Source organism: Jatropha curcas, chromosome 9 (genome assembly GCF_041381405.1).
Source record: "Jatropha curcas cultivar XTBG-Jc1 chromosome 9, XTBG_Jcur_1.0, whole genome shotgun sequence".
Taxonomy (NCBI): domain Eukaryota; kingdom Viridiplantae; phylum Streptophyta; class Magnoliopsida; order Malpighiales; family Euphorbiaceae; genus Jatropha; species Jatropha curcas.
The window spans coordinates 26,038,414-26,100,626 of NC_143159.1; the positions used below are offsets into that span (position 1 = coordinate 26,038,414).

Below are 62,213 nucleotides of genomic sequence, written 5' to 3' on the forward strand. Positions count from 1 at the left end.
TCTAAAAATTATAGGTTAAAAAAATTAATATAAAAACGATGAATATATGTTTCTAAGATACGAGATGAGGATGTGGATTATGTGCCACGTGTTACGCAAGTATTTGATGAATTTGATGGAGATTAGATCGGAAAGTGGGGCCTGTTGTTTTTCGTACAGCGAACCAGGACAAGACGGTCAAAGAGAGAGGAAGACTGGTGAGGTTAGAATGGGGCCGCCGGATGACGTGGAATTCCGGTGGCCAAAACTTTTTGGACAAAGTAGCTGGAAGCATCCTGGCCGCTTGTTTGAGTGGCGGAGACATACCATGTTGGGCCCTACTGTAATGATATCCAATAATGCTTTCTTTATTTACTTTTCCTATCCTTATTTCTATCCAACTCTAATGTCGTGTTCTTATATTGGCCCAACTCTCATCGAATTCCCTACTTTGTCCTCCAAGCCATTTTCCAAGAATTGCCATGCATTGCAGCTATATTATTTTAGCTAAACTTCAACCGGCTTTTTTTTTTTTTTTTTTTTTTTTCCGAAGAGATGAAATCATCCATTAAAAATAATGGATACATACAAGATCACCAAAAATAAACGCTGCCAACAAGTATTTATTTTATCAATCAAAATTCTTTGAAAAGAGCGTTGAATCACTCGTATCAATATATTAATAAATTAAACCCTAATAACAAAAGAGTAAAAAGCATAAGATAGAATATAGCCACCACCTTTACTTCTTCTTACCACCATTATCATCGGATTTGGTATTTGGATTTTAAGGCACACTTACCCTTTATTTGGAATAAATGAATTCCTAAAATTTTATGAAATTCTTTTATAAATTCAAAATTTTTGTGTTTGATAAGAAATGCAATGAAGATTTAAATTCTCCGAATTCAATTTTATGGATTTGAATATAACTAAATTAAATTCAAAAAAAAAAAAGAAAGTGCAATTTCCAAGTGAATTCTACAAACTTAAACAACCCAAAGTTTCATAAAAAAAATATCCATCCTCCCTATCTTCTATAATTATTCTCCAATGGTATTTTAAGAAATAAAAACAAATAAATTTTCAATTATGAATTTATTCCAAACATGAAACGTTCATGTATAAATGAATTTTATATAGAATTCATTTATACTAAATGGAGAGTAAAACAGCTTTTAGAATTAAGAAAATGAACTACTAATTTTCTACGCACCTTAAGGAAAGATGGAGGGAGAAAAACCTCCTCCAAACCACCAAGATACCTTATTGAAGATGATGCCTTGACCAAAATCCAATGAAAATATTTGAAAAGAAGAAAATAGAAGAACAAGAAAATAAAAATGGCTACTAACGGTCATCTCTCACCGGCAACAGCCAGAGAAATTTGGTTTTATCTATAACTTCAATCGGCTTGCCGCTATAGAATTTGAAAAATTAATACTCAATATGATTGGAGTTATGAGTCATATTATATTTTCAGAATTATCAAAATTTTTAAGTTTGAATCTAATAAAAAATTAAAGAATAACTAAAGCAGATGATTAATTCATTTGTAAATGATTTAGAAACACCTAAATGGAGTTCTACTTTTATATCAATGGTATATCTAACAAAGGGAGTAGTTGATATTTTATAGTTGAAGCAATGTCCTTTCTATTTAGTGTGAAATTAATTTATTTTTCTCATAATATTAATTAAATTTCTTTTAAGTATAGCTTGAAATGAATAATAATAAAGTTAAGAAATATTTTCGCCGTTTCATTAAATTTTACATTTTTTCAACTTACACAAAAAAAATTAGGAAAATGAATAAACAACCTTTTACCGATTTTTTAAAAATAGTTAATGGACTTACCGGAGATAATAAGATATACTTAAAAAAATAATAAATATTTTCTTGATTTTCTAAAGTCACTGAGTAAATAAAATGGAAAAAAAATTGTAAAAGTCTCAAATTGTTGAACAAGAAATTGCTTCCATCTGAGCAGATTTCGAACTCAACACAGCCCAAGCCTATTGAAGACAATCCATAATGAGTAGAAAATAATTATGACTATTAGGTGGGAAGGGATAGAACCTAAATCATAGCATAAAATTAGATATCATTTGTTATTAGTTAGGCATTAGAAGATTCAACCTCAGTGTCTAAAAAATGAAGGTAATTGTACTTGATAATTAAGAGGCTTGAGCTAGCAAGCAAGTGGAGTGGAGCCAAAATGAATACCACAACTTCAGTTTCCTTTTGTCCTCTAATGCATTAATTAGGGTAGAATGGTCCGTGAAAACAATCTTAAAAAGTGAAATCTACAGTCTATAAACAGATTAAAAGGAACAAGAAAAATCAATTCTACAAAAGATCTCTATACAACCAAGAAAGCTACTCTTACTTGAAACTCTCTTTCTTCAACAAGCCAAAAAAAATGGCTACTCCTCTCAGAAACAACAGCAGGCTCTCTATTGCCATGGAGAGGACTGGCCAATGGTAACCAAATCATCAATCTTATCCAAAAATTGAAATCAAACCATTATTTTTAATTTCGTTTCTCTATAAATAATCAATTTTGCTGCTTGAAATTTTCTTTTTCAGGGTATTTTCCCAGGAAATTCCTACTGATGTTGTTGTGGTAGTTGGTGAAGCAAACTTCTCTCTCCATAAGGTATAAAGATCAGATTGTACTCTTTAAAAAATTTATAATTAACTCTTAATCTTTACTTGTTTATGTTGTAATTGCGTTATAAACAGTTTATGCTGGTATCAAAGAGCAATCGTATAAGGAAATTGATAATGGAATCTAAAGAACCAGACTTGACAAGGATAGATCTATCAGACATACCTGGAGGTCCTGAAATATTTGAAAAAGCTGCGAAATTCTGCTATGGAGTCAACTTTGAAATCACAGTTCATAACGTAGCTGCTCTTCGCTGTGCGGCAGAGTATCTACAGATGACTGATTTATACTGCGATAATAACCTCGCTGGCCGTACCGACGATTTCCTCTCTCAAGTCGCCTTGTCTAGTCTCTCTGGAGCCATTGTCGTCTTGAAATCCTGCGAAGAGCTTCTTCCTTTGACTGAAGACCTCAAAATCGTCCAGCGATGCGTTGATGTCATCAGCGTGAAGGTACCATAGAGAATTTATCTCATGATGAAATTCATTTCGATCATATTTGGTTTTAGCATTAAGAGAGGTTTGTTTTGGTTTTAGGGCTGTAATGAAGCAAATTTTCCGAGCCGGTCGCCGCCGAACTGGTGGAAGGAGGAGCTGTCGATTTTAGATGTAGAATTCGTGGGGAAAATCATTACTGCAATGAGACAACGTGGCGCGAAACCACTAACCCTAGCGAGTGTTCTCATAACTTACGCAGAGAGAAATCTACGAGATCTAGTTCGAGATCATACCGGCAAAGGCATGAAATCGTCGCTGGATTCTGACGATTCCGATGTTCGGAGCAGTCAACGGGAGCTTCTACAATCTATAGTCTCACTTTTGCCATCTGAAAAAGCTGCTTTTCCGATCAATTTCCTCTGTTGCCTTCTCCGATCGGCTATTTTCCTCAACGCCTCAAGTTCCTGCAAAAACGAGTTAGAGAAACGGATCTCTGCAATACTAGAGCATGTGACTGTTGATGATCTTCTGGTTTTGTCTTTCACTTACGATGGTGAGAGACTGTTTGATTTAGACAGTGTGAGGAGGATTATATCTGGATTTGTGGAGAAGGAGAAGACCATGGCTGTGTTTAGCAGTGGCGATTTCAAGGATACATGTTCCACGGCGATACAGAGAGTTGCAAAAACTATTGACGCCTATCTTGGCGAGATAGCTACCTATGGTGAAGTTGGTATCTCCAAATTCAATGGAATCGCCATTCTAGTTCCCAAAGGAGCAAGGAAGGTTGATGATGATCTCTATCGCGCCATTGATATCTATCTAAAGGTAAATCAAATTTATTTAACTAATCAATGAATTGGTTATAGCCGTTAAAGTTCTAATTTTCTGCACACGTCATCCAATTATTTATCTATTAGGGCATTTAATTTCCAAAAAAAAAAAAATTTCCAGAACAATTATTTAAAAATATTAAATTATCATATTTGGATGATATTAAAAATTCTCTTGAAAAATAAAATAATTGTAGTTTTTTATTCATTTTTTTATCAAATTATTTTTCTAACAGCCAAATGCACAAAAAATACTGGAGTTATACGGAAAAAAAAATATAATATAATAAATAATAATTTTTTCTGAAAATATAATAAATAATAATTAATTAACTCGATATTAATCAATTTAATCAAAACTCAGTTGGAAGCATATAGTAACTAACTGTTATATACTTTGATATTGCAGGCCCATCCGAACCTGGATGAGATCGAGCGAGAGAAGGTGTGCAGTGTGATGGATCCGTTGAAACTATCATACGAAGCAAGACTTCATGCTTCTCAAAACAAGCGTTTACCAGTACAGATCGTTTTGCACGCCTTATACTATGATCAGCTGAAGCTAAGAAGCGGAGTAGTCGAAAGTAGCACCCCAGAGACTCCGGTTTCTAATACAAAAAATCAATTACAGACGGACGTGTCTTTGATCAGAGAGAACGAGGCGTTGCGATCGGAGCTCACGAAAATGAAGCTTTACATTTCTGATATGCAAAAGAATAGTAATCAAGGATCTTCAACGAAGAGCGGAAGTCGAAAACCTACCTTCTTTTCATCCATGTCCAAGACTTTGGGGAAGTTGAACCCTTTCAAACATGGATCTAAGGATACTTCTCATCTTGATGATGGTGCTGGGATTGATATTACAAAGCCTAGGAGAAGAAGGTTCTCTATTTCTTAATTGTAGAATTGGATTTGTGTGTGTATAATTAATTACTAGTTACATGATAGTCATTTGTTTGTTTGTGTTGTAAATTTATTCTTGTGATCGACCTTATTCTATTTGAACTTTTGTGAGAGAGAGGATATTCTAGTTTGTGAAATTGTGTTATTATTATTTTTTTATTATTATTTTTTCAAATTGTCAGTCACAAAAATATAAGCGAAAAAAATCAGTTAAGAAATGAAGACATACAAGCAGTGCGAAGTTGAGAAATTTTTTTTTAATGGGGTGATTTGTTCATCAATTTACAACCGTGTATAAGAAATTCTTTTCCTCTAAACTTTGGCTTAAAATAAGAACTAATCTTAATAGATAAATAAAATAAAATTACTTATAGCTTATGGCAGTAGTAAATAAGTAGTACTATTGATATTTTACACTTTTTAATTAATGAATTATGACTAATTACATACCATAAAATAATTTTAAAACTGTTAATAATTTTAAAAAATTATGTACACTATTTAAAGAAATTAATGAAGATTTATAAATTATATTGAATCACTTCATATACTTATAATATTTTAACTACTCTCTCTGTTTTTTTTTATTTAGAGAAAACAAAAAAGACTCTTGGATTAAAAAAGTTAATTAAATTAGATTTTCTCCCTAAAATGTCCTTCATTTCATCATTAATTATGAGAACAATAACTGACACAAAAGGCAGTCCTAATAAGTGTATTTATTGCCTACTTGCATCGTTTGAGCGTCACTTCTAACCTTCTTTATTAACTCTTCTAACTTTAGTAGAACGGAAACGTTTTACATAATATGTGCACAAAAACAAAAAAGTTTTGGAGCCAAATTAAAGGCTAAATTTTTGAATAATTTTTCAATTCAAATTCTAAATTAAAAGCAAAATTTGGTTCCTCCAAGTTTAAATGAAATTTAGAAAGTACTCCCCACATGCAATATATTGCGGCCAAAATGAAATAGAATTTGGAGCCAAATTTTTTGAATTTACAATCAGACTCTTCGACTTCTAAACGTTGACCACATATAAATATAATCACAGTTAATGATCTAATTCGAGGAAAATATATTAACTTCTTCATAACATATAAATCGATCACACCATATCTAGAAATGACCATTACTTTGTATTCTCCAGACTTGAATGCTATACATAATGAAGCAAAAATGGCTATGATTGTCTACAATATGACTGACCCCTAAAATTTGAGTTTTAGTGTGAGTTTGAAGGCACAATTTTTTTAAAAAGTGCACACTCTAGCAAAATGTATGATAACTTCACATTTTGAAAAGTGCACAATTAATAATAATAAGGTCATCTTACAAAAGAGTATAACCTTTATAAAGATTTGAAAAAGTACACAACTAAGAATAAGAAGTCCACAAACTGGCCTACAGAAGTGCATAACTAGTAATTAAAAGGCGACAAAGTGGCTTACAGAAGTTTAGAACCGTTAACTAACACAGAGAAAAAAAAAAACAATTGAAAAAGTGCACAAGTACTAAAAATATGATCACAAAATGGCTTATAGAAGTTCACAACCGTTAACTAACACAGAGAAACAAAAAACTATTGAAAAGTGCACAAGTACTAAAAACAAAAGGCCACTGAGTGGCTTATAAAAGAACAAAAGATAATCAGAAACTGCATGATTACTACCAATAAAAGTCCACATTAACCTATTTATTGTCTCCATTCTTACCTGTATCAGCATTAATAGCAGAAACTGTGTCCTCCATAATTTTTCCTATTGAGTCATCTATCTCATCACTTGCAAAAAGATCTAGAGAGTCAATAAACTTCCTCTTATTCATGGTTCTTGTGTAGGAGGTTGGGTCTCATCTGAGTCTATAAGTGATTGATGATTGCTACCTTTGGGAGCATCTTTACTTTTTTGGTCACTTTTTTCTCCAGTAGGTGTTTCAGGAATCTCAGAATACTGACCCATGTGCACTATTTTTCTGTGTTTGCTCAATATTTTTATCTATCTTTTCCACCAATATGGCCAAAAGAATAGTAATTACATCCAATTTTTTCAGAATCTCAACATTATTGTCTGCAACTGAAGGCACTCTTCCGGCCCTTCTTAGAAGAGTAGCTGGTTCCTTTAGTGTACGATTTTCATCTTTGAATCCCCACTTCAAGACATACAAATAAGGGCTAACTTTGTATTTATGTAATCAAATTTAGAAAAACGACCACTATTACTATAAAATGAAATGAAAAAGTGAGTTGATAACTTATCCCTTGAAACACGTTTGTATTAAATGTTGAGAATATTTGTGTCTGCCACTTTTTTTTATTGTTGAGCTTCAATCTTAAAAAACACATATATTCCAAGGGCTTTTTAATCTTTTTAACTTGACTTAAATCCCAAAGTTTCTATTTAAAATAACTTTCTCTATATAAAAAATATATCAAAAAAGGAAATTTTCTCTAAATAAAAAAGTTGAGGGAGTAGTAGATAAGATTATAAAGTTTTTAAATTATATATGTTGCTTAATGAAATTTATGACAAAATCTCAATAAAGTTTGTAATAGTTTTTAGTGGGATCAATTGGATAGAAACCTAATAAGTATTTTTATTTTTTTACGATTTAAATAAAAATATATTAATTGATCTTCCTTATTAAGCTGTGGTGCGGCCCTTGCATGTATGAAAAATAAATTATTAAATAAATATTTCTTTCAATCCCATTTCAAACTACATGCATGAGTGCATTGAATTGTTATTATTCTTTGAATACAATGTGGAGTGCAAAACATGAGGGCATTGGATCATTATTACCCTTTCAATACCATATTTGAAATTGCAAGAGGCTTTGTTTTGGTATATAAGCTTAAGTAAAATAGATACAGTTTTACTTATAGACACCTTGAATAAAAAAATAAAAAAATAAAAAATAAAAAATAAAAAAGGCCAGCAAGATTGGTGAATAGAGTTGTTTGATTAGTATCTTCTTAGAGTGCATCTCTGATTTTGGTGTATCTTTTTCCATCCCAACTAATATTAGGCTTTAAGTCCAATTTAAAAAACAAATGGGCCAGGCCTTCGGGTCTTTGAAGTGGTTCTCCCAATCCCATCTTGGAAGGTAACAAGCCCTTACTAGTTCACTAGTGCATATAAAGCCTATGAACAACCTTTTTTCAAGGGTGTGCAAAACCACCAACCAAAAATCGAATTCCACCCATTTCGGTTCAGTCAGCTATTTAAGAGAGATTCTATTTATCAATTTATTTGGTTTGGACTGTATTTGTTATTTGGTCCGAGTCCATTCCATAAAAATTCATCTGATAAACTTAAAATCAAATCGACATGGCAAAAACTGACTGAACCAACTGATCGAGTCGATTCAATTCAAGTATCAATTTTTATTCTGTTCAGTTTGCATTTTCTAGCCTTGGTTCAATTTGGTTTGAACAAGCGACCGTTTACTTACCCCTATTGCTTTTAATCAGCAATTGTGTAGACGTGGATGATCGGTAGTTTCACCTTATCTCTACTTACTACAGTGTGGTTATATCTCCGTTTGTGAAAGAAAAAGAAAGGAGAAATTAATTTTTTTTAAAAAAAAAAGGAAGAAAAAGAATTCATGAAATTTGAGAGGCAAATATGACAAAAAAAAAAATTAAAGGTCTAAATAATAACAATAAAAATAATAATAAAGCCTATCGGGTTAGGCCCAATTCACCATTGCCTATATCCAGGTATAAATGCTAACAAAGGTTGATGCCTTTAAAAGGAAAATCCACATAAACCACTAAAGGCAAAGTTTTGTGACATCTAAACACGTTTATCATCCGACTGTTTGATCCAAGTTTCCATGACAATCGATAACATTCCGTTATATATGAGCCTAAATATTGACCTACTGCTTAGGAGATACGACCCACTTTGTGGCCTGTCTTAGGCTGCGCTTTATTGTCGTAGGTTGAGGACCGTAATGTTATAATCCTGCAGAAAGGGGCATCACTCCTATCTGAAACTCTATTAGGGTGTCTTAAATTGAGACGTTAACACTTAACCGGTGACCCGAGCCGGGTGCAGTGACTAATACATTTGTCCCCTTGTTTCGGTTAAAAAGAAAAAGTTAGCAATTACAGCTTATATACCTTTGTGAATTGGATTCATGCAGCATTATGAACTTGAGCTTAACTTGTGGTTTTGTATAAATAAATCGAAAATGTGAAAGTAATTTGTAAATAAAATTTTAGATAAATTTATTCGTAAATAAATTTTTGATGTTTGATATATGAATGATTAATTTAAAATATTTGATTAATTAAATTTCATATAATTATTTAAATAGATAATATATTTGCTTTTATTTATTGAATACTCTTGACATAATAATTTTATGAACATAACAGCTCTTGTGGAACAAATGAATTTCACAAAATTTTATAGAATTCATTTGAAAATTCAAAGTTTTGTGGTTGTAATGAAGAGAAAAATACAGATTTGAATTCTACAAATTGAGTTCTATATAAATGAATTCGATATCCTAACTCAAATTCTATTAAAATTATATTCCATTTGTTTTTGTAAAATAACTTACAGAAAAATAATTTGTTAAAAAATATTTTCTTGAAAATGGGAGGTTATTTTCCTTAAAAAATGAGTTAATTTTCTTTTAACCAGAAAAATATTTTCCTTTGATTTATTTTCCTGAATACTCCAAACAATGGAAAATTGTGAAAAATATTTTTCTACAAGTTATTTTACGTAAACAAAGAGTCTAGTGAAATTTCTAAATGAATTTTACAAAATTAAACATTAAAATTTATACTGATAAAATCACCCTTCACTATAGATTCTTTTTTTTTTTTTTTTTTAGAAATTCCAAATTAGATATTAGTACGAAACTAAAAAAATGGCTATGAACAATTACTTTCAAAAACCGGTTTCCATATAATATATATATGATTAATTAATTAATTAAGATGGAATATTATAGTATTTATAATAAAAAATAACAAAATTGTATATAATAAATATAATTGGTATTTATTGTTTTTTTATTAAATTATTATGTTCACGGTATTTTAAGAAATAAAAATAAATGAATTTTCATTTAAAAAATTTATTCCAAATATAGTTTTGCAGAATTCAATTAAATTACTTGTTTTAAATTATACATACCAAATATGAAAAATCATTTATAAATGAATTCTACATCGATGATTCGTTTGTTCCAAATATAATGTAAATGATAAATACTAATTATATTTATTATATATGACATACTAATTTTCATTTCATGCATGATTATTTTTTTTTTTTGATAGGAAAAATGATAATTCATTAACTCAAGGAAAAAATTCCAACAAACAAGAAGGAATAATATTTCAAATTTAGAGTGAGTATGATGGATAGATGCTTTTGTTAGAGTATGAACATCCATGTTTGTTTGTCTTCCAATCCACGTGCCTATGATCTAAAATTCTCTTTCAATCTAAAACTAAACTCGGAGTTGTTTGTGGAAAAAGAATTAAATAAAAATACAATTTAATTGATTTTCGGAAATCGAATTTCTTACTTATAAATTTCATAAAATCATATAGGGACTAGATGTTATTTTCGATGGTGGTTTATGTGGCAATGGGATGGTGATTTGGCTATTAATTATTTTTTATTTACTGTCTCCCTATAATATCTATATTTATCCCAAAAAAATGTTAATTCAATTTAAAAAAAAAAAAAAAAAAAAAAAAAAAAAAAAAAGGAGAAATGTTACTTTCAAGCTATGACTTAATAAGGGGCATGGAAGATTCGTAGGAATAGTCAAAGACAATAAGAGGGTTAGGGAGACATTGAAATTGGCAATTATTATAATAACATTATTCTCTGTTTCTTTATCATATTATATAATATTCTCTTGTTACAATTACATGCCATTTTTGCTTACATCTTTCTTGCTTTTTTGCCATTTTTTTCACATTTAAATAGTTGGTCCATTACCATCAACTTGTGATTAATATTTATTTATTCACATTAAAAAAATGTGAATCCTAATGTTCTAATATTCTGTGGAGTTTGGAGAAATTCTCTTGGCTTGGTTAGCTGTGCTACAGATTCAGGAAAAATGAATTTTCGAAATTGAGTCCCCACAAGTGCAATCATGGAGATTTTGATGAGAGTTAAGACATCACAATTAGGATTAGAAGTTACCTTCCTTGCATAATTTGTTGGGATCTAGTTGGATAAAAGGATTAGCTTCCAGGAAGGTTTTAAATAATTAAGATTATTGCTAATCATAGATTTTAGGTGGCAAAGTGTACGATTCAACAAAAATTTCCTTTCATTGACTGGATTCAAATTAGAAGAAAGGCATTCCCTTTCTACACATAGAAGATCCAATTCAATTTGCATGCAAAAAAAAAAAAAAAAAAAAAAAAAAAAAAAAAAAAAAAGAAAGACCTCTAGAATTTATTTGGTGGGGAGTAGTTAGTTAGGTATGAAATGAAATATGGCAGAGTGGTTGGATCAAGTCCAATATTTAATATCATACTATAAGAAATATCATTATTTAATATTTATGTCTCTCCATATTTTGTCTTTATTCCTCAAAAACAGTGTGCATGCTAACTACCACAATAGGTATACACAGCTCATCCAGCTATTGTCCCGTTAACGGAATATTACGTAAGTTTCAAAATATAAATGTTTTTATAATGATTATTTTAACTTAAAATATAAGTGATTTCGAGTATTTTAAAAAATAATAAATGATATTTTTTTAAAATTTTTTAATTTTTAGATAAAGGATAGTTTAGTAAAATTGCTCTTGATTTTGTTATAATTTATAAGTATTAATTAATTTCTTAATATTTCTTAACAAAACTTAAGCTTATATTTTCAAACAAATAAAGTATTTGATTAGGTTAGAACTTTCGTTTAGTCACACACTATTCATGGGAAACAAAAATATACTTTTAGCCAACACTTAAGTTTTAAAGTTTTGATTTTCTAGAACATTAACATCTTAAAATTAATCTCATTTCGAAATTTGTGACCGCCCTTTTTACTAATATTTTTCACAAATTCAATTCTTTAAACTTATGAAAATCATTTGCTAAATTGAATCATGTCTTACCAGTTGAGTCTTTAAGAACTTAAATTATTACTTTTGATTAGAAATTGAAGTATTGAAATTATGACAATTCTCGAGAGTATTATAATAATTTCTCATTGCTTAATCTAAAGTATATTTTGGTTTTATTAATCTAATTGAGGTTGGAAGCATTTATCTTATAGAGGATAAAAAATTTAAAATCATGCATGAGACTTTTTTTTTTTTTGACATTTATGTCTTAACCTAAAATGTTTTGTCTGTTCTTAATTGGGTTTGATTTAGGATGTGAATTTATAGAATGTTGTGCAATAAAAAGTTGTTATACAATGTGAAAGTAAAGAAGAAAATTTACCTTTCTTTCTTGAGATTCATTCATAGTATTCATACCATGAATCCAATGTGAAATTCTTTAATGCCATCATCTTAACTTGTTCAATGTGTCAGCAAAATTGTACCTCCTGACTATAATATATGTCCACACTAAGATTTTTTTTTTTTTTTTTTTAATATGAATCAGAGAAAGAGAATAAAAGAATAATAAGAAATCAACTAATGTGGTTTCAAATTTTTAGTCATGGTCAAGGTTCAAATCAAAGTTAAAATTAAATTGGAATTCAAATTCAAGTAGAATTGATGTAAAATATATTAAGCAGCACTGGATGTAGTAATAGAAACATATTAGAATAAAATGATTTTATTTTTTAAAATATTTTTTAATAACCGACATTAGGTTTATCAATTTTACGGAAAATTTATTGTCTTTAAATTTATGAATTTTGACACCATTATATCTCTCCATACTAATACTAATTTTTTTAAAATTTTTATTATATATATATTATTAATTTAATATGTAGTTAGTATAACTTTTAAAATAATAAATTTTATATTTTTAATTATTTAATAAGTATTAAATTTATCTAATTTTATAAGTTAAAAGGTTGGAAATAATAATTTTATAAATTAAAATATTTAATAAATTATAATAAAAGTTAATGGTATTGTGAAAAAGTGAAGCTCTCATTGAGATCAGATGAGACTTTGTTGTTGTAAGGTCACAGTCTGTCAAAAAGGACTAATTGGAGTAGCACCTTTCCATGGGGCAGCCTCAATTGAGTTCAATGTTTGAAAGTGTAATTTTGACTTCCTTTTGAATTTCAAGATGTGATTTCTTTAGACTAAATTACCTTTATAAAGGACAAATTTTGCATTTGGTCTTGATATTTATTTAGATCAAAAGTCAAATATGATCCCTAGTAAATACTCTTATAATTAGTCACAAAGTCAAAAAAAATATTTAAAGTCGCTCATTATTCGGTTTGATTCAAATCAAATTCAATCAATATAAATATATAATAAATTTAATTTTGTACCAGAAAAGTCAAATTGAATTAATTCAGTTTTTAATTTTTTTTTAGTTAAACCAAATTGATCATTTTATATTTTTCAAATCGAACAAAAAATTTATTTTTATTAAAATCAAGATTAAATTGAATTTTTAAAAATCAAATTGAACTAAACCGAAAAATTTGAATTTATGGGTTTTACTTAATTCTACTCAGCCCTCTCCTCTAGTCCTCTTCATCAAGACGTGATAAAGTTTTAAATCCAACAAAAATAACGTGTTTTTAAATTATAGTGAAATTAATATACGAATACTTTTATTTTTAAAAATTAATTACGAGATCTCTAAATTATAATTTTATTAATACCTTAATTCTTTTATTCAAAATAAATGGATTAAAGTGTTAATAAAAATCATAAGAAAAAGACTAAACTATTTCTAGAAATCATAAATTAGAAACTTCATAATGAGTTTGACTATAATTTATGAACTAATTTCTCAGGCAACTGACAATTAAAAGAGATTATTTTATACATAATGACTAACAAGTCGATGAAATCATAAATTAGAAACTTTATAGTTAGTTTTTTAAAATAAAAATACTTACATGTTAATTTGACTAAAATTCAAATATCAATTCATTTCATTGCCTTCTATAAAACTAAAGAGAAGTCTTGATAAAATATATATGCAAACAATATCATGATATTATATTATTGCAATACTAAGGTTCTTTTTTTTTTTTTTTCTGTACATAACTTGCATAAATTTTTTTTTTTACAATTTTTCGTTATTTGGGATATTTAGAAAAATAAGTTAATGAAAATTTTTATTTTCAAATGAAAAATTAAATCATTTTTAATGAAAATGACTTCTCATTTTCAAGAGAGGAACTTATTATAATATTATAAATTCATATTTTTTTAATTTATTAATTATGGTAGTCGCTACGACCATTCACCACCGTCCACCATCGGCTAACACCGTCCACCACCATCATTCACCAGTTATTTTCATAACTTGCTTTTTTTTTTTTTTTTTTTTTTTTGCATTCTTTTCATATTTAATAATAACATTTTTTAAAATGCGAAATTTCTTCTATTATTAATTTTTTATGGTCTTATTAGTTAAAAAATTGAATATTTTAAACTAATTTTCAATATTCCAACCAAACAACGGAAAATAAGTCATTTGAAAAATATTTTCAAGGAAAAAATTTTTCTAAGAAAATATTTTCCAGAAACAAATGGAATCTAAGTAAAAATATAATATGTAATTTTCACTTTCTTATTTAATTCGTTAAGGAATTTAAATTTTTATAGTAATTTTATTTTTAATAATTTAAGCTTAAATGGAATTCATTGATATCTATTTTAATGTCTTGATATTTGGAAAACTATTAATAATTAATAATTATTTGAAACTTAAAATTAAATTAAAATAGGGCTTCTATGATATAAACATTTATTTTAAATGGATTATATTTTAAAGGCAAAAGGATATGCTCTCCAAGTTTTATGTATTAAAAAAATTGAATTGAATTCCTCTCATCCTAAATCAAAAGAAATGTACAAGAAAGAGATTTGAAAAAAATAATAATTTCCATATAAAAAAAAGAACTAAGGGAAAAAATGCGAACATCCATATGAATTTTTAAATTGTTTCCAAACTTTGAAAAATGATTAATTATACTCTAAACTTAACAAATTAGTTTCAATTACATCCAGCAAGTTAATATCGAACAACATAAAATATTTTAATATTAATTTAAATAAAAAATATTTTTTATATTTGTTTCTCTTTCCAAGCTCTTTTATCTCTCTTTACCTTCCTTTTTCCTCCCTATAAATGTATAAAAAAGTATAATTTTATAACTTTCTTTTCATAAAAATTTTATTATCTTTGATAAAAAAATAAAATTATTTTGAATTCAGGCTTAAAAAGTAGGGGTGGCAAACGGTCGATTCGATTCAAAATCGAATTTTAGAAGGAAGCCAAATTTCCAAGATTAGAATCAAAGGGAACTGAAGTTACTATAAGAATCAAATCAAATCGACTTGATTCGGTCTTTTTTTTATTTTTATAAAATTGCTTCAATTTTAAGCCTAATTGATTGGATTTTATAAAATTGAACCGAGTTATTTTGAAATTTCAATTTAAATCAAAATAAACAAAAAAACTAGGCTTGGTATGAGCGAGCCAATCAAATAAAACAATATTGGTTTGATTTTCGATTTAATTCAATAGACCATTTTGCTCAGCCTATTAAAAAGAACATGTAGGTGGAAGGTGAACAAAGCAAAAAGTTATTTAAATTGATAATTTTTCTTCGATTTTGATTTATTGAATATTATTTGAAATTAATTTTCTAAGTTTAAAGCAAAATGATTTATTTTAAAACTCTAGATACAGTTAAAAAGACATATAAAAGTTTGGAAATTTCTATGTTTATAAAATTAGTCCGCTTGTGACGTAGAGATCATAAGTTCAAGTCACGAAAAAATCTTTTTATAAAAGTGCGGAAAAATTTATACTATATATCAATTCAGCCCAATAGTTAATAAGTTTTTTTGTATACTTTGGTACATTTTTCATTTCAAGATTCATCGACTATAATTTTCCATTACGTTTACTCTGATTTCAAAATTTATTTTTTTAATATTAATACATATTAGTGACAGAGCATAAATAGACATTGCTCTTATTTATATACATTATATAAATATAGAAATAAGACTTTCCTTTCGTCTTTTCATTTCACCTTCACTTTGGATTCTCTCTGTGAAAGGGAAATTCAAAATAAAATAACAAAGTTTTCATTTTTTTTAGTTGTTTAGAATTTTTAAATCATATTAGAAATTTTATTAGAAAATAAAAAAAGGAATTCAAAAGGAAAATTATATTAAAATTGAATATGAATATTTAAAATTGAAAGAAATTGAAATTTTATTTATTTCTATTTTATATTTATTTCTATATCTTTTATTTTTTATTTCTTTACATTGCGTATTTATATTTAACATATTTATTCTATTTCCTATTTAATATTTTATTTCCTATTTATATGAGATGTACTTAACCATCATCAAATTAATAAACACAAATGGTGTAAAATGCATTAACGATAACGATGTGAAATGGTTTTTTATTAACGTAAAAAAGAGTAGAAAAAATTTTGAAACTTTGAAGACTACTTGATTTCTAAAATGCAATTATAAAACTATATAAATAGTAAAAGAAAGAAAGTAATTAATTATCCTTTCAAACAAAAAAAAAAAAAAAAAACGAAGAAAGAAAGAAAGAAAGAAAGAAAGAAAGGATAATTAAAGTAATTAATTAATTAATTATCCTTTCAAACTATATAATTAATTATCCTTTCAAACAAACAAAAAACAGGAAGAAAGTAATTAATTAAATTACAGAATTTCCTTTTCCATGTAAAACTAGTATGCCACCTTAGCGTTACATGCAAGGCGAGTTTGAAGTTTCAAGATGCTTTAGTTTATCACTTCACAGTTCACAGTGGCAAAACTGTAATAATCCGACCCGAAAAGAGTTCTTTTCCTCTGTTTGGTCTCCATTTCACCTTCTCTCTCTCCCTCTGTTCCGGTCTTCACTCTCTTTTGCTTCTTCTCTATTCCTATCTTCTCTGTCATTACAAATAAATTTCCACTTTTTTTTTTTTTCAATTTTTTCCCCTTCTTTTTTACTCCTCAGCGCATAATTTCTTTCTGAATAGTATTGTTTTTTTTAGCTTCAAAGTAAATAAAACACCAAAGTTAAACATAACATACCTGCTCTGTTTCTGCTTTATACCCTCTTAAATGCTGCTGCTCTAATCTTGGGTTCTTTGTCCTTCGAGGGGGGTAAAAGAAAATCCTCGAAGTTCTTGAATTCTAATGTTGTTTCAAAAATTACCCATTTCAGCTAATTCAAGCTTTAATGCTGGATCTGAACAATTTTTTTCATACAGATTCATGTTCTCTTAATTGTTGGGTCCTTTTTGGGAGCTTTATGAGTTTTTAGCAGCTTAAATGGAGCTTGTTTAGCTGAAAAAGGCTTACTGGGTATGAAAGAATTTTGCGTGCTTTCAGGTTCTTTACTTTATCTTCCATTTTTAACTCATTTTTTCAGTTTTTGATGCTTCTGGTGCTTTTTAGATTATTTGATATGGGTAATTGGGTATTTGGTTTGCATTTTATTGCTGCATTTTAGATCTGTCTCATTCTGGATGATTAGTGAGTTTATATTCTAACAAGAATGTTTCACCTTCCTAGCTAATGTGGGTAAGTTTTAATTTTTAAAATTTTTCCGGGTTTGAATTGGATTATTTCAAGAGAATTTTCTTCGTTCGTGATGTTTGCTTTACTTTAAATTTGGGTTTAGATCTCAATAATGCTATTTTTTCAGACTTTTTAGGTGGTCACAGCACAAGATTCAACTTCTTTTCTTTTCTTTTCTTTATTTGCCTTTTGATGCTGAATGTACCTTAGTTGTTCAACTGTTTCAGCGTCTTTTTAGGAAAAAAAGAAAATTTAAGTTTGAGTTGAACTTCTTTTTGTATGGTTAAACTTTAATATTGATACAGTTTTCTGGTTTAGTTTAATATTTTAATGGTGTTAGCAGTCAATGTAGCATGTTACAGGCTTACAGCAACCTTCCTTCCAAGGGGGAGTCCATAGGCGCGTGTTCTGGTATTTTACAACTTCTTGGGGTCTTTGTTGTGTTTTAATTGATTATTGTCTACTTCTAATTTCCTTAAAGGTTGCCCTTTGATGAGAAAACTTATAAATTGGGTTCTTTGGTAGCCCTTTTTTTTTTTTAAAAAAAAAAAGCCATTGTTTATTATTAGTATCTTTGTCTTTTTGAACTTTTGGTATTCAATATTTTTTTTTTTTAATGTTTTTGCCCTGTAGTTATTATAATGGCAGAGCAAGAATTCCATCTAGAGAGCAATAGAATATGATACCAAAAAGTATTACACGTTTGTTTGCTTTATTCATTTTGTGATGCCTTTTGCTCTTGCTTTTGATATATGATTACTTTTTCTAATTGTTCTTAACATTTCTTTAGGAGCTGGTTATAAATAACGAGGGGAAAAAAAGAAGAATGAGCTTAACTTTTTCCATAAGAAAAGTGGAGAGTGATTAGTGGAAAGCGTTTTTAGTTAAAGATGTTGAAATCTATTAATGGTTGTTGAACTACTGCATGCCTTTGCCCCTGTTTTGGGTTCTTCCCATACAAGATTGTTATTGTCATTATTTTTATTTCTTCAATGGCAAACATGAGTATATAACTGCTGCAAAATTCCACTAAAAAATTACATTATTAACTACTTCTAACATCATAAGTAGGCGGTCCTTTTATTTCAGAGGAAAAAAAAAATCTTCAAGCTACTGCAAATGATGTGTTGTACTTATTTCAAGTGTATGTGGCTGTCTTGGTGTTACAGGTTTGTGGTAATTGGATTAATTACTGGTACGTACTAGTTTGTTGAGAAAGGAACTTGGAATTCTAATACAGAACTGACATTTCAATTTTGAACTTCAAAATCTCAGCAATAAGCCTTGAAGAATTGTGTTTGAGAGAGGGAGTTGGAAATGCTATCTCGTGAGAGGTTGTCACTTACTTGCTGTATGTCACTATTATGAAAAGAATGTTGCTTGCTTTAAACCTGAGAAATATAAATCTAATTAGAGGTTGTTTTTGTGTCAATTTAGGTTGCAAGTGCATAACTACATGGCTTTTTCTTGCAATTTTGATGTGATTTCTTTATTTGCTTGCCACCTAATGTTGTCTCATTGTCTCTGCTCTGAATCAGGAGAAAAGTGAGGCCTCCAGGCTTATACCCGGTGCAAATTAACTCCTCATGACGTTGGCTTCAGTTTTTCATTTCATCTTTGTCCTAATTCCCCTTTTTCCTCTAGCCAATGCTGACCTTAATTCAGATAAGCAGGCCCTTCTTAACTTCTCCGCTGCTGTACCCCATCGTCGGTTACTCAATTGGAACTCTACTTCCTCAGTCTGTAATTCTTGGGTGGGTGTCACTTGCGATTCTAATCATACTCGTGTCATCAGACTCAGACTCCCTGGGGTGGGGTTTGTTGGCCATATCCCGGCCAATACACTAAGTAAACTAGATGCCCTTAGGGTCCTTAGTCTTCGATCCAATCTTCTGTACGGTGATCTTCCTTCTGACATTACCTCTCTTCCATCACTCCACTACCTCTACCTCCAGCGCAATAACTTTTCTGGCAAAATTCCTACTTCTTTTTCCTCACAACTCAATGTACTGGATCTCTCATTTAATTCTTTTTCAGGCAACATTCCTCAAACCATAGCAAATTTGACACAACTCACAGGTTTGAACTTACAGAACAACACCCTTTCTGGACCCATTCCTGATCTTAACCGCACTAGGCTTAGGCGTTTGAATTTAAGCTTCAACCATCTCAATGGCTCCATTCCATTGTCCCTTCAAAAGTTCCCCAGTTCATCCTTCATTGGAAACTCTCTATTATGTGGACTGCCTCTTAATCCTTGCTCCCCTGTTGTGCCTCCACGTTCCCCTTCTCCTGCTTCCTCTCCCCCACCAGCAACCCCTCATAAGCGAGGCTCGAAAACAAAACTGGCAATGGGAGCCATAATTGCCATTGCTGTAGGAGGGTTTGCAATACTGTTTCTTCTCGTTTTAATCATTTTGTGCTGCTGTTTGAAGAAAAAGGATAACGGTGGTAGTAGTGTATTGAAAGGGAAGGCTGTTAGTGGTGGGAGGGGCGAGAAGCCCAAGGAGGAGTTTGGGAGTGGAGTGCAAGAACCTGAGAAGAACAAGCTGGTGTTCTTTGAAGGTTGCTCGTACAATTTTGACCTTGAGGATTTATTAAGGGCTTCTGCTGAAGTATTAGGAAAGGGTAGTTATGGTACTGCTTATAAGGCTGTATTGGAGGAATCAACAACAGTTGTAGTGAAGAGGTTGAAGGAAGTATTGGTGGGGAAGAGAGATTTTGAACAGCAGATGGAGATTGTGGGGAGGGTTGGGCAGCACCAAAATGTTGTTCCACTCCGCGCTTATTATTACTCAAAGGATGAGAAGCTTCTAGTTTATGACTATATCCAAGGTGGCAGCTTATCTGCACTTTTGCATGGTATGTTTTAACCCATAAGAAGCTTTTCTACAAGTGGCCTTACAAGCAATTGAATGATGTTTCCATTTATTTTTACATGGAATTTATGGATAATTTCATTTGCAGCAACTTATTATTTCCATATCTAGATAATTTTGCTTATATTGTAAAATCAACCTTTGTTTGATGACAGGAAATAGGCAAGCAGGTAGAACTCCACTAGACTGGGATACTAGAGTAAAGATTGCTCTCGGAACTGCGAAGGGAATTGCTCACCTCCATTCTGCAGGTGGTCCGAAATTTACTCATGGAAACATAAAGTCCTCAAATGTCCTCCTCAACCAAGAACATGATGGTTGCATCTCTGATTTTGGCCTGACCCCTCTTATGAATGTTCCTGCAACTCCATCTCGGAGTGCAGGTTATCGTGCGCCTGAAGTTATTGAAACCCGTAAACACACTCATAAATCAGACGTTTACAGCTTTGGGGTGCTCCTGCTTGAGATGCTGACAGGAAAAGCTCCACTCCAATCACCAGCACGTGACGACATGGTCGATCTCCCTCGCTGGGTGCAGTCGGTTGTAAGGGAAGAGTGGACAGCTGAGGTTTTTGATGTTGAGCTGATGAGATACCAAAATATTGAAGAAGAAATGGTGCAAATGTTACAAATTGGGATGGCTTGTGTAGCAAAGGTGCCGGACATGCGACCAAACATGGATGAAGTTGTCAGAATGATTGAAGAAATTCGGCAATCCGACTCAGAGAACCGGCCATCTTCTGAGGAGAATAAATCTAAGGACTCAAATTTGCAGACTCCATGATCGACTAAAAGTTGCTCTTTCATTTCAAGATCAAGATTGAACATTTCCAATGAACATGTCTTGTAAGGTTTCCCAAAGCATTCTTCGAAGTCTTATGTGCATGTGCAGCTTCATATAGTGTGAATTTGTCCAAAAAAAATTTTCAGCTTTGTTTTAGCTTTCATTTTTTAAAAAATTTCAATTAGGTGGGTTTCTCTTGATTTGTTGTAATATTTAATTCAACATTCTGAATGAATTGATGACCTTTGAATCAATAATTTTTCAAATGTTCCTTCATACTTTTGGCTGGTGGGAATGCATATTTTCCATGGATGGTTGAACTGCCCAAAAGCAGAGATACAAATTATTATTATTGTTATTATTATTATTATTATTATTGTTATTGTGTTTTTTTTTTGAGAAAAATTTAACTAGAATTTCATTAAATTAATTGGAAACTGTATACAAATATAAGATACAAATCAATATATTTTTATATTTTTATATAGAAAGCCTAATTATAAATTGCTTATATAAAGAATTAAAAAAATAAAAACACAATCTTAATTTGAAGTGTATGATCGAGTTGATAGAATATAATATTTACATCATAGGCAATCGCTTGCTCTACTTGGTGGTTATTCATGACCACTGTTTGATTTCATGGTCTTTCTACAAGTCCGATCTGATTACTTTCAAATTTCTTCATTTTATTGGAGAGGAGATATGTATTTCTTTCTGCATAACTATCCAAATAATAAAAGACTCTAGACCGAATTACTATAATTGTGATAATAATAACTCAAAATTAAATCTGAGGACAAAATTTCAAAGGCAACAATAAATTCAATATATGGACGATAATAATTTAGATCAGTAAACAAATATGAGAATTATTTGCAAAAAATCAGAAAAAAAAAAAAGAAAAGGGTGACCAACGGCGAGAGCTCACTGGTAGCTGCCTGTGGAAGAAGGGCTACCGTGAAAGAAGAGAAAAGAATTTTTAGGTTTTCAGACAGAGAGAGGGGGAGAGATAAAACATACAAACTTGAATGAAATTATTGTTATTGTTATTATTATTATTATTATTATTACTATTATTATTATTAATTTTGCTATAATGGCTGTTTTTTTTTTTGAACCGCTATGGTGGCAGTTTTACAAGCAGTCAAGCATTGACAATGAGATTTACCAAAAATGGATGAGGTCCTTCCGAACGTGGAAAACTTAAAGCCAACATTTTCAAACTTACAAATTACACCCAACATCCAAAACAAAATTTGGTCTGGTTATCCTTCAGGCTCGGAGACGATGGAACTCCAATAATGAGGCTAGCTAGAATGGGGGTTTCTAGCTACTCTCGAGCTCCCCCATTGCAAGACCCTCTTCCACCTTCTCTTCCTCCTCCTCCTCCTCCTCCTCATCTTTCTCCTGTTTCCTCAAAAAGGTCAATCCTCTCCATTGCATTCCCGCTCCCTTCTGTAGCGGAAGAACCGGAGCAGGAGCTTGAAGAACAAAAAGAAACCAAAGAGAAAGAAGAAAAATTAAAGCAAGAAGATGAAGACGAAGACGAAGAAGAAGAAAGAAACCGTTCACATTGTTTCCTATGCTACGGATGGATGTTCTTCGGATTATTCTTTGCATCATTTTTCATTCTCACAATTTACCTTGTATTCGTATTCAAACTCCAACCAGCATTGCCTATAGTTTCCATTTCAAAGCTTGACTTCCCTTGGCTACATTTTCCAGACAGAAATTTCACTCTCTTGGATGCTAATGTTCTAACACAAATCCAGGTATTCAACGACAATGAAGAGACTGTCCTCGACTATGGCCGGATAAAGGTTCAATTATTCTTGGATCATATCCAACTGGGAGAGACAATGGTAGCCGGATTTTCCCAGAAGGCAAAGAACCTGACATTCTTGAACATGAGAACCCAAGTCAGGAATTCTTTGGTTAATGCAGATTATGCCAAGAAATTACAAGCAAGTGCAAAGAACAATCAGATAGTTCTAGATATTGTTTTAAGTGGAAACATTGGGTTTGAAATTGGATTATTAAAGATGAATGGGATGCCTTCTTTAATAGCATGTCAGGACATCAAGCAATTTGAAGTTGATTTTGCTGACAAACCTAAAGAATGCAAAGTTGAAATCTTTGGTTTCAGGTAACATTTTTCTTTCTCTTTTTCAGTTACATGGCCTTGGAAATTTTCTTCCATTTAGTTGTGCAGTTTTATTTGGTACACAGGAATATTTAGAAGGAGGTTCACAATTTCCTGATCTCCTGCATATGAGGAAGATGGCTACACTGGACATTGCAATGACTGTCAACTGAAGGCCGTCAGTTTAAGGAACAAATTAAGTTTATTGGCTTTCTAATCAGTTAAATTAACAAGATATATTATTGTCTTTATAATTTAAATATAAAGGAATGAATTTTTAATGTAAAGTGATAAATTATTATATAATTTTGTTATTATATCTTGGGTAGGGGTGTTAAAACCCGATTGGCGCGACGGATTCGAATTTAACATGCGACATGATTGGAGTTAATGCGAACACGATTCGTAAACACAATATAGACCTTCTAATTAAAAGTGTTATATATGAACCATGCGTGTCAAAAAAAACTTGACTTGACACATGTAATACGTATAACCCAATTAGTATATATATTATATATAAAATTATTTTTTCACTCTTAATTAAATAGTTAGATGAATTATATGAGTTAACACGTAAACAACCCATTTAAATTCATTCCATAAATGACTCATTTATTTATAATACGAATCCATTTAAACTCATTTCTAATCTATTTAATTTTCATGTTAGAAGAATCGTATTCTCGTGTTATGATCCATTTTGACGCCCCTAATCTCGAATATCTTAATATCCTTTGAATATGAGACTATTCTCGTTTCGAATTTGTAGTTATCCCATTCCATAAATACTTTTTTCAGTGATGGAAATTATATTCTTAGTTTTTAGTATTACAGTTATCCCTTTTTGAATTCATTTAAATTCTAATGTACCAACAAAAAAGTAATAGGACTTTTGAGTAATATATTATAGTAAAATAATAATTTCAAAAACTTATAAGCTAACGATAAAAAAAGCCGAACCTTTTTGGAAAATTACAATTGTATCTAAATCTTTCAAAATAAATTTTTTTATCCTAACTTTTAAAGATGCATTATAGTTGCTCCCATTTGAAGTTATACCATCATGTTTTGCAATTATACCATCATCATTATAATATTATATATATTACATATATTAATATTAATAATGTGAGATAACAGATAATTTAGTTAAATAAATAAGTTTTTGTTGTAATTGAAAAAATTTTTTTGTTTTATTTGGTTTTCTTATTATAACTTCTAAATTTGTGATTATTTGGAAAATAGATGCAGAGTATTTGTGATACTCTTTTAGCGGGGATATGCATTTTTTATTTATTGTGTCTTCTCATGTTTCCTCGTGTGAAAAGTTGTGTTTATAGTTTGAAACATAAAATGAATTATTAACTCTTTGTTGTTGGAGAATTTAGATCTTCAAATTCGAATAGATTTTACTTATCAATAAAATTTGGTAGCACAGTGTCTACATTAACATTTAATATTTTAAATTCATACGCAGTTGCTAGGTGAGCAAGTTTTCAAAAAGACAAAATTGTACAAAATTTCTCTCATGTCTTATCTGATATGCGGAAGTCACTTGGTTCAAAATGAATATCACTCACAAAATATAATAATTAAAATTTTATAAGGATAATCCAAGATAGCATGGTTAGTGATTGAAGCGACTAAATTCCACCTTTGGTGATCTCATGATCGAGTTATAGAGTTGATATTTTAAAAAAGCCTTTTAACATGGTCTGAAAGGGATTAATATCTCATCTAACTATTAAATGGTCTTTTAACGGGAGATGAAAGGACACTCGGATATCCTTGCCAGTTAAAAAAAAAGTTGACAATATTTCTGATTAAAAATTTTACAAAAATGATAATGATTTTACACGTATAATTCTCTCCACGTCCTAACCAAACAAGGTGATGAAACCATAGTTTTTAAATCTGGATCAGATCCATCGGTTCAATTGGTCTGACAGGTTCAATATTTTGCTAGTCCAACATACTTTTGGTGCATGTTCCATTGAAATATTAACCACTAAGAAAAATATATTGACGTGTCAAATTGTTTAAATAAATTATTTTAATAATAGGTTACTTTTTCTCAGAATTAATATATCACTCATTAATGAGCAAAAAACAATTATAATTATAATTATCAATAAGTTTTTTCTTAGATAAAATTTTATTCAATTTCTATCACCTTTTTCATAACTTTAAAAAATATAATTATTAAACCTATCATGTGTAGAAATTATTGAAAATCACTCTAATTTTATTAGAATATAAGTAGCAATTATTAAATCTAAACTTTTTAACTTTTTTTTTTCAAAATATTATAATATGTAATTTTATTTCAATGATTTGCTAAACTCATTATTATTCTGAAATTTAACTATGTTAGTATTCTTATTTTTAATAAAATTATTTATTTTTAATAAAATATTTAATATATATTAAATTAATTACTTATCAATCCTTTAACTTTTGATCCTCTGTCTTTACCGGGTCGGGTTTGAAAATATTGGGTTAAACCAAAATGAATAAATAATAAATAAATGAATAAAGCGTACGACGGACGTTGATCTTACGCTAATCAATGCCAGAACGAAAATTCTAGAAGCCGAAGCAAGCCAATTCTTTACTCTCTGGCCTATAAGTGCTCTCTATCTGCTGTTCTTCCTGTTACCCTTTGTTTCTCTCACAGGTTACCCTCTGTCTTTCTCTCTGCCTTCTCTCTCTTTCTGTTACTGATCTAGTATCTGATTGACTGGTTCTTATGAGTTTCAGGATTTATTTCATCAATTCGATTTCATGGCGTCCAAGCGCATTCTCAAAGAGCTCAAAGATTTGCAGAAAGATCCTCCTACCTCTTGCAGTGCTGGTATTTTCGAATTTCCATAGCTATCTGCTTTATTGATCTTCAATTTTTAACTTTAATTTGTTTTGTGTGTATGTATTTGTGATATATATGTTTATCTCCTCATCGTAATGATATAGGTCCCGTGGCTGAGGACATGTTCCATTGGCAAGCAACAATTATGGGACCTACTGATAGTCCTTATGCAGGAGGAGTCTTCTTAGTTTCTATTCATTTCCCTCCTGATTATCCTTTTAAGCCTCCTAAGGTAATTGATTTGATAAGAGATGCATTAAATTATCAATTTGCATCTTTTCTCAAGTGTTGAGTGGCTACTGTGGATAATTATCTAGTGGGTCTTTGTATAATTATTAAGCGTGCTCAAATATGGTAGTTGTCGAGGATTTGCTATATAATTTTTTCACTATTCTGAAATTTTGGATCAAAGTTAGTTTCATTGTCGGTGCTAGAGCCCAAAGTAAAAGAGAAAGTAGAATGGGTGATAGCTAAATTATATTCGTGGAGGATGTGAGGTTTACTCTAGCTAAAGTCAATCACCTGTATACCTAAATGGGAAATCATATGATCTTTTCTAGAAGTTTACTGATTTTCTTATATTTTTTTTAGTTCTACATATGTTAGTTGATGACATTCTTGAATTGAAAATGATATATTTGAGCTTCTCTTTGCATATGAAAGGTGATACTTTTGAAGTATTTATTAGTATAGTGTTATCTTTAGTACTTTTCCCGGCAGATACGCATGTGCTGTTTGTATTTAAAGTCTCCTTTTCTGTCCATCTCTCTCTCTCTCTCTCTCTCTCTCTCTCTCTCTCCCCCCATTTTTTATATGTTGGAGTAATCAAATTTTGATTTATTTCTTGTCAATTTCTCATGGTAGTTGTACTTTATTTTTCTTGGGGTCAGACAATGTCTTGCGTTTTGAATATTTGGTTTTGGCATTGTGGAGATATGATCCTAATGATGGAATGTATATATCAGGTTGCATTTAGGACAAAAGTCTTCCATCCAAACATTAATAGTAATGGGAGCATATGCTTGGATATTCTGAAGGAACAGTGGAGCCCAGCGCTAACTATCTCCAAGGTTTGATTTGTTTTTACATACTGAGGTGCATGGTATTGGTAAGCTTGATAAATTGAATGTTCATGAACAATCAGCAGATCAACCATTTTTAAGGAAATATGATGTATACATATGGTCTCTCTTGTTCTCTTTCTGTCTCTGTATGTGGGATAAATATATGCTCCTGATGCACAATGTTAAAAATATGATGCTTCTTATCTAATGTGAGGTTGATAGATTAAATTATCTATGTAATGCTGGTAAAAATCATAAGATTGATCACATTGGTATTTGTTTGCTTGATGGTGGTACCTGAGTTTGTTTGCTGCGAATTATTGTAGTATGTCAGGTATTGCAAATTGTTTCTAGCCTGTGATAGGATTGTTGGATACCCATTTGAACCCAATCTGACTGGGGTGGGTAAAACCCAATCCATTTGAAGATGGGGTAGATATGGATTTTTAAAAATAAAACCCGACCTGCTCATACAAGCTCTGTTTTTTTTTTTTTTTTTTTTTTTTCCTTTTGATCTTAGCCTATGTTTACTAATTTTTCTACTTTTTTTTTTTTTTTTTTTACTAAAACTGACTCGCTCCACCCCGTGCCTGCATTTAATCTTGCGGGCGGGTATTGGTATTAAAAAACTAGCCCCATACTTAACCTATCACCATCCTTGATCTCTATACTTGTGAGTTGTGACATGTTCTAGTATGCAGTTTCTTAAATTTTAATCTCCCATCACGACTATGAAGTAGTTATACTTTTTGAATGTTCCCCCTTCTGAACATAATATTTAATTCCCTTGTAAGAAAATAATGTAAAATGATGGAAGTCAAAGGAGGAATCTCTTCTAGTTAAAATGTTATTTAATGTTCTGAAATTGCAACAGTGACCTTCAACTCCTGCTTGTACCCAAGCAAGCAGTTGCAGAACAAGACTTCCAACATATATGAGGGGGAGCGGATGTAAAAATGAGAGAAAAATATTTTTAATTGTGGCATAATATGAAAAAATTTTAAATGTGGTGTGTTAATAGTTGCAATTTTAAGGATATATATATTAAATGCACAAGTAACAAATATAATTCAAGGAAACTTAATTGTCAATTACTTATTTTCTATGGCCCCCAACCCAAACTACAAATTTGCTCTGCCCTTGTGCCCATTCAGTTGGGCTGCAAGTCTTTTTCAATGTCTGTTTTAGTTGCATTAACATTTTTGATAGTAAGATATCTAGACATGGTGAGATATACTGTCTCGAACTGGTATTTAAATGCACATTTAAAATGGTTTTGAAGTTTGGATGAGCTTTCATGTTAAATTCAAAAACACTAGAAGTATTAGCATTGTACTAGTGGAATCTTTCATAGTAACCATCTGTTTTTTCTTTCAGTAGGTGCTATTGTCTATATGTTCTCTGTTGACTGATCCGAATCCTGATGATCCGCTTGTGCCTGAAATCGCTCACATGTACAAGACTGACAAGGTCAAGTATGAGGCCACTGCTCGCAGCTGGACACAGAAATATGCCATGGGGTAATACGGAACAAGACCTATACAGAATTAGAAATGGTTTGCTACCCCTTGATTGTGATATTGGCTAGGTAAAATAATGGAAGCGGTCTAAATGCCTTGTTTCTTTCGTATCATTGTGTTGCAGACAAAGTTGGGAAAATATCTTCTTAGCCTGTGAATATATATTTGAACCTATTTGAACAGTGAAAGAACGAGAGAGTAGTAAAAACTTGTAATATAACCTGCTCTTGTTGTTTGGTGAGCTGCTTTTGCCTTTAATTTGATTACTTATTGTGTAATGTTGAATGCTTTGAATATCGAGTCGGATTAGGTACCTTACCTTACGGAACTTTGCTAGGTAGTAGTAGTGACATTCTTGATTCTTCAATAAGCCAAACCTTACTGACTGGTCAAAAGAAAGTTGCATACTGAAATGTTAACAGGTGAATAACAAAAAATCCCTCTGAGGTTTTAACTAATATGGATCTCCATTGCTGTAGTTTTACATGTAGCCTGTTTTTAGCACTTGTGAAATTGTAAGATTTTGAGACGCTGCAATGTTTTGTAATATACAATTTAAGGATTAAAAAGAAAACGTTGTTGCTGCCAAGGAGGGAGAATATGTATCTGTTGTGCTGAAGAGTTCCCTTAGGAATTGATGAATTACAGAAAGGATATGAAAGACTTCTTTTACTGTTTCAATTTTGTTGCTTATGCACATTATTATTTCTCATTTGAAACTCATTATTATTATATGAATTCACTTATTAACTTTACAAAACAAACCTTGTGGCACATTGATCTTTACTAGAAAACTTTATTAAAATGCTGTTTTCTTTTATCCCTGAAGATACAAACAAATTGATCTTGACTGATTGAATTTAGAGCGTTTAATTTGCCTTGCTTATTTTTAACTTGCAAGTCAATTTAAAAATAAACAATTAAATTGTTTTGGTAAAGGATTTAAAAATTATATTTTTAAATAGTTTATATGTTTAGTGGATAGATGTTTAAAAAATTTATTATAATTATAAAAAAAGGGTATATTAATTGAATAAAAAATTTAAGGGGTTCATCGAAAATAAAAGTAGCGTTGGTACAACTATATATATTAAAGTGGCATTATGTGTTAATAGTAGAATTGAAAATGGGATTAAGATTGTACAACTATAATGACTGTGATGTGTTACATAATTATGTTGTTTGAATTGTGACATTAACAGGAACTTGTGCAATCTCCTAGTGGCCCCAACCAACCTTAAAGAGATAAGTATATATGAAACTTTTGTACTAAGGGAACCTAATTTTTAACTATTTAAACTTCAAAACTCCATTGTGAAATGCATGGTTTCAACTGTTGCATATGTAGGGCATGAGATTATGATAGTTTCTTTGAAAATTATTGATAGATATTTCATGATTTATAGTCTTAAATTATTTTTAAATATTTATATAAAAATGTATTATCACCATATCACTTTGTTTTTAAGCAATTGGATTTTGGATGATCAGTCAGTCACTGACTCATACCTCCAATTTAATGGGTACTATAGTGTCCTTTTGCTTTCTTTTTAAGCTAACAACCAACTCAAAGTTTTATATTTCTCTTTCAAAGTTATACTATTAATTCTTATTAATTTGAATGTGCTTTGCCAATGTGTCCCTGTTTTGCATTTGGTTGTGTTTTCTTTTTCTTACTCCAAGTTATAATTATGTTTTGTTGATTTGATTCCTATTAAAATGAAAAAGGAATGTCTTTATGTTATAATGTTGGAGAATTATTATTTTATTGTGAAATGAAATAAAATTTCTTGTTCATGCTTTTATTTTATACCTTGACTCCCGTGTATTATGTCTTTCACAAACTCATTTTCCAAAATCTTGTAAATAATATATAAAAAAAAGGCCAACTCATTGTTTGGAATAAATTAATTCCATACTGCATTGATCTCGGTAGCTACGCCACTTACAGAATTCAACCAACCTAAAAGCGCATGGGTCATATAATCCGCAGAACGGCGTATAAATTTTATGGAAATTCGTTTACAAATCTAAAATTTTTTATGTTTGGTATGAAAAAAAATAAAGAATTAAATTTTACGAATTCAATTATATGAATTTGAATATAATTAAACTAAAATCTACCAAGAAAAGGTGAAACTTTTGAAATAAAATTGTGACTGAGTCCCGAGTCGGATTAGGCAATCTGTGATAATTGGGTCTGGATACAGGTGGTTTATACCGAAAAAAAATTATGCCAAGGGTAATTTAGGAATAAAAGCAAATGAATTTTCATATTCCAAACATGAAAAATTCTTTCACAAATTAATTCTATTTAAAATTCATTTGCAAATAAATTCCATATCTTAAGTTCATTTATATCAAATGAAGTCTAAATATTCAAAAAAAAAAATATACTATCAAAATTATTGTGGGGGTAATTACGATATAATTTGTAAGTTTTAACAAATACACTAATAAGGAACTTCATTTTCAAAATTACATTATTTAGTTCTTATTTTCGTTACACAATAAAGTCTAATGATTAATTTTTCATTAAATATTTATAAAATACCAAAAGATAATAACGTAAAATTATAAAAATTGAGATTCTTATCGGAGATTTCACCTAACAATAAGAACTATATAGTAATTATTTTTAAGAGTTTTACATTTTACATCCACTCGATAAAAACTTAACAATTGAATTTTTAAAGTGAAATGAGAACTCCTTATTTATTTTTCTCTTATATCAAAAGTAAAAAAAAAAAAAAAATTTACTTTTATTTTGGAAATATTATGATAAAAACATACTTTATCATACAATTACAAGAATACATTTTATTTTTTGTAACTACGAAATGAGAGTCCGCTTTGTCTCTTTCCGGATCTATCCCGTGCAAATCCAAATTAATCCCACCAATCGACTTCGACACCAGATGGCCTGAAAAATGAAAAACGGTTAAAAGGTACAAAGGTGTCCCAATGATTTGTAATCACACTTTATGAGACATAATAATAGACAGTAAAAATGCCAGAGGTAAATAGTAATTCGATTTGGTCACGTTTCTTTCTGTTATTTCTGTTCACAAGCGTGCTATGACGCAGCAGCAGTTTCCTCCTCTTCTTTAGCTAACGAACCTTTCGGTTGCTTTTGAGGGCATTTTGGACTTTCATTTTAATTTATCAAACATTTATGGATTTATAAAATTATATATATTAAATATTTTAACTTATAAATTATTTTATTAAACATTTTAATTAAATTAATTAATTTATATTTTTCATAAAAAAATTAAAATACTAAAAGCTACTATTATTGTTAATATTTTTCATACTTTTATGGGGCCAAATAGTAATTGTGGTTAAAAGAACTCGAATTCGAAACCTTTCATTCCCTACATAAGTAAAAGGACCAACCAAATCACCACCTGATTGGCTTGTAAATTATTTTTAAAGCATAATAGATTTAAGTTTAAATTGAAATCTTTTTTAAAAAAAAATTCTCAATTCATTTTTAACTGACATAATATAAATAAATCATAACATAATTATACAAAAAAAAAATGAAAAATCTAAATATAAAGAATTGAAATCTTTTATTGAGAGATAATTTTGGCAAAAAAAATTCTTTCAAGTAGTAATAGGTTATTTTTTAAAATTGAATTATAAGATAAAGTTTCTACAATTATTTTTTTTTTAGAAAAGCAGGGGCAATTTTCTAAAATTAAACAAAAAAATTTTTCCTCTAAATTTGATATATTTTGCAAAATATTTGTATTTTTGCCCTCTAAAATTTCAAAATCATTTTTCTCTCCTGATATATATATATATATATACCCCCAATTTTCTTTTACTTTTATTTTCGCTGTCTAATACGTAAAATTTAATTTCTCCACTGCACAAAGGGTCGACCTTCATTTTAAAGAAGTCAAAAAAAATATTTTTTTTTTCAAAAAAATTACAGGAACTCCGTAGAAAAATCATCAAATGCCAAATCAGCATCATATGGAAACTTCTTTACCCTATTAATAAATAAAAAACTGTCTTTGAAGCCTTTGATAGAAACTATCAAAAGTAGCAATAATAAAAGACGACCTGTCGTGGTTCCAGAAATAACCTAATAAGTGCAAAGACGACCTGTCGTGGTTCCAGAAATAACCTAATAAGTGCGTTACGTGTTAAACAACAGTGCTTTTGACAGGTCAATGGTCAAACCGACAACCACTTGCCGGAGGTACCTACAGTAGTACCAGACTACTTGTGTACCAATTTCAACATCGGACTCGTCATTGAATACGCTTGGTTGTAACCCAACTCATAACTCAGAAAGAACTCTGCGGAATTAATGATTTTAAGTTATCCATTCGATTTTCATTAGTTAAATTATGAATTTGATTATCTGTAATGGAAATTCCTCTTATTTTCTATATCGGAATAATCTAAATATCTATTCTGCTTACATCCCTATTTGAGATTGAAATCGATTTAAGTTCGAAAATTTAGTTTTAAACCATAATTATTGGCTATTTATTATTTCTCCGTTCATTTTTAAGATTTTTACATGATAATTAAAAAAGTAATTAAATAATCTAAAAGACTTCTTCATTTGATTAAATTATTAAAAGGATATAATTGACAGAAATTATTACCTTCATCCCATTATAATTGTTTTTTATATTTGTTTCTAATTTCACTTGATTTGTGATTTTAGGGCATGTTTAGAAGCCCGAATGAGATATTCCAATTCTCTTTTTCAATAGCAATTATTATTAAATTATATAATAGGTAAGGAAATTTGAAATTAAGTAAATAACATATGTACCCTTGTTTTGAATGTTGGTTATTGGATGAATTTTTTTATAGAATATTAAATATTCATTGAATTGAATGTTGAAAATAAAAAATATATATATTTTATAAAACATAAAATTAAAAGTAAATGAAACCGGTAATTGATGGTCTGACTTTTCACTTTTAAAAGTCTGTTGACAAGAAAAGAAATTACAGAAAACAAAAACAAATAAAAAGAATTTTCAGTGCTTCTCTCCCTATATATATCACTCACCCACTCTCTCTTCTGCTTCATTTCCTCGATCCTTCTCTTCTCTTCTCTTCTCCTCTCCTCTTTTTATCTTTTTTACGTTTTCTTTAACACTCACCGAGACTCTCTCTCTCTCTCTGTCTCTCTGTTACTGAACCCTGCAAAAGCCTTTCTCTTCATTTCCCGCCAAAATCACAAACTTTACTGAACTGATTGCCAGATGCAGGTTACCATCTTCCCACCTAAAAATAAATAGCTATTTCTCCTTTTTCTTTCTGGGTTTTACTCTTCATGTCATGATCGAAACATCATCCTTCGTCCGATCTACTATGTCCGTACAATCTGAGACCGAGCAGGTATATACCAACACTAAAAGAAGACTCGTCCGAATCATCTTAACCGACCCTTATGCTACTGATTCCTCTAGCGAAGAAGAAGAAGAGAAAAGGCACGAAAACGAAAAGCCAGTAAAGGAAAAGAAATTTGTGAAGAAAGTAAAGAGGCTGGTCACAGAAATAAGCTACGAGTCAACGAGACCACCAGTCTCTAGTACTACTACTGCTACTAAACAAGAGCCTACTAAAACGACAACTTCAAGATCGCCGGGATCTGGACTCACTCGCCGGAATAAGTTCCGTGGTGTCCGTCAAAGGCCTTGGGGCCGTTGGGCTGCTGAGATTCGAGACCCGACCCGCCGGAAACGGGTTTGGCTTGGCACCTTTGATACAGCTGAGGAAGCTGCTACCGTATACGATAGAGCTGCAGTGAAGCTAAAAGGTCCTAATGCTGTGACCAACTTTCCTAACTCAGTTATGACGGGAAACGTTGTAGATCGTCAAAAGGACGGCGGTTCTGAATCCTGTGACTCGCCGACGACCAGTATTGTCACTTCGTCGCCTACGTCTGTCCTCCGATATGACGAAGAACTAACGCCGTTTGATGGTTTCAGTTACGGCGACGTGGACGCTTTTGGATTCGATATTGAAGGGTTAAATCTAGAGGATTTTATGTTAACAGCGAAGAATTTTGGCCGCGAAGAATTCGTTGACCTTGACGATTTCCTTGTCGACGTTATAGCTTAATTAGAGTACTAGTATAAAATGCAACCGCATCAGTCTGAAGTCCTGTCTAGTAATTTTGTGGGATGTTTGGTGAGTGTTTGGTAATTTGAACTTCCCAATCATGATATGGCGTCTTGTCATTCGCTATTAAGGGCGACAAAAAAAGAAGCAAAGGAAATGGAAGTTGTTGCGGACTTCCGAAAGTGCCCTCGTTCTTACTACGGAGTGTAATTAAAGGTTTAGTTATAGGAAATTATACGGCGATTAAATTTGGTCACGTGTTATAAGGATTTTTGTAATTATAGCTATGAAATTGAAGAATTATTATTACTTAAATGTAAATTTTTGTTTTGAGTGATGCAAATAAGTGAATTTATAATTATAAAACACGTGTACGAAGTTGAGAGATTGTTTATTTTTTATTACATGATTTGAGATAATTGATATGTGATATTAATACAATTTTTTTTTAAAAAAAATCAACATATATTAAATTAGTATCATAAGTAAAATTAAAAGTCATATAATATTAGTAGATTTAATTCAGCAATTGATGCTTATCCATTGTCTCCTCTCTCGACATGAAAAAATATAAATAAATACAAAGTACAATCGAATTATGAATTATCAAATTACCTTCAACATATTTAATAATTTTAAAAAGTTAAAAGCTATTAGTATTTATTTTTTTATTTTTCAAATAATGAGAACATATCTCAATTACTAATTTTTTTGTATTAAAAATTTTTAGAAACTTGACAATTGAATTATCAACATAATAACCGCATTTCAATTATTAGATTACCAATTAAATGCTTTTTTATTAAGTTATATTTATACTAATTTTAGGACTTTTTATAAAAATTAAGAAAATGATTAAATGATCTTAATTTTAGAAAAAGACAATAACAATTGACTAAATTACTCTTTAATTAATATTCACCTAATAAGGACATAGTTTAGTGCAGAAATATCTAAATAAAGGTAAATTTGAAATAAAATAATTAATTTATTTTAAAATTTTAAAAATATTATCTAAATAGAATAAGAAAAAAAGTTAAAAATATCAAAATTTAACATAATAAAAAGAGTATTATTTAGTCATGATTGATTTGGGAGCAAGGTCAACTAAAAATAGGAAATGAGACTGACTAATTGACTCAAATTAGGCCGATTTTGATTAGTCATTTTGGTTTTGATTTTGACATATATCTAAGCTCTTTTTTCTTTTTATTTTTTTTCTAATCAATATGGCTTGATGAAAATCTTTAAGATTTTTACAAGCAAATTTAAAAAAAATAATTGATTGTCTTAAATTATAAAAAAATAACGATAATTTAATTAAATTATTTTTATAGTAAAATTAATGGTAATTAATTGTAAAAAATAATTTTTATATCTAATATAAATAAAAATAAAATTGAAAAAAATTATATATCACTCCATAAAATATTAAAAAATATTTTATATTTAAAAAAAATAATCACTTTAAAATCATTTATATTTCGGAACGGTTAGATTATTATATATATATATATAATTCTTTTTTTGGATTTTTATGAATGGGGAGGGGGTAGTATCACCCTTGGGTATCACGCAAAGAATTGAAAAGCAATGTAAGATATTTAGCATTATTGCTTTAAGATAATGACATAAAATTATAATAATAATAATAATAAAAAAAAGAGTATTTGGTGGTTTTTTGGTTCGTTGCACTTTGAATAGATCTTCTTCTTGCTCTTTCATTTTTTATTCTTTCCTTGTCTTTGATAGTGACATTTTAGTGTATCATTTTGTGGAATTTCCAAACCCCGACATGTGGTTAAAGTAGGACACTAGACTACAGTTGCTTTTGTCATTGTGATGAGCTGGACATTTGTCCCGTTATCTCTATTTCCAGTTAAGAATATGAAGATCTGCCGTTGATCACTGCTGGTTTGTACGAGTGTAGCTAAACCGGGGCACACTTTGAAAAGTAAACAACTCGTCCAATAAGAATTCATTGAATATAATTTTCAAAAAAAAAGAAAAAGAAAAATAATTTAGTGGAATATAAATAAATAAATAAAATTCCACTTGATTTATAAACTGCTCGCTCAAATTACTCAAATTAATTTCAATCCATTTAAAAATTATAATTTTGAAAAGTTAGGGATTTGTTTTCATTGTTAAAAAAAAACTGAATTATTAATTCATTTTATAATTTTGGAAAAATGACTTGAAATATTTAATTAAAATCGTCCAAACATACTTATTTATGATTATTAATTATTCATATATCTAAAATTTTTAATTTATATTTTAAAATGTGTAAAATCAATATATTTAATTTCAACAATGATTTTTAATTTACTATTTTTTTTTATAAAACATGATATTTAAATATATCTACTCTCCCAGTAAAATACGCTTTTCAATAATGGAAATCGCATAGCACGTAACTTTTCATCAGACATTAGTACAAATAAACATGTCTAAATTTTAACTTATAATTTAAAACATACTGAATATTTATTTGTACAAGAACAAAAATTTTAACAGTAGAGAGACAATATATATATTTGACTAACGAAAAAAATGTACAGAGATATGAGAAATACATTAATATATACTGAAAGATTAAGAGATAAAATGATAAAGTGACAGACGAGGGCTAAGATAGAGAGAGAGAGAAAAAAAAACCTATAATGATATACTTGTTTAAAATAATCATCAAAATTGGTAAATTTTAGTATCAGAATTTATATAATTATAAAAAAATTGGTGTACTTTATGTAATAAATTAAAACATAAGAGTATATTTATTACTAATAAAATGAGACAGTATGGATGAAAATTTAATTAAAAAACAAAATTAATTATATCCCCAACATTGAACAACACTAGATTGTGTATAAAAATTAGAGCAAGACGCATCTATCTATAGCTACATAAAATGCGTATATAAGATAGAATGCATTTAGAGTGATAATAAGGTGAAAAGTTTTAACTGTAGTTAAATTTCAAATTAGATTAGACAGTGTCGATAATACGATCTGTATATCTGTGATTAAAAAAAAAAAAAACAGTGACCAAATGGAGGAGAGGAGGCCATTATTGTAAATTACAATAATTAACAGACGGTGGCTTAGCAGCTAATCATAACAAAAGGGCCCCATCTAAATTCGAATTGCATGCTTTCTTGCTCACACATTTTTGGATTTGACCCTTCAATCATTTAAATGCGCGTCTCTGTGTTCAACTGCTTACCGGCGGCTGTCCGTGTGCTTTTGGATACAGAAAAAAGAAAATCCTAATGGATAAAAATACAAAAATAGATTATATATATATATATATATATAAGCAATGACCACATTTCTTTTTGCACAAAGTGATAGTAAAATTTAGGGAAAATGTATTTTCGTATTATATCAAAAATTAATTACTCCATTCTCGTTCTTTTAAAATATCTTACTTTATTTTTTAGTATTATCTTATATTATATTATATATTAGCATATTCTAAAAAATTTTATAAATTTGAGCTTATTCAAGGATTATTTCATGCATATAAATAAATTTATTTAACCGTTACCTAATTCCTTCGTGTCAAATTCAATATTTTAATTGATTTTCGATTTAATTTTGTGTAAAAAAAGTTGAAATTCTGCCATTTTTTAAATTAACTTACAAAATTTAAATATTTAAATTCAAGTAATTTACTTTACTTGAATTTGACTTAATTTAATTAAATTTTTAATTTCTAATTTTATTACTATGTGCCAATTGGAATGGTAAGTAACGTTAATTTTTATAAAAATTAAAATAGAAATTTAATTTCCAAAAGCTACACTTATTAGGAAGGATAAAAATTTTCAAGTGCTATAACTCAAAGTGGGATTGCACGTATTAGTTTAAAATAAGTAAGGAAAAACAATAACATAAATATCAAACAAAACATCACTCAACTACTTTGCCATTTATAGTAAAGAAAGATCAGAACAAAGCGAAAACCATAACAATACTATTAACTTGTTTTGCACTAAAATTTGTCATCCTTTTATTAATTAGGTTCAAAGTCTAAAAGCAAACAATAAAAAAGTACGTGCATATATCAGGGACGGAGGAAGAGATAGCTCTCGTCGTCACTCCGGCTAGTCTAAAATATTTTCACAATTGTGATTAAAAAAATTCAAATTCAAATTCAAACTCGAGATATTTCGTTCTATATATAAATGAGAAAATCAATTAGTTTACCACCATTGACATGGAAATCTTTAGGTTTGATACAATGGTATCGTGGATTAATACAATGCACTCTTAAATGAAGACAACGTTGAGGATGGGGCAAGTTAAAGGATTGAGTGGGTGAAATCGGAACCAAAAACAAAAGGAGAAGAGATTTAGTGGGTCCTACAATTGGTGACCAAACAGATATGAAAGTAACATATTCATCCACAAAAATATAGATTGGCCACTACCCACCACCACCACTCACCACCCCTACACTACATGTACAAACGACAGCCGCCTCCCACTATAGACTTTTATGCCAATTGCCATTTCTTTATTGATTTTCATATTATAATGCCTCTACTGGGGAGGTTGTTCTACCTCAAAGGAAGGGATGAATTTTTTTTTTTTTTTTTACTATTTCAACGGGATATTTGAATTTAAATTTATAGCTAGTTATAAATGTACTTACCATTAAACTATGTCTTAATGTGCAAATAGATGAATTTTTATCATATTAAAAATTTAAATTTAATTTAAAAATTTAGGCGATAAAATTAGAGAAAACAATTTAGGAATGAAACAAAATTTTAAATTTTAGGAAAGGAAGGTAAATATGTATATTTAAAAAAAAAAAAAAAGAATTTGTGAATATAAAAAGTTGAATTTTATAAAGTTTGAGAGGGTGATAGTCCCAGAAATATCCAAGTAATTGGGCCTTTGAATTGAATAATAGATTAGTAATGTGAAATAAAAATATTTTACTCAGACAAAATAATAAAAGAGTTAGCCTTAACCATGTATTTATTTATAGTACTTGAATACGAAATGAAAGCATTCAAAGATTAGAGACCGTTAAGGTCAGAATCCAAATATCTTGCATTATTGGAGAAAAGTAATAGCGACAAGGGCCCAATACCAATAAAACTTGTATACATTGCTTCAACAAAATTAGGCAACACAAAAAAAATTCACATCAACAACAACAACATTACCTTTAATTGATGTTATATATTACTATTGTCTTCATCAAAAGATTTTTCAATTTTTATATATATTTTTTTGTGTAAAACCACTGGTATCTGCACCATATTACTAGGACCGTCTAATCCGGTTCAGGACTTATTCACAGTTAAAATTTTCCGTGTCTCTCTGCAAGTGCGTTTAGCAGGAATCGCATCCGAAAGCTGTTCTCATATACCTAGTTTGCATTAACAACTGATAAATCATATATGTATATTATCATAAGGACATTAGATTTTTGTTTGTGTGATCTCAAATGAGAAAGAAAGCCCACCAATTAATTATGAACTATCTAATCCATTGTATAATCTATAATTACAAACAATTTGTTGGATAGTTTAATAAAATTATTTTATCTTCATAAATGCAAAACACGTGCTTTGACGAATGGTTTATTTGCAGCCTATGAGTTTGTCCTTTATCAGGTGACAAGCATCCATCTCATATATACTTTTCAAAAAAAAAAAAAAAATCGGTTTTTATTTCTTTTAATCATGTAAAACAAGTTGAATTCAGTAAAATACGCAAAATGACTTAAAGCATTACTACTCCCGTTTCATAATATTTATCACGTTTGAAAAAATAATTTATTTTAAAATAATTATTGCATTTGTGGTTTCAATGAGTGATGGTTTTCTTAGAGAATTAATATCAAATTAAGGGAAATATAGTTAATTTACTCAATAATTTATTGTAATTTTGACAAATTTAATGATTTTTTAAAGAAACGTGTTATTCCAAACGTGACAAGTATTATGGAACAGAGGTAGTATTATCTCCGTTCCATAATACTTATCACATTTGAGAAAATATTTTGTTTCAAAATACTTGTCACATTTGTAATTTCAAGGAGTAATAAATATTTTTTTCATGTTTACCCTTTCTATATAACCAATAATTATTACTTCAATTTAATAGTTTTCTTAGAGAATTAATATTAAATTAAGGATAATATAGTCAATTTACTCAATAATTTGTTGTAATTTAGACAAATTTAATGGTTTTGTTAAGAAACGTAAAATTCCAAACGTGACAAATATCATGAAACAGAGGTAATAGTAATTAATATTGGAAACTATTTCATAAATGCTATTAAAGAAAAAGGTGAAGAGAGTATATATATTTATATCTACATTGACTTAATTGTAACATAATAATATGTTTATTTCTCCAGTTTGATCAAACATGTTATTTTTTATAGTCTAACTCTCAAAATTAAACTATGCAAACTCATTTATCTAGTAAGTCAATCATTAAAATTTGAAAATGAAAATTTTTGGAAGTCATTTTAAGTTAATTAATAAAACTAAATGAGAATATTTTTTAAATAATTTTAAAAAATTATATTATTTTGTGGAAAATGTTCACAAAATTAAAATATTTATAACTAATCCCGGAAAGAAAATCATAATTAAAATATAGAATTAATTTATAAAATAAAATTAATTATTTTTTGAACTTGCAATATAAAAAAAAAAGGGTTGTATCTACGGTACAGAATTTTAATTCTGTATAGGCAAAGAGGTTGTGTTTGTATACCATTTGGCAGGGTAACCTATTATAGCAAATAAATATAACCTGTCGTATATGTCATGTTCTTTTTATTCGTTTGATTTTTTTTTTTTTTTTTTTTTTGTCTAAAAAACTTTCTTCTTGGTAAATACATAAAAAAAAAATGTTCTACGTCACAATTTTTAAATATATTTATTTTTTAATTGTTTCTTGAAAATGTTATTTTTTTAATTCATGCAAATCTATTCTTTCTCTCTATAATAATTTTAATAATTTTTTATGAAATTTATTTTAATAATTATAATCATATTTATAGTTTTTAAAATATGTTATAATGTTAAAAATCAAGTGATGGGAATTTGAAAAAATTAATTAAGATAAAAAAAATGAAAATACATAAAATAAATTGTCTCTGTACATAATAATATGTTAAGCGAGAGTCCAAATTACAAAGTAGTTAACTAAGATCAGATCATTTTAGTAATGATAATATTAAAATTAGTTTTTATAGTTAGTTTATTTACTTTTTTTTTTTAATTTTGAGAAGATATAGTTAGCTTATTTACAATATTAAAGAAAATAAATAATTAAATATATTTTTTAAATAGGAGAATTAATCTTTTTGTTTTCTTCCGTCGTTTTACCCATAGAAAAACAGAGAACATGTTAAAAAGTGAGGAGAAGGGTGTCCAATAAGTGAGAGTAGAAACGTTATCCAAAGATAAAATGGAACATATAGAAAGAGAAAATGAATGCACAGCTCAGCTGTAATAAGTTTTTATTCATACACGTCACTTTCCGTTATTTGGCAGCCCACTTCCTTCCTTATATTGTTCTTTTTTCCAAAAATAGCCGCCACGTAAACCAATTACAATGCTCCATTTGGTCAACTATTTTGGATAAATCTTATCGATATTGATGACAAATGCTCATTGTTTATTCGGACTTTAATAATGATTACAATTAAAATATTAATATAAAATTATCGTTAAATTTGTGTTTGATAGTTTTTTTTAAATAGATTTTAACTTTTTGATTAAATATTATTTTTCGTCTTACTTGACAATTTTAACTTTTTTTTAGTAGATGTTAGCTATTGTATTATAGTAGCTGTTAGTTGTTTTATTAGCTGTTAGATATTAGCTATTAGTAGTTAGTTGTTTACATAACAGTTTAAAATAAAAGTGTTTAATAAAAATAAGTATTTGATTAGCTGTTTAATATAAAAAGATAAAAAATGATAATGTCATATAAAACAAAACAAAGACAAGTTATGGGTTTAAACTTGATAAAAAATATATAAAACGCTAAATATTAAAGAGGATATCGTTTTTTGAAACACTGCTTTAAATTTTAAAGGATAGATATGGAGTTATGAACACAATAATTAATTAAAACAATATTTTAATCCAATTAAAACACTAAACACTACTCCAAATGCTCTTGTCGAACAAAACCTTTATAGTTTCGGTAATATAAGGTTTGATTAGCTTTTAGATATCAACGTAACGTTTAGCTTTTAGGATATGCCCGGAAAAATTAATTGTTTTGGTAGCTGTTAATTATTTTAGTAGTGTTTAGTTGATACCTGTTTTAAAATGCTAAAAGATAAATATTATATGTGTTAATTTTTTTATAAAATGTTACTTTAACCTGCGACACTATGTTACCAAACCCTATAAAAACTGACTTTTAGTATTTTACTAATCAAAATATTAAAAGCTATTTAAAAAACTGTTGTCAAAGATCATCTTAACGTTTTATGAAAAGCTATTCAAATAATTAAACTATGTTGAAACTATTAACACTTCATAAAACATGTGTGCCGAAGTACCTTAAAAATATAATCCATCCGTTTTATCGCTTTTGTCCGATTTAACTTACACACAGATTAAGAAAATTTTTATTATACTTTTAGTCCCTCTATTTACCAAATAATCCTAATCAAATATGAGATCTACGTGCAATTTCATTTTTTTTTAATTATGAAATTTATAAAATTTTCTTAACACGAAAGTATTTTTGTTCCCTTCTGTCAACAGTTACAACTTTATTTTCTTAATATTATTAGTTTATGTTCGTATATTATTAAAATTAAAAGACTAATGGCTTCAGTTGCTTTTTGCATTTGATAAATGTTTATATTACTCTATCCGTCCAAAAAAGATAGTCCAATTTCTATTTCTACATAGATTAAGAAAGTAATAATTATTATGTTTATTTATATAATTTTCCTATTATGCTCATCTTAAATAGCACATGAATGATCACTATATTAGAATAATTAGTAAAAATTAATGAGAGTTATTAAAAATAAGATAAAATTTAATAAGGATAAAATGGACAATTTAAAAATTAATTATAATGTAAAAATGAAAAGTGAATTATATTTCGAAATAAATCACAAAAGAAAAAGACGCAGGGAACAGTAGCTAAGTTACCCTTTACGGTAGCGGGTCAATTTATTTGTCAACTATACAATTTATTGACCCAACTTGGAATGAATTTATATATAAAAAAATTATATATATTCAAAATTTTTAAGAAATTATAATCTTATTTGACACGAAATATTTTCAGTCGGTCAACTTGATGTATAATCTCATTTGCTTTCCTTAAAAACACCTAATTTAAATCCGTCAAAAGTAAAAACGACACAATAATTTGGATTAAAAAAATAATTTGATCTAACCTCTTTAACTCCATTTATAATTAAAAATAGCAACAGAATAAATACGGGCACAAAATCTAATATTTATATGTGTTTCATTATTGAATTGAGTATAAATTTAAAATTTTTTAAATTAAATTCGAGTATAAAATTTTTAAATTTTTAAAATTTTGAATCTACTAAATTTTATCGAGTCGAGTTTTCAACCTTTTACGGTAGAGATGGAGTGGACTGGTCTACACCCATAACTGCAGTATCGGAAGAGTCCAATATCCCAAGTAACATGTTTTGAAAAGAAAAAGAAAATAATGGTTTGACCTTGACCAGTTATTTATCATCAAATTCAAATCAGAGGTTCTTAGAAATTTCCACAATCCACGCATTCATCGAAACGAAGAAAGATGTCCCATCGAATGTTGTTGTTTTCAGAGTTGCCCTAACCCCCAGTCCATGCTCCAAGACTGCCCTTCAAAGACGGGTCGTCATCGTATTCCTTTCTTTTCTACAATTTCACGATCAATCCAAATTATTTAATTTAATTCACTAATTAAGAAAATATTTTATTCTGAAAAAATTAGATTATGATAAATCATAAAAAATAATAGTTACTAATACTGTTTTTTTGAGGGTTGCCATTAATTACAATCATTACCATTTCTTTGACGAAAATCTACACTTTGTTTTCTCATTCAATCTAAATTTATGTGAGCCTGAAAATAAAATTATTTTTAGGGTACCAAATGTTAGCTTTTACTTTTCCTCATCATAGTTTATGATATTCGGTCCATTAATCAATTTTTGTGAATATTTTTTTCTATAAAATTCACGTATTCATAAATTTTCATATTAAATAAATTGTCTTATGTTTTGGTCGTACAACAAGAAAATAATAATAATTAATCTCAAATTAATTTAAATCAGTGGCATGAATCTTTTATTTCATTTTGCTTTATTTGTAGTCACATTTTCACTAACGTCGAAAAACAATAAATTTTTGTGATTTTAAATCTCTTACAAGATAGACCAACCAATGCAAATGTCTATTTTCTCGGTCCCATGATGTTTGTCCATATTTTCATTTTTAGATATCTTAAAATATTTATCTGATTCGAGATATTTACTTTTTCTTTTATGCCCTTTATTATAATTGATTTTGGTGGAAATTTTTAAAAATAACCATTTTATTTTAATGGATGATTTTGAAAAATAGAAGATATTGTTACAATGTAACACTATAATTATTTTATTTCTTGAACGGAAGATTTTAAGACAAAGGTAGGATATTTTCTTGTTTTTCATTTTTATAATTTTTCACGTGAAAAAGATAAAATTTCAAAATTTGCAAGGAATTATTAGTATATTTACTTTGTTGCTACTGAAGATTAGGGCATTGAACAGATTGTAAAACTTTGTTGCTATGATATTGATAGTTGTTATATAACATTATTTCAAAACCTCGTATATTGATTTACTAGTGTAAGAATCTCGAAAATATCTATTGCTGAAATGTTGCATACTTTTTACTTAGAAAACATTAAGGAAAACAATAAAAGAAAAATGAGCCAAAGAAATGAAAATAAAAATTTTCCTTCATTTTCCCCAACATAATGCAAAAATAGCTAAACCTAGTTTTGCATGTGTCAATTCCTATCCATATCAATAATTACAATATTACGAAGTTATTCAAATATATATGTATATAAAGAATTCATTGGGAATCAAATTAAAAAATGGAATCCTATACCAGAACAGAATCACTTTCTGTTTTTAACTTCATTCAAAGTCATAGAATTTAGTAGATGATGATGAAGCTAACATGACATACCCACAAAGATAAGATGAGGAGAGGACCACACATACCATGGATCAAAAACTTGATATTTATAATGCTTGGTGTCCTATTTGATGTTTGTCTTTTAGTGCTTGTGGTATTGGAATGGAGGTAATAAATTTTCAGATACCCTTAAACTGAAAATGACTTCTTTCTAACATCAAGTAATTAAAATTTGCTTCTTTTGATTCTCCAAATCAAAACTCAATACAAAATCGATTCCCTTCGGATTAAAGGGAAACTGATAGAGCCTAGATACAAAAACCTCCCAAGAGGAAAAAGTAAAAATTTAGAATTTAAATAATAATAATAATAATAATTGCTATGGAGAAGATGGTTCATTACAAAACAAAAACAATTGCATATACCTCAGCGAACTTAAAACTGAGAGTTGCTAAGGAAAGTTACCATGCATCTAGCACTTTGGAATAATTTATCTACTCTCTGCCAAACTGCACATTGAGTTTCTAAAAGCTTCCTAGCTCTATCTTGTAATTTTGATTGGCATCGTATCGTTTCACCATGAATCTGCACAGAACAGGTAAGGTGTTAGTACATGACAGTTTTTTCAGCCCATAAAACCACCAAACATTTGGGGATATCAATAATGATATTTTTATTTTCTTCAATTTCATGCATACGACATCACAATAAATTCTAGGGTGAGTTCAAGGATTTTTCTTCAGAAAAACAATCCTGAACCTACAAAAGTTCACTTTACCATTGTTTATAACCAACACAATTTTCCAGCAAACAAGAAAATACTTTACTAGAATTGAGCACAACAGTAGGAAGACTGCCATACCTTTAAAAATAATCTAATAACAGCTTGGATGAACTCAAAATTGTTTCTGCTAGATATCTCATGTATGAAATAATCAAGCAGCAGTTCAATTGAAACAAATTCAGGTCTCTTTTCTAGATCTTGCTGATCGTCTTCATCTATTATCTGCAGCATTCGAAGTTCCATATCCAAAGTTGATGGAGACAAACCTTTGATATAATCTGTAAATGCTGAAACTGCAGAATTGTAAATGGTAGAATCGTTACATCACCGATGTGTCCCTGATAATACTAATATAAAAGAACTTCTATCTGACTAATATAAAAGAACAGTATACAGAAAGGACGAGAATGCACACAATTCTCTGTCTTCACAGAGGACTGAAGGAGTTGCATAAACTCTGATGACGGCACATCAAGTTTTTGGTGGTTGTTCTCCAACTCATCAGCTTTTGCATCTTTCTCCACATTTATTGGGTCACTAGGTTTAAATAAAATTTCTCCAGAAAGAGATGGAATTGAAGGCAAGAAAAAAGGTGCGCTTTCAGGTTTCTTAGGAGGCTCAACTGGCTTATTGCGTATCTGAAATTCATTAAACCAGATATACAGAAATAATTATATTAAACACAAGCATGTTGTATTTTATACTTGAAAGTGCAATGTCATATATATAAAAAGAAAAAAAGAAGACCTTTATAATGTCCAAGTTGATCAAGCCCTGCCATTGGCTTTTAGGCAACAAAGAGAGAGTGACAAGTTCTGGTATTTGCTGGATGAATGCTGGTGAACTGAAAGATCCAAACTGTTGCAATTGCTTCTCAATCGGCTTATCAGAGTCCTGAACTTGAGAACTTTCTATAGAGAAGACAGATGGCAATTTTACATTCACAACATCTTTCCCACTTGCATAAGAATCAACACTTGAAGCCCCAGAGAACATTGACTGATTAACCCTGAAATTCCAAGCTATTATTCATAAGTCTTCTTTTTCTTTTCCATTTCAACAACATAAACATAGAACATAAGAAATATTTATAGTAATTTTGAAACCAAAAGAGATACATTGGAAGTACATGTCATAAGGATCTGTAAAAAAGTTAACAGGCACAAGTGAAAGATATTTTAGGCTGAATGCTTTAAGGCAGTCAATTTTGATATTAGATTATCAAATATTAAGGTCGTACCATAATCTTTACTCATTCTTAAGATCTTTCACACAGCCCTATAGAGAAGCTAACAGGATAGCTCCCAAATTATGACATAGGTCTCCAAACAGAAAATTAAAGACTTACCATAAATAGACACCATTTTGATCAACATGGGTAGTCGCCAATATATCTAAATTTGGTGATAGAGACAATGCAGTAATAGGCATGTCAACACGTATAGCATCTATTTGCCTGGCCAAAATCACATCCCAAATTCTAAGGGTCCCATCCATACTGGATGACAAAAGCCATTTCCCATCCTCACTAAAACATAAATCTGTAACACGGTCAGAGTGGCCTTCAAATTTGCGAACCATTCTTAATGCCACAACATCAAACAAACGGATAACTAAATCATCTGCTACGGTAGCCAAAAGACCTGGGAGATTATGACAACAATTTGATTAGAGCATTAGATAAAAGAGGGTGGGAGAGAGATGAAAAACACAATTGAAATATTACACTAAAAAAAACAAAGCATTACCATTAAGACGATGATAAACAGTCTTAACCAGAGTACAACCAATTTCCCATCTAGATTTTAGTCCACGTCCTTTGAAATCCCAAACCTGCGTAGCATCACCAGTGAGAAATGAAACTTTCCAGCAAATTCAGCTGCAACTAAATCAAACTACATGAATATTTGTGTGTATAAAAAATCAATCAATAGCATAAACAGAAAAGGCACAATGTGCGTCAACAATTTTAGATTGAGAGAAAACATATAATAGATCTCAAACATAACAAAATAGGGTATCCATCTCCACCTGCACCATGAATGCGGGTCAATTATAGACCATCTTACCATACCAAATTGGTAACTTGATCAAGTAGGATGCTCCTCATATTTTGATTAAACCACCATCAAATTTCTTAACGGCCTATTATATGCCACTGCTAACTTGCTTCGTTTGGGACAAGTTACTGTATTAGCACTTGCCCTTTTCTTTATAGATTTACAATGTTTCCCTTTTTGCAGAGTTTCACAAAAACGTTAGGGATACACAAGTAATTCATCTTGCGAAATTAATTTTTCAATTCTCCATAATATACAGGATTGCTTTCTATAGCTCAGGAATATATTCTTCCTCCCTTTATATTTTGGGGTTTTTTCCGCTTTTTTTTTTTTTTTTTTTTTTTAAAATTCTCTGATCTATTTGATTGTTTCCTTTCCTTTTGACCTTTTTCTTTTTTCCAACTAAAGTGAGTCTAGAAGTTTATCCACTATCAATTTTACTTCCATGGTTAGAAGGGGAATCTTATTACTCCATGCGCAATATTTGCAGACAAATTCATTTGACACGTGGATTTTTCGAAAGAGCCATGATTGTACTCTCCAGAGTGCATGCTGTCAGGACGTTTGCTGAGAAAAAAATTGGTGGACCAGCCATGATCCCAAGTGTAAATTCTTCCTTCAATTTACTAGCTAACTATCCAACATACCAACACTACTAATACAATACAAAGACACTGAAAAAAATAATTCAGAGAATGGGAGTGTCTAGACATGTTACAGAAGCAGGTCTCAGATATCGATACCCTCTGCAACTACCTACCTCTCTAGTTCACAGTCAAAAACTTCTACTTCAAATTTCTATCATTATATTATAATTACTGTAAAACAATGGTACAATGGTTCCTCTTCTGAACACCCTGTGACATCCCTTCCATTGGAAAAAAAGAGGAGAAACAGAAAAAAATAAAAAGAAAAGAGTAATGCTCAATTTACCGCCTAAACCTGCATGGAATATATAATTTACCTAAAAATTAAGTTTTTGGATCTTTGAGGACCAATTTTGACCAGTCCTTGGAGAGCGAACGACACAATTCCTCTATAGAGGATGAATGAAACTTATCAATAATAGTTTATTTATAAAAATTGTAAATTCCAAGTGATAGAGCTCCAAATCGATTCCACCTCTACGACCATTATTCCCAAGCAGCCATGACTTATACCATTCCTTGAGTCTGAGCACAGCGTCTAGATCTGCTGTCTTAGACAAAGAAATGGTGTTTTTGTCACACACTACTACATAACATTTTTGGGACAGAGAGACTCTAGAGCCAGGAGAAGAAAAAAAAAAAAAAGAGCACCACTCATAGAAAACTAGCACCAAAAGGGCTTCACTCAGGCGGTTTATTGTTGTATCGACTGCATTGATGCCAGAAGCCAATTATATTCTCTCATTTATTGAGAGTTTTATAACAAAACTTGTATGAGATTTCTTATCACCCCATTTCTTGATTTGGGTCTTCGAGCCCCCAAACTTTGTTGTCGTTTTGGCAAAGTTCAGAACCAGAGTTCATGATATCAAAAAGTACTACTCAATCTTTCTCTGTTTCAACCGATTATGGACTTGAAATCTCTCCTCCTAATTAGATATTCTAATTTATCTTTGCAAAATTGATATGCAGGTGAAGTTGGAAATCTCAGTTTGGAAAAGGAATACAAGAATACAGAGCTGGAAATCTTTAGGGGATTTCATTATCGTCAGTTTGACAGATTAATTTTAAGGAGAGAGAAATGAAGATCTGGGTTCTGGTGTCTTCGTATTAAGCTAAAGTTTCAGACAGAAAATATCTACAGGGCTGGCTTCAAAAGTATCTTCGGATCCATGTATTCTTGTTTTATCTGGCAAAAAAAAAAAAAATGCAGATATGGTGAAGATTGCTGCTATGGCTATGAATTTTTTTTTTTTTGGTTTGGGGGGGGGGGGGGGGGGAGGGGTGCACGGGGGGTAGTGATGGTGGTGGTAGAATTGGTGACAGTTGATTATTTTTCTGTTGAATTTGGAGTGACATTCACGCACACATTTCAGCCAAATAGCCAATAAATGCGTCTAATTTAACTTTTTATGCAAGATCCAAATGTTTAATTGAATTGAGTGGGTTTATAGCCTCCAAACCAACCCTTATTACCTTTTCATCTGTCGATGATAGTCCTATGAAGTATGAACTTAACAACCTTGCATCCCTCCCAACTTAACTTCTTGCAAGGAGAGAAAAGTAAGAAATGCCAATACAACATTTCTAATAACTTTTCCATCTTTCTTATTCATGATGCAGTTGGTATTCTAAATTCTTCCAAAACAGAATTTTAATTTAAACAAAAATTTAACATTGGTTATGAATTATGTCTCAATATATTATCAAATACAAAGCCATCTGATCAAAGAGGCCGTCAGCTATACATATATGCTGCTTATGACAAACAAGGCACACAAGCACAGCCACACGTAACAAATGGAGCATTGCGATAAGTTATAAACTGTACTTGCTCAGCAGATGAGAGGAAGTTACATAGACTTAATAGAGATATAAACCATTTTTGAGTGAAGCAATTTCCTAAAAGTTAAAGTTACGCGCAACAGAAGATATGCTATAGTAATATCTCAGTAATCAATATAGCAAACAGTTCTACAATGCAGCTGCTGAAAGTGGTTATATAGATGGGTTAGTTGTGCATGCTTATAAGATGCAATATATTGGGACAAAAAGAACTAACCTTTACATCACCGTGATATCCTGCACTTATCATCAGGGTATTTGTCGAATCACAAGCAAGTCCAACTACTTCTCCCTCATGTGCACAGCTTCCTCTTTCTGACACATCTACGAAACTGCCTCGGCTAAGCCCTGATTGAAGATTGAACCTTTCTATCCAACCGCCTGCTGTCCCTACGACAGCAAAATTGCCACATGCACTGATGGCACAGGCCTGGGACATAATAAAACATTCACCAACAAAAGATTTGCATTATTTCCAAAAGACAACATTGTAGGATTCAAAAGTTTCAAATTTTACTAAAAATAGATATAGGAAATTTCTATTGAATATGAAGAAGAAAATAAGCCACCAACTCATGTGCTATAAAGAAAAGTGATAGATAAGGGTTAATTCTCTTATTGAAATTACATGAAACAATTAATGAAACTAGTAAACAGATTGTGGATCTAACCTTGACAGGATTCGGATTTTCTGGGCAAGGTCTGAGGATATGCTCACCAAGAACAAAATTTTGAAGCCTCCATACATAGGCCTGTGCAGTATCCATATGACATGTAACCACATTGCACCAATCCCGCTCCCTAATTTCAGCTGAAATTGATTTTTGACAAACATAATGAGAATTTTAACTAATATAAACACACAAAAACATACATAATAAAGAGAAAACTAACGGGTGATTGATCGATTCAAATTTTGTTAGAGCCCAAAGAAATATTTCTCTACTATTTCAAGATAGTACTGCAGGAACTTTCTGAATTTCAAAAGAATAAAAATGAAACGAAAGAAAAATAAACATAATTTCAAAAATAAAATTGCAATCCTTAGGAACTTAACAAACAGATGGACTCAGTATATGCCTCTAATAATGATTGCATACAATATCCCCTCAAAGAAATGATATAAAATATTAGCCTGCAGAGGCTCAAATCTTCTTAATCAACTCAGCAATCTTTAGAAGCAAAATAGAATTACGATTTTACAATGTTCCCACAACATATACAGGGCTTCCAATCACAATTTCATGGCCAATCGCCCTGATCAAATATTTGATTGAGAAACACTTTTGAAATTTAATAGAGACTAAATCAGATGTAGTCATTAGAGATCAAGACAAATCCCACAGATATAAACTTTACAAACAAGTTGGAAGAAAGGAATAATTAAATTTGCGCATTCTCACAAAAAAATGGTTCCTTGAAAACACTATTATTACTCCAGAAACCCCCCATACCAAAAACCCAGAGCAGTCTCCTTTCAAAATTCATGAGCAACACGTAATTATTAGATCTCTCTTCAATTACTTTCCATAAGCCAATGCCACAGGGATATTGACAACTTTATTACATCCAACACAGATGCCATCTCCTGTGTTTAACCTCTAGGCGATCTTCATATTGTATCCTTTTTACACATCTCTCTTTTGATCCATTTTCCTGATAAAAAGCTATTGATCATAGTTGAATCTCAAACCCCTACTTAAGAGTTGCAAATACCCTTGTACTAAGGGGTGAAAATCCAGACCACTAGCAATGCCCAAGGAAATTTTCTTTATACCTTTTCAATCCCATTAGTTATGGACTAAAAATGACAAACACGTATGAAATAAGTACAAATGCCAAATAACATACTCTCGAAACAAATATATTGCACTTTCTAAACTGAAATCATCCCACAATCCTTTGCCTTGAAGCATTCAGTGCATCCAATCAGGTCCAAGGCAGAATTTCCTTTATATTCTAATTTAGCATTATCACCCACCTTTCATCTCCACTCTTCACAAAACAGATATTCAATCTGAAGACCAGCTCAACAATGGAGCACGTATCTCAATTATAACAGATAGTCCTCAACATCAAAAGAAATAATGTCATCAGCGTAAAATACATGAGATACACAACTGAATTAGATCTTGAAGACTAACTTTGACATCACAGTGTTTAAAGATAATGTTGTTAACTCTTCCAAAGCACCAGAAAGGATACAAGGATAACCATTCTCCAAAACTGATAAGGAAAAGAAAAATCATTAACTAATTTTCCAAATTTCCCAACCCTTTCTCAATCACATGAATAAAATCACTAACTGATTCTTTAATGTTTATTTCACAGTGACCAACTTACGAATAATTCTATGGGTTTTGTTACTGATTCTAGAGTCAAGAAGTTCCTCCGCAAGCTGCATAACACTAAATATTTACCTTACCAAAAGGGCAATAAGCTTGAAGAGATTTCCTATCAAACCTACCATTCTAAAATCTCCAAATGTCATAGCATTATATTATTCAGAATAAAGCCTATTGACTTTAGCATTGCATTTTAAATTGATATTGAGACAAGCATCTGTTCAGATGCTTTTGCAAACAGAAAATTGAAACTGACAAAGTACTCCTGAAATCTTTTAGAATTTTATGGCGAAAATAACCCATTCAAACCTTAAATGCAATTTTTAAGTTGCTCACAATCAAAACAGCCTAGAGTGCTTTTTCTCCATAGTAGTTACAACAACAATACTAACCAAATCTTATGGACAACGTGTCAAGCTTCTCTCTGGAGTTTTCTGGTAAAAGAGGTCAAGTAATCCCAGATCTCCTTTCATAATATTCTAGAAATGAAATGTCATAAACAAGCCCTGGTAATCTCATCTGCATAACAACCGTACCAAAAGAAAGTTCACCAATAATTCAATTCCATCACAAAATTATACCTTACTTGACAATTCTATATCACATCAACATATTGAATTTATCAAAAGACAATTGTATCTTTAGACTCTTATATCTTGAGATTCCTTCTAGACATGAAGGAGGAAGGATTTCTTATATTGATGGGAAGTCAACATCCCAAAACCCCTCCTCATGCGGGTTCAATTTATCAAGTAGATTTTGTATGAACAAGATAATATTTACAAACCACAAGCCCTTATAAACCATTTTTTCCACTAGAGTAAGCCTTAAAATTATCATTTGTATTTTTGTGGGGGTTGCTGGAGGGCCGGGGGAGTGACAGATTCATATAGGACAACTGCTTCAAAATTTAAGAACTAAACTAGCATATGCTGCTTTTATGAGTTAGACATAATACTATCAGAGCTGTACATCTAGAGTGAATCAAGAATAAGCAAATAAAAAAATGACATTATACTTCATTGGATGATAAGTTGTGTTCAAGAAAATAAGCATTGTAAACATAAAGGTAGCGGCACCAATGTGGTTTACTAATAAATAACCCATGATCCAGAAAATAGATCCTACTGCAATATAATTAAAAACATCCATGTAAAAGACCAGGAACTAAAAGCACCTAAAAAGATCACACCTAGAGAAAGATCGTACCACAATCAAATGCAATAACAGGCCTCAATTTCAACTCTTCTTCCTGCAAATTTAAAGCAAAAATGAAAATTGAGGTATGGTGAAATAACATTTCTTTTGGCAAAGAAAATGATTACTAGTAACTTCCAAAAACGTAAAATAGAAATAGGAAGAATCATGTTACATGGACTTCTATACAAGTTCCATGAAAAATGCACTAATAGATTTTAAGAAATTAAACATGGATTATACACATGTTTAAGTAATGTTACAAGCATCCCCAGATTTACAGACAGAGTACCTACAATACAAGAATATGAACAGTTTATAAGCAAGACCGAAAGTAAATAAATGATAAATGTACAACCAGAATCCAAGATATGCACAACACTTTGCTAAACCAGACTGACATACTGGCTTTTATCAAGACCATACCTTCACCCTAAGTTTCTTTGCCCGCTTAGATACATGGCGTTGGGAAAGCTCTCTACTTTGCTGATCCTGGTGGCAATATTAATTAAAGACGAATAAATAAAATACCAAATTATTAGAGATTGGGGGAGAACAAAAAAAATAAGCACAACTACACCATATACAACAGATACACACCTGAGAACAACCCTAACGAATGACTATAACTGATCATCTTTGTACAGATAGATATGTGTGTAATGAATGAAGTTTTCCATCAGAAAATAATGGATTCGAAAGAAAATAGTATTTTCTCTTTCATTTGCATTTTCTCAGTCAGCATTTAAAACTTCAGTGTTCTAATGTAGAACAGCTTGATAAGCAATTACATAGAAGGAAGAAAGAAGAGGACAGGGGCAAGCGTAGGAGAGAATAAAACATAGAACTGAAGAGAACCAAAGAATAAAAGTAACTTTAGCATCTCTATTCAACAGTCAATTCCAGAATTCAGCCTAGTGCTCAAAATAACCTAAGTCTAGATAAAAGCATACAAGGACATACTACGTGAATCCCTAATAAAATCTCTGAAATAAATAATAATACAAAAAGCAATATTCCCGCTGTCCCAACAAGCTTGTCCACTATTTTTTTTTCAAAAGTCCAAAAATACATGCCCACTCTTACAAAGTAAAAAATTATTTTCCTATTCTATCCCTTAATTAATTTTTCATATAAAAAGGTTCATTTATTCTGGCATCAGTAATATGTAAAGGATTATGTGAAAAAGACAAGGTGACACTTTTTAGACCGACAGAGTAAATAATATTACTAATTATAGGACCTTTGTCAATCACATGATGAAATCAATCAGAGTTCCATTTTTTCCATGCAATGGCTAGAGATCACTGTAAAAATCAGTGTTCCTCTTCACAAAGTGGTCTTAGAATTTATTGGAATCAAATTAGAAAGGAGGACATAAAAGGAAGGGTAATTAAAGTTAAGTATTGGAAAATGCATATGCAAAAGGGGGAAATAGTTTGAATTGAATGTCAGCCAATATCAAACCTGGATGATAGAGAAGAGACGGAAAGCACGATCCTGCCCAGCAGATAGAATGTGTCTCCCATTTGCATAGAACCTGTTGTAGATGAGTATATTTTTAGAACAACACAAAGATTTAATGTGAAAATGCAAAGAAATCCATATCAAATATTTAAATAACACATGAGATAGATACAAAAAGAGTGATTCTTCCAGCAAAGTGGAAGTTATATTGAACTCATGGGCAAATGTTGGTGGAAACTGGAAGGTACTGTGTAATATGAGAAACGATTTAGTAGGCATAAAAAATAAATCCAAGAAGATGGTCAATTAAAACGTAGAAAGGAAGAAAGATGAAAGCACCCAAGTACATGGATGAATAAGTTGATAAATGTCAATCCCAAGAATTAAAACGCATACATGGATTAGCACTATACCTTATGCAATGTGGAGGAGCACTGTGTCCACTTCGGAAGCGCAACAAGCGAGGATCTCCATCACTAGTGTCAAAAATCCACATCTAAACAATAGAATAAAAAAAAAAAAAAAAAAAAAAAAAAAAAAAAAGCAATCTTTATGTGTCATAAAAAGCGATGCACATATTAGAGTCACAAGCTAGGGAACTTTTACTCATCAAAATCCCTACTATTCTCTGACTTCTATTATATGCTTAGCAATACAATATAAAATCTTTTCTTTCTAAATTCTTACAAGAATCATGTTGGTAATGGTATTTTGAAAGCAGAATAGTTGGTTAATACTTCAAATTCATCTAGGTATGACCACAGCCTCGGCAGTAGTGGACCATAAGTAGTGGGTCCCAAAGACAAATAAAGGAGAACAGTGAGTCAACAAAATTATCAAAATAGGGTACAAAGGAATAAGTGGATGTCATCTTAGTTTAAAGAAGAAAAATCTTAAAAGAAATGCCTAATAACATAAAACGTCCTATTGAAGGTCGGGCATATCCTTGCCAAAATATTCTATTCCTGGAGATAATCTGTGAAGGCCAATTGGTTATATAGTTTCACCAAAAAAACTCACTCAGTCGTAACATTCAGAAACCAGAATTCCAATCATGACATCCATCCTTTCAAATTAATGCTTTTGAATGGACAATTCTTAAGAGAGAGAAAGAGAGATGCTTTCACTCTTCCACATCTTAACTTAAAATAGCAAAAAAGAAAATAAAATATTCTTCAGGTATTCCAAAATAGTTCATCAAGTCAGGCAACCAACATTACCATGCACATCTTTTGACCTATGTGATCATCACCCTTTGTAAAAATCCAAAGCCCCGATTCTAAAATCCATTACCCTTTTCTGCAAAATTCTGAAATTTGCTGTTTCATAGATGGAGAGTTGCTCTCACATCTTAAATCAAATGCCATGGCAGCAAGGCCAAAGCAACTGGCCTTCATTATAATAGTCGAGGGAGTTTATTAGGGTTTGAATCTTCAATGGACGTTGCTGCTGGTGCTTAGAAAGTTCTTTTTCACCTACTCCTAGGAAGAGATCTAGCAAAAATAGGATTGGTCTTTAGCTCAAGATAACATGCAACTGTAACTAATTGTGAGGAAGTTCTTGGAGATTTTTCAACAGGCAGACCTTGCATGAGTAAGGAAATTGTTCATCTAACCTAACCAAAAATTGGTCAGACCAGCACAATCCAACAAAATAAGTATTTGGATTAGCATACTACTCCCTAGAGATACTTTTTACGTTCTTGCTTGGGTTAGGATACTTCATCTTAGCAATATGTCTAAGTGACATCTCAAATCAAAACCACTTTGTCTTAAATTTACATGAAAATGAGCAAGCACGAAGGTGCTTGAAAACTTCTTATTGTGATGCCATTTCATTTCAAAATCCATAAACTCCAAAACAGAATTCAAGTTACAATAAGGAGATAAAAGTCAGCAGATGTAGTACGACATGAACCACTTCATTTACTCGGTTTTTCATACTAAAAATTCAAAACAAAAGAAGCAGAAATTGTATTATCCTTACTTTAATTGAGTTGTCTGCTGATGCGCTCATCAACACAGGCTCATTAGCAAAAAAGTGCAATGAAATTATTGAATTATCGTGGGCCTCTCTTATGACTGATTGGAGCCTTCTTTTCTCAAGATTCCATATGCTTATAACACCAGATGAACCTCCAGATGCTAGAAGAGGTTGTCCATCTAAGGGGGGAAAACAATGAGGCATTATAAATTCATAGAGGCCCCAAAATAACAAGAAGTTCATGAGCAAGCATAAAAACTAAAATGAGATGATAAAAGTAGTATATCAGTATATGAAACGACGATAATTAGCTCCAAAAGACAGCACCGTTATAATGGAAAAATGAAAGGAAAGCCATCAAAGTTACTTCAACTGCTCATTCTATTTTACAGAACCCCAAGGCATTAGGATGAAACAAGGATAACCCCTAGAATTAGTGAAAAAGATCTATGCGATTTTGAAAAATAACCCAGTCAAGCTTCAAGGACCATTCCATGTTTGGTATTGACACCAATATCCAAGTGTACACAGTTATTTCCCATACAATTAATAATGTAGCAAATAAGCATGTTTGATACTGATTTTTGCATACGAGTAAACACAGTTTTTCCCTTGCAATCAGTAATGACTGTTCTAAAGCAAATGCAACTTGGTTTTACGGCCCACAAAAATTGGATGTCCTACAAGTGGCTGGTAGAAAGTTCATATATATTCAACATAATGGTATACAATTATAATAAATCACAGGTTCTAAGCAGTTAATTACCAGTACTGAAACACAGGGCAGTTACTGCTCCTCTTGTTGAGTTAGAAAAGGTAACCAACTCTTCATCACAGCGAATATTATGTACATGAATCTTCCCATCAGCACAGCCGACTGCAATAACATCTAGTGCAGGCGATGACACACAACTGGTAATAGAGGAATTCCATCCTTTAAACTCGTAGAGCTTTTTCTTAGTGCTAATATTCCAAAGCTGCAAAGAACCCTCCCTACTCCCAACAACAACCTGTTCACAATACAATTTCCAAGCTTTCCTCATTAAGACAATGCACAACTAAGGCCTATGAAATTTTGTTAAATTCATTTGGAGTTCCATCATGTTTGTTATCATCTGACTCTCATGAATGTAATTTTATGGAATTCAACATAACTAATCAAACTTTTTCACGAGTAAATGAGTTCCAAATTTTCTTCTCAAAAGAAAAAAAAAAATTCCAAATTTTCAAATTCATTTATAACACAAGAAGGGTAAACTTACAAACAATAATATAAGAAAAGCTAAAATAACATTACCTTGTTTAGATAAGTATCTGGGTGCATTAAACAGGTGGGTGTAAACTTATTATCTAGCATGATATGTCCAGTGGGAGCAAGATTCTGCTCAATTCCTTTAAAAGCCCAAATGAAAATATTACCATCGACATCTACACTTAGAATATGATCTCCAAACAGCAACAACAAATTAACTTTAGAACTATGCCTGCTCCAAGTTGCTACCTGCCAAAGAGCATCACTTTAAACGAGAGTAATCACTTCTAGAATTTTTTTTCTTTTTTCTCTTTCGGCCAAATTAAAGTACCTGATGAGCGCGCTTAAAAACAGCAATGTCGTTTCCATAAGCAACAAAGGTGAAATCACGATATGAGGCAAGAGCTCGAATCTTCTTAGGAAGTTGAGGGCTAATCAGGACCAAATTGAGCTTGGCACAGTTATAGACCTGAAAAGCTTTGCCTACACTCACTGTCACGAAAGTTTCAGTCCCTAGTCGCTGGACAGAGAAAGGCACTGTGCTTGTTATATATCCAATCGCTCTATAGGGTTCAAATATCCCCATATCTCTCTATAGCAAACCACCCCAACAAATTCAAGGAATAAAGCAGTAGTAGTAGTTATTTATTTGGACGGCCACCGGAGAAAGAAGAGATGTTAGCGATTTTATGGCTGTGTTCGGTGTTTTGAAAAGAGGGGTGGCGATTGAGAGGGAGGAAGGGTTTTGGTTCAGGGTTTTTGGATGCCTTCTACAGTGCCGCTACAGTGGCGTCAACATATGATAGCCGTTTGATGTATGCTTTTGTTATAGGACGTTGATGTTTAAAAAAGTCAAAGCACAGCATTCGGTTGGGCCGATTCCATTCCGTCAAAAAATAATCAATTATAGCTTGGTCTGAGTTTCATTAATCGACTAAAATTCGATTAAATAACTTAATGGAATTACTCAAATGAACCTACGTCAAAACTACATCGTTTTACTAAATAGTAATAATAATAAAAATTTCTTTTAACTTCTATTTCATTTAACGGTTTCATTAAATTCAATCAGTTAATTAATTTTTCAAAAATTTTCAACTTTAATGCGATTAATAGTGAAAATTAATTCGGTAAAAAATATTCAATTAATTTCGATTAAAAAATTAGTTTATAATATTTAGCGTATATATAAATGTAGGAAGAAGGAAAATTACAAATTTACCTTAATGATATATCTTAAAATATCTTTTATAATGGCCAATTAAAAAAATTTTAATTGAAAAATCTTAAAATATACTTAATCATGCTCAATTATTAAAATAGTCTAATAATTAATACTAATTTTGATTAAAAAGTAAGCCCCAACAAATTAAAAGATATAATAATAATATTAAAATGAGAACCGAAAAAGTATTGAGATTGATAAAAATATTACATGTTAAATTTAGAGATGTATAAATAATATCTTCAAGAGTTTTAAATTTTATTTGTCGAAAAATTAAAGAAATCACTCCTTAATTGAATACTATTAATTGACTAAAAATTATAATTCAAGAAATTTATTTTTATTGTATTAATGAATTTAAATTAAATTTAGATATAAATATTTTGAAAATATCTACAACTTAATATGTAATAGTAAAGTAATAATGAGAAAAGTCATCTCTAAAAAAATCCTAAGTTAATTTAAATTTAAAAATATATTACATATGAAATAATTTTTTCTAGTTCTTCTTATGAAAGCAAATAATTTTATTTTTTTTATTTTCATTGTGGAAAAGAATATGTTTTTTTTTTCTTTTCCTAATACCCTTAGAAATAATTGGATTATACAATAAAAGAAAAAAATTATAAATAATAAAAATAATAAAATATTTAATCAATTATGTGAAATTTAATATCTTTGTGAAATTTCTACAAATAAATCTATCCAATTTTTTTTTTTTTTTTTTTTTTACTTCATTCCACATCAGGTACCTAGCAATATAGAGACGAAGAGGAATAATACATACAGCAAGCAGAAATAAATTATGCAAGTCTACCTGAGTAGGGGTGATTATAAAGAGCCTGAGGGAGATCAGTGGTCTACATTGCACTGAGCAAGGGTTTTGGTCTAAGGTTTCATATGAAACCTATATTTCTTCCTAAATTGAACTGGTTTGCATTGATTTTTCTGTATGCATGGTTTTTTTTTTTTTTTTGGTTTTTTTGTTTAGTCTCGTGAACTTAAAAAAGATAGCATTGAATGAAACAATATAAAAGTACATGTAATTCGATGGAATCGATACGATATTAAATTTCTTTTGATTAGAGTCAGTTTTTATTTTGAAATTTATCAAGTAACACTATTTGATTAAACTTGTCTATACTGGATTTATGGTTTCATCTATAAATTGAGCAAATAAAAATAAAAATTTTTTAAAAGTTGTTAATACTTTATTTTTTAAAATAAATTTTCATTATTATAGTCTAAGCATTAATTTTTGTTAATGCTTTTTAGAAAACTATTTCTCAATTTAATATCATTTCAAAACTATTTACCACTTTAATGTTTGCC

The 62,213-nt window shown here is 30.2% G+C and overlaps 6 protein-coding genes across 10 annotated transcripts; 5 read left to right on the forward strand and 1 right to left on the reverse strand.

Moving 5' to 3' along the window:
• The first annotated feature begins 2,305 nt into the window (after positions 1 to 2,305).
• Positions 2,306 to 4,961, forward strand: RPT2 (Phototropic-responsive NPH3 family protein). The gene is made up of 5 exons (XM_012222471.4): positions 2,306 to 2,464; positions 2,570 to 2,639; positions 2,726 to 3,103; positions 3,188 to 3,916; positions 4,331 to 4,961. Exons 1-5 carry the CDS (start codon positions 2,403 to 2,405, stop codon positions 4,817 to 4,819), a joined length of 1,728 nt encoding a protein of 575 aa, XP_012077861.1. The 5' UTR covers positions 2,306 to 2,402; the 3' UTR covers positions 4,820 to 4,961.
• Positions 4,962 to 16,761: 11,800 nt separating this feature from the next.
• Positions 16,762 to 21,478, forward strand: LOC105638647 (putative inactive receptor kinase At5g58300). Of its 5 annotated transcripts, none has more exons than XM_012222488.4 (4): positions 16,762 to 17,350; positions 17,883 to 17,950; positions 19,078 to 20,401; positions 20,574 to 21,478. In XM_012222488.4, the coding sequence occupies exons 3-4, from the start codon at positions 19,126 to 19,128 to the stop codon at positions 21,200 to 21,202; spliced, it is 1,905 nt and encodes a 634-aa protein (XP_012077878.1). In that variant the 5' UTR covers positions 16,762 to 17,350; positions 17,883 to 17,950; positions 19,078 to 19,125; the 3' UTR covers positions 21,203 to 21,478. The 5 variants fall into 5 exon arrangements, with proteins under 5 accessions (XP_012077878.1, XP_020536838.1, XP_012077868.1 ...); XM_020681179.3 differs by lacking the exon at positions 17,883 to 17,950 and adding an exon at positions 18,709 to 18,873; XM_037641307.2 differs by lacking the exons at positions 16,762 to 17,350; positions 17,883 to 17,950 and adding exons at positions 18,703 to 18,734; positions 18,815 to 18,873.
• A 977-nt stretch (positions 21,479 to 22,455) lies between these two features.
• LOC110010174 (uncharacterized) lies at positions 22,456 to 23,665 on the forward strand. Its single transcript, XM_020681789.3, has 2 exons — positions 22,456 to 23,351; positions 23,435 to 23,665. The coding sequence occupies exons 1-2, from the start codon at positions 22,507 to 22,509 to the stop codon at positions 23,442 to 23,444; spliced, it is 855 nt and encodes a 284-aa protein (XP_020537448.1). The 5' UTR covers positions 22,456 to 22,506; the 3' UTR covers positions 23,445 to 23,665.
• Positions 23,666 to 25,884: 2,219 nt separating this feature from the next.
• On the forward strand, positions 25,885 to 29,079 carry LOC105638670 (ubiquitin-conjugating enzyme E2-17 kDa). Its single transcript, XM_012222508.4, has 5 exons — positions 25,885 to 26,028; positions 26,112 to 26,205; positions 26,322 to 26,449; positions 27,183 to 27,287; positions 28,662 to 29,079. Exons 2-5 carry the CDS (start codon positions 26,136 to 26,138, stop codon positions 28,803 to 28,805), a joined length of 447 nt encoding a protein of 148 aa, XP_012077898.1. The 5' UTR covers positions 25,885 to 26,028; positions 26,112 to 26,135; the 3' UTR covers positions 28,806 to 29,079.
• A 4,760-nt stretch (positions 29,080 to 33,839) lies between these two features.
• Positions 33,840 to 35,272, forward strand: LOC105638678 (pathogenesis-related genes transcriptional activator PTI6). The gene has a single exon (XM_012222518.4). The coding sequence runs from the start codon at positions 34,121 to 34,123 to the stop codon at positions 34,904 to 34,906; it is 786 nt and encodes a 261-aa protein (XP_012077908.1). The 5' UTR covers positions 33,840 to 34,120; the 3' UTR covers positions 34,907 to 35,272.
• Positions 35,273 to 46,298: 11,026 nt separating this feature from the next.
• Positions 46,299 to 60,451, reverse strand: LOC105638688 (transducin family protein / WD-40 repeat family protein). Its single transcript, XM_012222528.4, has 16 exons — positions 59,988 to 60,451; positions 59,702 to 59,905; positions 59,171 to 59,414; positions 58,408 to 58,583; positions 56,835 to 56,917; positions 56,422 to 56,494; positions 55,381 to 55,446; positions 54,967 to 55,009; positions 52,084 to 52,223; positions 51,630 to 51,842; positions 48,609 to 48,693; positions 48,209 to 48,503; positions 47,608 to 47,869; positions 47,276 to 47,498; positions 46,939 to 47,153; positions 46,299 to 46,661 (listed from the first exon to the last, which is right to left on the reverse strand). The coding sequence occupies exons 1-16, from the start codon at positions 60,240 to 60,242 to the stop codon at positions 46,512 to 46,514; spliced, it is 2,727 nt and encodes a 908-aa protein (XP_012077918.1). The 5' UTR covers positions 60,243 to 60,451; the 3' UTR covers positions 46,299 to 46,511.
• Positions 60,452 to 62,213: the final 1,762 nt, after the last annotated feature.

Coding starts and splice junctions, on each gene's coding strand:
- RPT2 (XM_012222471.4), top strand. CDS start 2,403: ATGGCTACTCCTCTCAGAAACAACAGCAGGCTCTCTATTGCCATGGAG. Junction 2,640..2,725: donor CAAACTTCTCTCTCCATAAG/GTATAAAGATCA, acceptor CGTTATAAACAG/TTTATGCTGGTATCAAAGAG. Junction 3,917..4,330: donor CCATTGATATCTATCTAAAG/GTAAATCAAATT, acceptor TTGATATTGCAG/GCCCATCCGAACCTGGATGA.
- LOC105638647 (XM_012222488.4), top strand. CDS start 19,126: ATGACGTTGGCTTCAGTTTTTCATTTCATCTTTGTCCTAATTCCCCTT. Junction 20,402..20,573: donor CTTATCTGCACTTTTGCATG/GTATGTTTTAAC, acceptor GTTTGATGACAG/GAAATAGGCAAGCAGGTAGA.
- LOC110010174 (XM_020681789.3), top strand. CDS start 22,507: ATGAGGCTAGCTAGAATGGGGGTTTCTAGCTACTCTCGAGCTCCCCCA.
- LOC105638670 (XM_012222508.4), top strand. CDS start 26,136: ATGGCGTCCAAGCGCATTCTCAAAGAGCTCAAAGATTTGCAGAAAGAT. Junction 26,206..26,321: donor TCCTACCTCTTGCAGTGCTG/GTATTTTCGAAT, acceptor GTAATGATATAG/GTCCCGTGGCTGAGGACATG. Junction 26,450..27,182: donor ATCCTTTTAAGCCTCCTAAG/GTAATTGATTTG, acceptor TGTATATATCAG/GTTGCATTTAGGACAAAAGT.
- LOC105638678 (XM_012222518.4), top strand. CDS start 34,121: ATGATCGAAACATCATCCTTCGTCCGATCTACTATGTCCGTACAATCT.
- LOC105638688 (XM_012222528.4), bottom strand. CDS start 60,242: ATGGGGATATTTGAACCCTATAGAGCGATTGGATATATAACAAGCACA. Junction 52,224..54,966: donor TGTTATTGCATTTGATTGTG/GTACGATCTTTC, acceptor AATCAATTTCAG/CTGAAATTAGGGAGCGGGAT. Junction 47,154..47,275: donor CTCTGTGAAGACAGAGAATT/GTGTGCATTCTC, acceptor ACAATTCTGCAG/TTTCAGCATTTACAGATTAT.